The 72,089-nt window shown below is 37.2% G+C and overlaps 2 protein-coding genes across 2 annotated transcripts; one reads left to right on the top strand and one right to left on the bottom strand.

Moving 5' to 3' along the window:
• Positions 1 to 38,317: 38,317 nt before the first annotated feature.
• LOC104217518 (basic leucine zipper 61-like) lies at positions 38,318 to 41,163 on the bottom strand. The gene is made up of 4 exons (XM_009767796.2): positions 40,336 to 41,163; positions 39,885 to 39,975; positions 39,646 to 39,772; positions 38,318 to 39,038 (listed from the first exon to the last, which is right to left on the bottom strand). Exons 1-4 carry the CDS (start codon positions 40,869 to 40,871, stop codon positions 38,878 to 38,880), a joined length of 915 nt encoding a protein of 304 aa, XP_009766098.1. The 5' UTR covers positions 40,872 to 41,163; the 3' UTR covers positions 38,318 to 38,877.
• A 28,540-nt stretch (positions 41,164 to 69,703) lies between these two features.
• On the top strand, positions 69,704 to 70,993 carry LOC138873218 (uncharacterized). Its single transcript, XM_070151663.1, has 2 exons — positions 69,704 to 70,141; positions 70,199 to 70,993. Exons 1-2 carry the CDS (start codon positions 69,704 to 69,706, stop codon positions 70,991 to 70,993), a joined length of 1,233 nt encoding a protein of 410 aa, XP_070007764.1.
• The last annotated feature ends 1,096 nt before the right edge of the window (positions 70,994 to 72,089 follow it).

The raw sequence follows: 72,089 nt of genomic DNA, 5'->3' as shown, positions 1-72,089 counted from the left end.
TTTGTCAAAACCCAAATGAAAAGATGCGGAAAATTTTAGTGTCCTTTCGCTTTGGAAAACGACAATTATCTTCATCTTTCTTTCTCTCGTTATATCTCCCCTTCCTTATTTTGGGCTTTTTCGCTTTTATCCGTGTAAAAAACTATTTAAATTCGATAGCTGAAAATATATATATATATATATATAATTTTTGTATATAACATATGATGTTGTGCATATTTTTATATGTTATAATGTTACTTCACCTATTTTTTAACTGCTTTTTGGTGCTATTTGGTCTTTAAAATGCCCAATATGTGTTAATTATTAGTTTTATGACTAATTAAGTTATGTGTGATGATTTAGGATGTTTGGAGTGCACAAATATGAAGAAAAGATGCTCCAATTAGAGGAGAAAAGGGTGGAAGCGTGAAGGCAATGGGTGGATGCGAAACATCCACCCCAGCAGTGAAGTCGGGCCATAGCATCCGCCTTAGCATCCGCACCTGGGTATAACAAAGATGGAGGAACAATGGGTGGATGCGAAACATCCACCCCAGCATCAATCCCTGAAGATGAGTCGGATTAGGAAAAAGAAAACGTTGGCCCACAACTTTTGTACGGAATATATAGGCCAAAAACACCCCTTTTAGGGCTCTAACACACTTTTTGAAGGGAATTCGACCTAGGGAGAGCATAGAGCCGCCGTGGAGGCCGGGTTTCATCTTTTCTTCCACCAAACTTAGTAATTTTTATGTTTCTTTATATGATTTGTTGTTTGGCTACCATGTCTATGTGGAGCTAAACTTCACGTTCTAGGGTTGTGGTTCTCTCATGACTATTATTATTCGGATATTAATTTTGCCTTCTTGATTTATCATATTGGTTTATTTATTCAATCTTACGCTTAATTATTTAATTGCTTGATCACTAATTGAATACTATCTACGAATTTTGAATTAAACTCGAAAGTGAGAATTCTAGATTGCACATAGGATTTAATAGAGCAAGTTCTTGAACCTGGGTATCGGGGAACAAATTCGTGGTTAGGATAGACATATACCTAATTGCCTTGCTTGGTTGATTTACAGGAGTTAAAAATGCGTTCTTGTTGATTCTAACTCCATGGATATATAAGTGTTAGGTTAGCTTGAATAGGCGAGCAAGAACTCGACAGATTCTTATGAGCAATATTAACCCTGTCAACCAATAAGCTAGATAAATTAGTCAGTCAATTCAATTGAAGAATACAATAGAATTATTAGATAGCTCATAACCCTAGATTGTTTTTATTACATTGATATCATAAAAATTTGCTCTTTCTCTGTTCAAAGTTCATTATTTATATTTCTTTATTTAATTAGTTTAGAGTCAAATATTTCTAGGTTTAATTCTTGTTTAGATAATTAGGATAGTCTAATTTAGTTGATAGTTAATCACAAGTCCTCGTGGGTTCGACATCCGACTTTTATTCACTTTATTACTTGACGATCGCGTATACTTGCGTGTGCGTTTGGCACCTATATATATATATATATATATATATATATATATATATATATATATATATATATATATATATATATATATATACATAGTGGACTACACTTACACTATACTATGCTCTAAGTATCAGTGCATTAGCTAATGCACTGATACTTAATGCACTGATACTTAGTGCATAGTATAGTGTAAGTATATATATTATATATATATAAGCTATATTCGATATAATATTAGCTAATGCACTGATACTTAGTGCATAGTATAGTGTAAGTATATATATATATATATAGCATAGTATAGTGTAGGTATGTACATATATATATAAGCTATATTCGATATAATATTAGCAAATGCACTGATACTTAGTGCATAGTATAGTGTAAGTATATATATTATATATATAAGCTATATTCGATATAATATTAGCTAATGCACTGGTACTTAGAGCATAGTATAGTGTAAGTATGTATATATATATATATATATATATATATAGATATAATGTTTTGTAGTATATATATATATATATAGTATGTTATGTTATGTATATATATTACCTTATATATTTTCTTGTAGTATATATTGTATGTTATGTATATATATTATCTTATAAATTTTCTTGTAGTATATATTGTATGTTATGTATATATATATATATATATATATATATATTGTATGTTATGTATATATATTATAGCTTATAAATAATTGCAACGTTGGTCCCCCTGTAGCGACCAACGTTGGTCGCTAATCTCAGTATACCTTTGACCAAGCAAGTCTGACCAGTCCGGTCAATATTTTGACAAAATTAGCGACCAAGTAGCGACCAACCTTGGTCGCTAATGTATATCAAATAATTATTTTATTATTTTCGCCAATTTAGCGACCAACTTTGGTCACTTTTCTTGACAGACCAACTTTGGTCGCTAATGTTTGGTCGGTTTTTTCCGGAATTCTAGTAGTGCAAGTCCCACGTTGAACGACACCGCACCGCCATTGCAGAATAAGCATTCATGTATAATAGGAATATGTAGAATAGATAAGGAACTCCCTGAATTTGACGACTTTTATTTAATTCACACCTGAATCGTACGTTTGCCTAATTACCCCTAAACTTAACAATTTGATATTCGCGACTCCCCTATACGCTGACAACCCATGAAAGTGTGTGATACACAATACATAAACTAATATCCTAAAGGTTCAATTCATATCCTAAAGGTTCAACTCATATCCACAAAAGTTCAAGTCATATCCTAAAATTTCAATTTATAAACTAAAATTCCAATACATAAACTAATATCCTAAAGGTTCAATTCATATCCTAAAGGTTCAACTCATATCCACAAAAGTTCAAGTCATATCCTAAAATTTCAATTTATAAACTAAAATTCCAATACATAAACTAAAAGTCCAATTCATATCCTAAATGTTCAATTCATATCCTAAAGGTTCAACTCATATCCACAAAAGTTCAAGTCATATCCTAAAATTTTAATTTATAAACTAAAATTCCAATACATAAACTAATATCCTAAAGGTTCAATTCATATCCTAAAGGTTCAACTCATATCCACAAAAGTTCAAGTCATATCCTAAAATTTCAATTTATAAACTAAAATTCCAATACATAAACTAAAAGTCCAATTCATATCCTAAAGGTTCAATTCATATCCTAAAGGTTCAACTCATATCCACAAAAGTTCAAGTCATATCCTAAAATTTTAATTTATAAACTAAAATTCCAATACTTAAACTAATATCCTAAAGGTTCAATTCATATCCTAAAGGTTCAACTCATATCCACAAAAGTTCAAGTCATATCCTAAAATTTCAATTTATAAACTAAAATTCCAATACATAAACTAAAAGTCCAATTCATATCCTAAAGGTTCAATTCATATCCTAAAGGTTCAACTCATATCCACAAAAGTTCAAGTCATATCCTAAAATTTCAATTTATAAACTAAAATTCCAATACATAAACCAAAATTTCAATTCATATCCTAAAGGTTCAACTCATATCCACAAAAGTTCAAGTCATATCCTAAAATTTCAATTTATAAACTAAAATTCCAATACATAAACCAAAATTTCAATTCATATCCTAAAGGTTCAACTCATATCCACAAAAGTTCAAGTCATATCCTAAAATTTCAATTTATAAACTAAAATTCCAATACATAAACCAAAATTTCAATTCATATCCTAAAGGTTCAATTCATATCCACAAAAGTTCAAGAATGTTGCCATACCTTACAAGTTGAATTATATCTATGAATAAGATGGTTACATGATATATATATATATACTACTCCTTGTAAGCACGTGATTTTTGCCCTATGAAAGAATTACTCACAAAAAAATTAAAAATAAAACGAATTTTCCTTGGTGTGCAATTTTTTGAATTTTTGTGGTATTTTTGTATAATTATTTGTATTTTTGTCTGTGCATGTTTATTTTTTTAAATTAATAAAAATATAAAACAAGTCGCATTTTCAATTAGTATTTATTTAAGTTTGTTTTACAAAAATGAGAAAATCATAAAAAATAATGTACGTTGCATTTTTAGCATTTAACGTCTAAATTGTGCGATTTTATCGTTAATTGCTATTTAAATGTGCTATAATAGTTATTTGGAATTATTTAGTATTTTTGATAATTTAATTTAGTTTATAACTTAATTTAGAATTTTAGTTTTATTAATTAGAAAGTAGAAGAAAATAGAGCAAAAAATATAAAGAAAATCGGAATTGGGCCTCTTCTCCAAATTTCAAACCACATGCCCAAAAAATACCCAACCTTCCCCATGACCCGGTCCATTTCAACACGGGTCGACCCGGTCCGCCCCATAACTAAACTATCCGCCCAACCCCCTCCCATTTTTCATTTTTGCTGAAACCCAAACCTAAGAAACCCTAAACTACCCCCCCCCCTCTCTTTTCCTTCTTCCTCCCCAAGCTTCACCAAAACTCAACCATGGCTACCCGCTGCTTCTGTTCCTTCATGTCCAAACAACTCTCTTCTTCATCTTCTTCTCCAAAACGCCCATCATCAACCATGGCTGCCTCCCTCGACAAACAACCACCCATCGCTGCGTCTTCTTCTTCCTCGACCCACCTCAAACGACCTCCGAACTCCCCGAACCAGCAACCTTCTCCAACTCCGTCTCCTCATGTCAAACGACCACCCAACGCCGTCATCTCCAGCCCCAGCCCGTCTTTAAACCCAGCTCCACCATGACACCATCGCTGCGGCTGCGTTGCTGCTTCTCTTCCTTCTGCCATGGCTGCATCTTCTTCTCCTCCGTCGCTGCTGCTGCGTTCTTCATCCTCGTTGCCATGGCTGCGTCAAGCTCGTCGAGCAGTTGCTCCGCGTCCAGCTCCCATCATCACTGCTGCTGCTCGATGCTTCTTCTTCTCCAGCTTCGCGCGGCCATGGCTACTTTGTTGCTGCTACTTCAGTTCTCGTCGTCGCCAAACACCCCTCCATCGGGCTTCGTCTATTGTTTAAGTTTCCAGGCAGATTCGAGTGATTTTGGTGCAATAATTGTCTCCGGACAGATTTGCTTTCATTCAAGTTCTTCATCGTTTCGATCCGGTTAGTGGGTTTGAGTTTCATTTTTGTCCGTAATTTGTTTGATATTTTCGGATCTAAAATTAGATATGTTCGATATTAATTTCATGCTTATCGTTTTGTTATTTTCTTCAGTTTGTTTCATTTTTCTTGTTTATTTTTGTAGAAATTGTTAGTTTAATTATAATATTGTTAGATTTAAATTGAATTTCAATTAATTATTTGTTTTCAGTTTGTTTTATTAATTTAAAAGGATTTAGTTTTAATATAGAAAAGTGTTAGTTTAAATCATTTGAATCCGTCATGTTTGTTGTTTAATATAGATTTAATTCGTGTTCATTTTTGTTTGAAGTTCGTTTTTAATTCAGTGATTTAATGTGAGTTTATGTTTTGGTTTTTAATTCTTTGATTTAGTTTGAATCATGTATCTTTGTTGTATTTTGTTGGATTTAATTTGAAGATCAATTGATTATTTGAGTTTAGTGATTTGAATCTGTTTATTTATTTTGTTTAAGTTTAATTTGAATTTGAGCTCATGCTTTGAAATATATTTGTTTGTTATTGTTGGTGAATCTGAAAATAGGTTTGTTGTGTAAAAACATTGTTCAGTCAAAATAATTCAAGTTGTTTCTTTGTTGTTCATCATATAGTTTGAGTTTGTTCATAAAATCTGATTAGGAATTGGTTATAGCTGCTATATTTTGGTTAGAATTGATTAGTTGAACTTGTTATAGCTGACGGGGTAGATTGGTAAATTACAATATTTTCAGGGTCAAAATGGTAATTTCGTAAGGTCAGAGGGGTATTTTTGGAATTAAAATTCTGAACAATTATTTATTTTGAGTGTTCTGTCCATTAAGATTAAGATAATATTAAAATAATCAATAATGGGGGGACAAGATATAATGGTGGGGAATAATGCAATTGTTTAATGTAATCATGGGGGACAAGATATAATGGGGTATTTGTTTAATGTAGTGGGGGACAAAACATTAGGTAGTAGGGATTAAAAGGGGGATGAGTGGAAGATAGTGGGTTTTTAATTTTTAAAAATTGCTGAAAGATGGTAATAAATAGGAGGACTTGGACAGATTTAAAGAGGGAGAGAAAAAAGAGAAAAGAGAGAGAAAAAAAAAAGAGCTGAATATTGAAGAGAGAAAAAAATTCCGAAAATATTAAAACTTCCAAACATACAAATAAAAACATTCTGGAAATTACAAGAGAGAGTAGTATACACCTGATATACAATTTAAATATTCTGATATACGGATTCAGAAATTAAGGGTTGAACATTAATTAGTCTTTCAAATCTGAAAAGATTCCCTTGGCTTCTGTCCGTTGATTGTTGTCTTTCTGGATTTTATCTTGATTTCAAAATCTGTCACTGGTTTATCGTTGCTGGTTGTTACTGGTTGTTGGGTGTTGCTGTTGTTGTATGCTACCGCATTTCTGCTGATCTACCTTTTCTTTTGCTTCCAATATCAGGTACACAACTGACACGCTGGTTAATGTAAACTGAAACGTGAAGCATGAATATGAAATGAAGAGTTGAAGCTCTGAATTTATCTTAATTATATTCTGAATTTTATTTGTATATATACATTATTTAGCTTACTCTAATTAGAATCATGTAGCTGTTTAATATATATAATGGAACACTGACAATAGCTTAGTGGACGAACTATCTATGTATTGCTAAAAATAAATAAGTGGTGTAGTAACTCTGTTCAGATAGTTTGTTATTATTGGAAGATTATCATATCTCAAAAAGCATGTTAGTTGATTTAGACTATTCTTAAACATTTAACAGTTAGCTCATTAAACGAATAGACCGTTTCGGAACTTATAGGAATATTGTTTAGCTAGATACTATTGGTTAATTTAAGCATGTAAATAAATTAGGACCATTTCTCTTTCATTTTTTAGGGACAAATTTAATAGAAAAAACGTAGGCACTTTAGGATTATCCTTTTTAAAATAAATGAGATGAGTCTCACCCAATAAAACGCACAAGTTGTGGGGCCCTCAATAAATGGTTAATAATTGTATAGACTTCGGGATCGGTCGTTTAGCAAATTTCACGGTCTTACCCAAAATAATGATACGCTAGTCGCTTTAGGCGCGCCTTTAACAATTTATTTTCTTAAACTCGGGTGCACATTTATGTGACCCAAATCCAAATCTCAATAGAGTCGAAATATGTCGATAACCACGAGTACATTGATGTGACGTGGTTCGAGATATATTTTCATAATGTTGCAATTCTCGATAAAATAATAATAATGATAAAAGCGGTTAAAAGTTAAAATTTGCACATATGTTCAACATGTATTATATCAGATAATCAAGCCGAATATGACAGTTGAGCGACCGTGCTAGAACCACGGAACTCGGGAATGCCTAACACCTTCTCCCGGGTTAACAGAATTCCTTATCCGGATTTCTGGCGTGCAGACTGTTAAACAGAGTCATTCTTTTCCTCGATTCGGGATTCAACCGGTGACTTGGGACACCATAAATCTCCCAAGTGGCGACTCTAAAATAAATAAATAAATAAATCCCGTTTCGATTGTCCTTTAATTGGAAAAAACTCTCTTCTGCGCCCCTTTGCGGGCGGCGCGGGCGAAAAAGGAGGTGTGACAGCTCTGGCGACTCTGCTGGGGACGTAACCCAGAACCACTGGTTCAGGGTTAGAAATTCGAGCTTAGATAAATTGTTATATTTGGTTTTACCTGATTTTATTACATGATATATGCCTAATGTGCTAATTGATTGCCTTTACCGCTTTGATATTATATGAACTGTATATAAACTGTGCCGAAACCCTTCTCTTCTTACCTCCGGGGAGAAGCTCGCTGGTCGAGATTCCCTATTCTGTTAGTGTCAATACCTGAAATAAGAAAGAGGCCAGATAAGTTACAAAGCCGGACGATCCCGCGGGTCCCCGGTACGTAGCCCCCTCCTCGACTCGAGTTGTCCACTAGGGTATACACTCTAGAACAAATACCCAGGTTATGAACTTAGAATAACTCAGCTTCATGCCGGATCCCTAGTAGGAACGTTTGTTTGCATCACATGCATTTGACTTTGGAGGCTCAACACAGGGGTTGAGTCTGTCTAGGACAGGTGTACCAAAAAATGAAAATGACCATCTTGATGCATCTTACCTGCTGCTACTTGTGCATTTATTTGATTCAGACTTGTGTGTTGACCGATTTTTGAATATTAGGAATATGGTGAAATTGAAAAAAAAAAAGAAAAAAAAATAGCGGTTAGGGAATTGATTGTTTATTTTTGAAAAAACCCAATGCCCAAATACTGTCAAAACTCTGCCGAAATTTTGAAAAAATGAGAAAAAAATGTCTTATTAGTTTGTTTTATTAAAAGCAAAGGAAAAATAGAATAACAAAAGAGTTGTTGTTCTGTCTTGTTTTTCAAAAAAAAACTAGAAAAGGAAAATAGTTTGTCTTGCCATGAAAATGAAAATGAAAAAGAGTCTTGTTTTTAAAATGGTTTTTTTTATTTATTTATTTGTTTATGAAAATGCCAAAAATAAAAATAAAAAGAGTCGTGCGTTGAACGTGGTTTTATTATTTGTTGCAATATATATATATATATATATATATATATATATATATATATATATATATATATATAAATAATCCAAAAAGTATTTTTTTTTATTTCCAAAATATATATATATATCTTTATTTGTTACAAAAAGTATTTATCTTGCCGAGAAAATTCAAAGTAAAATTTCAAAAAAAAAATATGTCTTGCAAAGAAAAATATATATCTTTATTTTCCATCATTGATTTCTTTAGAAAGTCTTTTTAATTGAAAAGAAAATTCAAAATTCAAAAATATTTTTGTAAGCATATCTTTCATTAAAAGTAAAATTCCAAAAATATTTTCTTTCTTCTTTATAAGTCTTTCCTTCAAAAAATAAAATTAACAAAAAAAAGTTAGTTTATTTACTTTATTCATGATCTCCCGAACTACGCGGGTTTGATTATCACCGGATGTGAGATACGTAGGCAACCCTCATCGGGTCCAACCTCCCCTTTTGCTAAAATAACCAAAAACAAATAAATAAACAAAAAACATGTCAAAATTTTAATTTTGTCATAAATAAGTCGGGTGATGTCCAACCTCCCCTTTTGCAAAAAAAAATAGCAAAAAATATATATATATATAAAAATATATATATATATATATATATATATATATATATATATATATATATATATATATATATGTCAAATTTTAATTTCATCATGAAGAATGTCGGGTGACGCTGTTTTGTCAAGACATAGCCGAATGTTCCCGAAAGGGACGCCGGAAGGCTGACTTTGCATAAACAGCCACCTTTTGGGTCATGTTTAAGATTTGGTCCAGTTGACCCACACAGCCTTAAAAATCTTCGTCCCCAAGGCGTTGAAAGGCCGTGTTTGCAATATTGAGTTTTCTATTTTGAAAAATGATAAAAAGAGTCATAAATAAGTCGGGTGATGCTGTTTTTGTCAAAAATAGCCGAATGTTCCCAAAAGGGACGCCGGAGGGCTGACTTTGTATAAACAACCACCTTGGGTCATTTTTTTAGGATTTTGGTCCAGTTGACCCACACAGCCTTAAAAATCTTCGTCCCCGAGGCGCTGAAGGGCCGTGATTGCAACACCAGGTTTTTATTGTAATTTGAAAAAAAAACAAAGAGTCAGCGGCCAGGTGAATACTGTTTGGATTTTTAGTCAAAAATAAGTCGAGCCAGCTTCGGCCGTGTCTTAAACCGTTCTTGCCGAAATAGCCTTAGAGTATCTTTCAGTTGTCGAAAGGCTATTTTCGTAAAAGAACAGACGAGTTTGTAAAGTGTCATAAAATAATCCTCCCCGGCCTCAAAATTCATGTGAAATTTGGAAGGGGCCACATTTGCAAAAATAACCGTTTTGTTGCATTTGTCAAACGGAGAAAGGAAGCTGGCCATTTGTTTTTGGAGTTTGTAAATCTTTTGATTAGAATATGTGGGTTGTTTGATTTTCGAGTTTGTAGGTCATCTTCAAACCTTTGAAACCCAGTTTGTTTTAATATGAAAATTGTGAAAAAAAATGTTTATTATTGTTTATCTTTTATTGGTCCGAACTACGCAAGTCTGATTCATGCGGGGTCATGATACGTAGGCAATCTCCATAAGATTCGACCACAACAAAAAAAAAGAGAAAAAAAATGAAAAAAAAATCGAAAAAAAAGATGAAAAATGAAAAAAAAAAGAAGGAAAAAGATGTTGTTAATAATGAGGACCGACTGAGTCCATTCTAACCTGTTTTGTTTTGAATCACAAAGAATGTTAAGGTGGTTGGTTTGTGGTAAGCCAGAAATACAAGATCCAGAAGCACACTTTGCGGGGATCAGGCCTGATGGCAGAAGCACTCGAATTCTATTGGGGACTTGTTGACTAAGGTTGATGATATTGAAGTTGGCAATGGTCTGGGCAATACTGATGCGAGGCTCAGTGGCTAAGATGCCAGTTTTGACAAAGTGGGAGGACGCTCCATTCCTTGGTTAGCAAGAGAGAAGCTTTTGGTGGCTTATTTTGTTGTCATTTCTGTTGTCCGGGTTATTCTTAGGATTGTAATACGGATGTTGTCTTGTGTCAAATCCTCTTATCTATCCATTTTTGTCATAGCGGTTTGCTTAGTTTTGTCCAAGTTTGTTTTGGGATTTTATTCTGGTTTGTTTTTGTTTGTTTTGTTATTCAAACCATTTCACCGTTAGTCTGATGCAAAATCCGGTCTTTTATTATTTCCAGTCATCTTTTTTGTTTAGTTCTTTTATCATTTTTTGTTCAGCGCCGATTCTAGTAACATGACATGCGCACACAGTTTGGGCCTAATCTTAAAAGTTAATCATAAAACCATTGAGAGGTGATCGAAACATTTAAAAGAAATAAGGACGGTTTGAGATTATTCGGAGCTCGAGTCATGTGGAACTGGGGCAAGTAAAACATAAAGAAAACCGTTAAAGGCAAGATTCGCCAAATTGACATGAGGGTCGTTCATGATAATGAGAGTGAGAGTGTTGCCCAGCAGTGCTTTAGAGATGACAAATAAAAAGGCAAATGTGTGAATATAATTGTCAAGTCCAGCACCATCAGAAGAGGCTACAAATCTTTGTTTAAATTATGTTGTTTGCACTTGGCATGTTTTGAAGACTGGAATGACGAAGACATTTTGTTCTGCTACCTAAACACTTTATCCTTTGTTACCCCTTTTGAGCCTTATTTATTTTTCTTTTCATACCCCTCATTTGGAATCAGTAACAACAGGATAGAAACACAAACATGGAAGATAAAGAGAAAGGAAAAAAAAGAGAAAGAAAAGAAAACAACAAAACGACAAAAAGAAAGGAGAAATGAGAAAAAGAAAAAAAAGAAAAAAGAAAAGAAAATAATAGGTAAATGAAGAAAACAGAGGAATTGAGAACTACGTTTGACCTGATTCCTCAAAGAGGATACGTAGGCGCCTCACGGCTCGGTCATAGTGTGCATGGTGTGCATAGTGTAACAAAAAATTAAAAAAAATCCCCAAGCAAGAAACTGAGGCAAGGGTTGCGCTTGTTGTAAACAAATATGGTTCCGAAGGTTGTAATTTTGAACCCCAAATTTATTTATTTTTGAGCCTTTAATACCCTTTCTTTCTAGCCTGTCCAAAAAACCACATTAAGGTCCAAAGAAAGACCTTCTGATCAGTCTTCAAAAGATGCCAAGTCAGACAAATGAGAGTCTTACCGGTGAACATAACACTCTGTTCCACAGCAGAAAAGACTCTAATCCCCAGCAGAGAGAGTCATATCGGCAACACTCCAAATCCCCAGCTGGAAAGTGATACAAATGAGAGAGTCTTATCGGTGAAAATCTTTACGGACACCATAAGGCGATGAAAGCTGAGAGAAAAACCAAAATGAGAGAGGCTTGATAGTGAAAACTCTTCGGGCACTACAAGTCGAATAAGATTAAGAATCAGATGGGGAATCGCCAAGGGAAGATCTTGAAAGACGATTGACAGCAGAGGATAGGCCACATGTGCATGTCATGATTATTAGAGTCGGTATCTGCGTTTGATAGGCTTTTATTTATAGTTTCTCTTGTTAAAGAGTCATCTTTTCCTTTGTCTTTTATTCGGTTACCTTTTTGTTAATCTTTCTCCTTCCGTAGAAAAATTCCCCAGTAGAGTCTGTTTGGTCAGAACAAGTGAGAAATGACTTCAAAATCTACCATCAGCTTTCCAATTTCACTTGCTATGTCGCAAAAGAAGAGGGATATCCCCAACGGAAAGGTTGCTTTCAGCGACACGAATAAATAGAGATTTGGAGTGTTATCCCCAGCAGATCATCTCAATGAACATGCACGATCTTCAAGTTACATCAGCTGTCATGAAAATGCGTGAGGTCAGATAAGGAGACCAGGAAAATGGTTAAGAGGCTTGGGAATAATGAATCGTCAAGAAGGGCGGAAGGTATCATCCCAAGATTCAAGATGGACAGACAACGCATAGATGGAGAGTGGTTGATGGCATCCCCAGCAGGAGTATCGCAACCAACCACCACGTTTTAAACTGACCAAATTTTCTTTGATTTAAAGCAGGGACAGGGAAGGCTACCGATGATAGAAAGAGGCACCGCAAGAAAGATTGTCAAACTGGGGCAGAAAATTTTCGTTCATTTCGAAAATTTTCGAAGAGTCCAACACAAGTTTGGTGAAAATCGGTATCCTCAACGATTTTTCGGGGAAAGGCAAAATGAGTTTTTAAGGGAGGTAGTCTTCGAAGGAAGAAGCTAGCAAAAAAAAATTTAAAAAAAAAACTAGTTTTGCAAAAGAAAACAGTTTGCAGAGGAATGGAACATCCTACTTGAAAGGAAATAGTTTTGGAAGGAGTAAGATAACATATTTTACTCAGCAGAGTTATCCTCGGCAGTGTTATCCCCAGCAGCGTTACTCATCGGTTCGCAGTATTATCCCCAGCGGATCATCGAGATGTATAAGCATCTTCGACAGATTTTCGACCAAGTTTCAAGAGGGTCGGACAACCCAGAGTGGGGAAGGAAGAAAAGGAAAATTCATCCCCAGCAAAATAATCCCCAGCAAGTTTTCGAGGTAAGACATTTTCAAGTTTTGAGAATATTTTGGGTTCATCCGCCCTCGAATAGGATATGTCGGGTTCATCCGCCCTCAAATAGGATATGTCGGGTTCATCCGCCCTCGAATAGGATATTTTGGGTTTATCCGCCCTCAAATAGGATATGTTGGGTTCATCCGCCCTCAAATAGGATGTTCTAGGTCGCCCACCAGTATAATGCGGGAATACATTTCTGTCTTTTCATTTCATGTTCTAGGTCGCCCACCAGTATAATGCGGGAATACATTTCTGTCTTTTCATTTCATGTTCTAGGTCGCCCACCAGTATAATGCGGGAATACATTTCTGTCTTTTCATTTCATGTTCTAGGTCGCCCACCAGTATAATGCGGGAATACATTTCTGTCTTTTCATTTCATGTTCTAGGTCGCCCACCAGTATAATGCGGGAATACATTTCTGTCTTTTCATTTCATGTTCTAGGTCGCCCACCAGTATAATGCGGGAATACATTTCTGTCTTTTCATTTCATGTTCTAGGTCGCCCACCAGTATAATGCGGGAATACATTTCTGTCTTTTCATTTCATGTTCTAGGTCGCCCACCAGTATAATGCGGGAATACATTTCTGTCTTTTCATTTCATGTTCTAGGTCGCCCACCAGTATAATGCGGGAATACATTTCTGTCTTTTCATTTCATGTTCTAGGTCGCCCACCAGTATAATGCGGGAATACATTTCTGTCTTTTCATTTCATGTTCTAGGTCGCCCACCAGTATAATGCGGGAATACATTTCTGTCTTTTCATTTCATGTTCTAGGTCGCCCACCAGTATAATGCGGGAATACATTTCTGTCTTTTCATTTCATGTTCTAGGTCGCCCACCAGTATAATGCGGGAATACATTTCTGTCTTTTCATTTCATGTTCTAGGTCGCCCACCAGTATAATGCGGGAATACATTTCTGTCTTTTCATTTCATGTTCTAGGTCGCCCACCAGTATAATGCGGGAATACATTTCTGTCTTTTCATTTCATGTTCTAGGTCGCCCACCAGTATAATGCGGGAATACATTTCTGTCTTTTCATTTCATGTTCTAGGTCGCCCACCAGTATAATGCGGGAATACATTTCTGTCTTTTCATTTCATGTTCTAGGTCGCCCACCAGTATAATGCGGGAATACATTTCTGTCTTTTCATTTCATGTTCTAGGTCGCCCACCAGTATAATGCGGGAATACATTTCTGTCTTTTCATTTCATGTTCTAGGTCGCCCACCAGTATAATGCGGGAATACATTTCTGTCTTTTCATTTCATGTTCTAGGTCGCCCACCAGTATAATGCGGGAATACATTTCTGTCTTTTCATTTCATGTTCTAGGTCGCCCACCAGTATAATGCGGGAATACATTTCTGTCTTTTCATTTCATGTTCTAGGTCGCCCACCAGTATAATGCGGGAATACATTTCTGTCTTTTCATTTCATGTTCTAGGTCGCCCACCAGTATAATGCGGGAATACATTTCTGTCTTTTCATTTCATGTTCTAGGTCGCCCACCAGTATAATGCGGGAATACATTTCTGTCTTTTCATTTCATGTTCTAGGTCGCCCACCAGTATAATGCGGGCATACATTTCATATTTTGGCATTCAGGCACCCACCTGTATAACGAGAGGAATACTTTTGAGTCTTATACTTCAGATCTTGAAATCAGTAACCCCACCGAAAGACAGAAGTTTACAACAGGAATCCCCAGCAGGAAACAATAAAAATCCCCAGCACCGAAAAGCAAAAGGTTGCAACAAGAGGTCCCGGCACAAATTCAAACGCATGAGTCAAAAGGAAGAAAAGACGCGTCTTGAAAGAAGCGGCCTGTGAACATTAATTTATGCCCAGCATAACAAATCTGATGAAGGAAGCCGTATCCCCAGAGGAACCGCCGAAAAGCTTAATGAAGGAAGTCATATCCCCAGCGGACCGAGCAAAATGAGGAAAACTGGTAGGCAAAAGGCCGGAGTCATACCCAAATTCATGGAAGAAAAGCACCAAAAGAAACACAAGCCGACAAAAAAGCAAGGCAACAAGAACAAGTTGAAGATAGATGAGATCTTATGATCCGTAGTCTAGCCTAGCTTCTTGTTTTTTTTAAGGACGGTGTAACAAGGAGATCGGTAAGCAGTGATAACAGCATGCAACAGCAGTAACTTTGCAGTCCCATGGTAGTCCCAGCTACCAAAACTTCCCGAACTACATTAACCTGATTCCCCTTTAGCCAGGGATATGTAGGAAACCTTTGAAGCAAAGGTTCGGTTAAATCTTTTTCAAAAAATGCTTCACACGGAGTACTTGGATGGGCAAAAAGTCGCTCACTTTATCTTTGCACGAAAACCCTTCGTGTCTTTGGGAAAAGAGGGGCAGCTGTAAGCACATGATTTTTTCCCTATGAAAGAATTACTCCCAAAAAAATTCAAAATAAAATGATTTTTCCTTGATGTGCAATTTTTTGAATTTTTGTGGTATTTTTGTATAATTATTTGTATTTTTGTCTGTGCATGTTTATTTGTTTAAATTAATAAAAATATAAAACAAGTCGCATTTTCAATTAGTAATTATTTAAGTTTGTTTTACAAAAATGAGAAAATCATAAAAAAATAATGTACGTTGCATTTTTAGCATTTAACGTCTAAATTGTGCGATTTTATCGTTAATTGCTTTTTAAATGTGCTATAATAGTTATTTGGAATTATTTAGTGTTTTTGATAAGTTAATTTAGTTTATAACTTAATTTAGAATTTTAGTTTTATTAATTAGAAAGTAGAAGAAAATAGAGCAAAAAATATAAAGAAAATCGGAATTGGGTCTCTTCTCCAAATTTCAAACCACAGGCCCAAAAAATACCCAACCTTCCCCATGACCCGGTCTATTTCAACACGGGTCGACCCGGTCCGCCCCATAACTAAACTATCGCCCAACCCCCTCCCATTTTTCATTTTTGCTGAAACCCAAACCTAAGAAACCCTAAACTACCCCCCCCCTCTCTTTTCCTTCTTCCTCCCCAAGCTTCACCAAAACTCAACCATGGCTACCCGATACTTCTGTTCCTTCACGTCCAAACAACTCTCTTCTTCATCTTCTTCTCCAAAACGCCCATCATCAACCATGGCTGCCTCCCTCGACAAACAACCACCCATCGCTGCGTCTTCTTCTTTCTCGACCCATCTCAAACGAACTCTGAACTCCCCGAACCAGCAACCTTCTCCAACTCCATCTCCTCATGTCAAACAACCCCCCAACGCCGTCATCTCCAGCCCCAGCCCGTCTTTAAACCCAGCTCCACCATGACACCATCGTTGCGGCTGCGTTGCTGCTTCTCTTCCTTCTGCCATGGCTGCATCTTCTTCTCCTCCGTCGCTGCTGCTGCGTTCTTCATCCTCGTTGCCATGGCTGCGTCAAGCTCGTCGAGCAGTTGCTCTGCGTCCAGCTCCCATCATCACTGCTGCTGCTCGATGCTTCTTCTTCTCCAGCTTCGTGCGGCCATGGCTGCTTTGTTGCTGCTACTTCAGTTCTCGTCGTCGCCAAACACCCCTCCATCGGGCTTCGTCTATTGTTTAAGTTTCCAGGCAGATTCGAGTGATTTTGGTGCAATAATTGTCTCCGGACAGATTTGCTTTCATTCAAGTTCTTCGTCGTTTCGATCCGGTTAGTGGGTTTGAGTTTCATTTTTGTCCGTAATTTGTTTGATATTTTCGGATCTAAAATTAGATATGTTCGATATTAATTTCATGCTTATCGTTTTGTTATTTTCTTCAGTTTGTTTCATTTTTCTTGTTTATTTTTGTAGAAATTGTTAGTTTAATTATAATATTGTTAGATTTAAATTGAAGTTCAATTAATTATTTGTTTTCAGTTTGTTTTATTAATTTAAAAGGATTTAGTTTTAATATAGAAAAGTGTTAGTTTAAATCATTTGAATCCGTCATGTTTGTTGTTTAATATAGATTTAATTCGTGTTCATTTTTGTTTGAAGTTCGTTTTTAATTCAGTGATTTAATGTGACTTTATGTTTTGGTTTTTAATTCTTTGATTTAGTTTGAATCATGTATCTTTGTTGTATTTTGTTGGATTTAATTTGAAGATCAATTGATTATTTGAGTTTAGTGATTTGAATCTGTTTATTTATTTTGTTTAAGTTTAATTTGAATTTGAGCTCATGCTTTGAATATATTTGTTTGTAATTGTTGGTGAATCTGAAAATAGGTTTGTTGTGTAAAAACATTGTTCAGTCAAAATAATTCAAGTTGTTTTTTTGTTGTTCATCATATAGTTTGAGTTTGTTCATAAAATCTGATTAGGAATTGGTTATAGCTGCTATATTTTGGTTAGAATTGATTAGTTGAACTTGTTATAGCTGATGGGGTAGATTGGTAAATTACAATGTTTTCAGGGTCAAAATGGTAATTTCTGTAAGGTCAGAGGGGTATTTTTGGAATTAAAATTCTGAACAATTATTTATTTTGAGTGTTCTGTCCATTAAGATTAAGATAATATTAAAATAATCAATAATGGGGGGACAAGATATAATGGTGGAGAATAATGCAATTGTTTAATATAAGCATGGGGGACAAGATATAATGGGGTATTTATTTAATGTAGTGGGGGACAAAACATTAGGTAGTAGGGATTAAAAGGGGGATGAGTGGAAGATAGTGGGTTTTTAATTTTTAAAAATTGCTGAAAGATGGTAATAAATAGGGGGACTTGGACAGATTTAAAGAGGGAGAGAAAAAAGAGAAGAGAGAGAGAGAGAAAAAAAAAAGAGCTGAATATTGAAGAGAAAAAAAAATTCCGAAAATATTAAGACTTCCAAACATACAAATAAAAACATTCTGGAAATTAAAAGAGAGAGTAGTATATACCTGATATACAATTTAAATATTCTGATATACGGATTCAGAAATTAAGGGTTGAACATTAATTAGTCTTTCAAATCTGAAAAGATTCCCTTGGCTTCTGTCCGTTGGTTGTTGTCGGTGTTTCTGGATTTTATCTTGATTTCAAAATCTGTCACTGGTTTATCGTTGCTGGTTGTTACTGGTTGCTGGGTGTTGCTGTTGTTGTATGCTACCGCATTTCTGCTGATCTACCTTTTCTTTTGCTTCCAATATCAGGTACACAACTGACACGCTGGTTAATGTAAACTGAAACGTGAAGCATGAATATGAAATGAAGAGTTGAAGCTCTGAATTTATCTTAATTATATTCTGAATTTTATTTGTATATATACATTATTTAGCTTACTCTAATTAGAATCATATAGCTGTTTAATATATATAATCGAACATCTGACAATAGCTTAGTCGACGAACTATCCATGTATTGCTAAAAATAAATAAATGGTGTAGTAACTCTGTTCAGATAGTTTGTTATTATTTGAAGATTATCATATCTCAAAAAGCATGTTAGTTGATTTAGACTATTATTAAACATTCAACAGTTAGCTCATTAAACGAATAGACCGTTTCGGAACTTATAGGAATATTGTTTAGCTAGATACTATTGGTTAATTTAAGCATGTAAATAAATTAGGATCATTTCTCTTTCATTTTTTAGGGACAAATTTAATAGAAAAAACGTAGGCACTTTAGTAAAATAAATGAGATGAGCCTCACCCAATAAAACGCACAAGTTGCGGGGCCCTCAATAAATGGTTAATAATTGTATAGACTTCGGGATCGGTCGTTTAGCAAATTTCACGACCTTACCCAAAATAATGATACGCTAGTCGCTTTAGGCGCACCTTTAACAATTTATTTTCTTAAACTCGGGTGCATATTTATGTGACCCAAATCCAAATCCCAACAGAGTCGAAATATGTCGATAACCACGGATTCATTGATGTGACGTTGTTCGAGATATATTTTCATAATGTTGCAATTCTCGATAAAATAATAATAATGATAAAAGCAGTTAAAAGTTAAAATTCGCACATATGTTCAACATGTATTATATCAGATAATCAAGCCGAATATGACAGTTGAGCGACCGTGCTAGAACCACGGAACTCAGGAATGCCTAACACCTTCTCCCGGGTTAACAGAATTCCTTATCCGGATTTCTGGCGCGCAGACTGTTAAACAGAGTCATTCTTTTCCTCGATTCGGGATTCAACCGGTGACTTGGGACACCATAAATCTCTCAAGTGGCGACTCTGAAATAAATAAATAAATCCCGTTTCGATTGTCCTTTAATTGGAAAAACTCTCTTCCGCGCCCCTTTGCGGGCGGCGCGGGCGAAAAAGGAGGTGTGACACTCCTTCCTTTTTATTTTATATTGTTGTGTTTGATTAAAAACGAAATTTAAGTAAGAAAATACAATTTTTGGCGCATATTAAAAGTTCCGCAATTAGGGCTATACAGTTGTACTACAAAATACCTTTTCTAGAACTTCACCTATTGGTCGAATCATCCACATGTAAGGATTTTCATTAGTTTATGAAAGTGGATCTTAAGAGATCAAAAGCATCAATGCTTCTATTATAATTTTGTAGAGACAATATATGGTCAATTCTTGGAAAAACTAGCAAAATATATTTCAATAATGGATTACTACCGAAACTAGAAACTTGCATCACCAACATTGTTACCACCAGTTTCTTATAAAAGAGCTTTAAAGGGGGGGGGGGGGGATGGTATAATGGAAAAAACTCTAGTGGGCTAGTGGGTTTGTGACAGTGTGAGTGCCAGATTTACGAGTGGTAATTGAAAAACAGCCACAGTTTTAATGTAAAAATAAATCTGAACAAAAATATTATTTAAAATCCAAAAAAATATTCCAGCATAATATACTGGAGTTCCAGCATAATATACTGAAGTTCTAGCATAATATGCTAGAAGTTCATACACAGGTGCTCCAGTCTTTGTTATATTATGCTGGAACTTTCCGTGTATTGAAATTCCAGCATAATATGTTGGAAGTTTGTGCATCAATCTCCAGTATATTATACTGAAAGTTTCCGTGTTGCAGCAAAATAATGGCTATTTTTCATTGACTTGGCAAACGCTGACTATTTTTCAATTATCAGTCCGAAAACTGATTAGCACGTACTATTTTCATGTGGAAAGCTAGTACGTGAGAGAACAAAGAAAAACTAAGAGAAGAAGCCCTACACAAAATAAAAAAGTATATTCAATTGTTTAATCCAAAGCCTTATTTCTTCTCAAAATTTGACTTAGTTCTTTTTTGGCAAAATGGCTTCCTGGCCACTTAAACTTGCATCAGTTTGTAAAGCCAATATATGAACTTTTGAGTTTTCCATTTGAATACCTTTACTTGAAAAAATGGCTACTAATAAATACGTGTGATGGTGCGTGTTGTTCAATTGCTGCTGACATGGATTTAATTTAATATTTTATATAGTCACATCATCCATTCATTCACATTTTGTTGATACCTGTATGTTCAAGGTCCCAATTTGTGGACCCTGTCCTTTTCCAAAATTAATTTATTAAATTTCTATTTTTTCTTCTCTTTTCCTTCTTCACGAACTGTAAACAAAAGCTCCGATAATGGAGACTGTAAATATAAGCTTCGATAATGGAGACTGAAGTTCAATCGAGTTCTGATATACCAGCCTAAATAATAAGTTTCCTGATAACCTTGAGAAATCTTTCTTTGAAGCCAATAACAATCTATGTCTTGAACATTCAAAGTCATCCTTCATCTGCCTCTTGCATCTCATCTTCCTCAATGCCACTGCCCATCTGCATAGCGCCAGAACCATCGGCTTCCAGCACAACATCATCCTCCTCTTCATCATCAAGATCACTCTCTTCATCTTCTTCTTCGTCTTCATTATCCTCAAACTCAACTGCTACACCAACATCATAATCAAGAGCTTCATCGCTATCATCGCGACCATCTAATTGGTAGTTAGTAATGAGTTGCCCATTTGAACCAACTTATCAAACACCTGGTCCGAAATAGGGTTTAACAGCTTTTTAATTTCCAATTTCTTTTCAGGGTTCTTAAAGTTGCCGTCTGTTAACACGACCAATATCTCATCAATAGCCCCACTCACAATACTAAAGGGATGTCCACCAATTTACTGTTGAATAAGACTGTAAACATAAGCTCCGATTTTACTTCCCATAGTTATTGGAGTTTGTTGTTGATATCTTGGAAGGAGTTACGCGAGTACGTTGGGGTGTGCTAAGGTTCTGAGCTTTTTCCTTTGTTTGGGTTGTGTTCTATGTTTTGCTAGAAGTGGCTATGGTAGAATAGAAGGGGGAGGGGGAAAGGGGAGGGGGAAGTTTGGCAGGGAAGACGAGGGGAAAATAGAAGGGAAAGGGAAAGGTCTTTTTTTATTTTTTAATAAAAATAATGACTATCCACGCGTATTTGTAGCGTGATATGCACACAATTTAGCCATGCCAGTTGTGCCGCTTCCACATAGGCATAGTCAACGGTCAAATGTATTTATTAGTATTTATTGCATCAAGTTGGAATGTTCAAATGGGAAAAGTGCAAGTTCATATATTGGCTTTTAAAACTGATGCAAGTTTAAGTGGCAAGAAGCCATTTCTCCTTCTTTTTTTAACGCTTAATTTCCAACATCGGTGAGGTCTCAAGATAGGCCAAATACCCATAACTTAGACACGTTTTATAAGATCGACATATAAACTTACAAAGTGATCGGATAGACATTTGAACTCATCTTAGGTGTGATTTTTAAACACTTAAGTCCATCCTGAGCGCACGAGCCCTTTTTAAAGTTATTGAGTCGGAAAATAACGGTGATAAAAACTTTCTTTATATCACATTCCCACATTATATTCCTACCCTCATTCTTCTTCATCGCTGAAAACACCACTGAACCAACTCGAGTCCGGAGATCAGAGGCGGAGTCAGGATTTCAAATTTATGGGTTCGGGATTCTAATCGTTTAAGTTACTGAGTTCTAACTTAATAATTTATACATATTCAATAAAAAATTTAAGACAAATACAGGGTTCGAACCAAAGCTACTGGGTTCGGCTGAACCCGTTGGCGGCACTCTAGCTCCGCCTCTGCCCGAGATAATGGCCCATTCTCTACAAAGCTACTGGGTTCGGCCGAACCATAGACTTTCCCATTATGTACATCCCTACTAATTAAGTATGCTCGAATATAATCAAATAGGACTTTAACGGGTTGTAATGTTGGCTAGGGGACGGATAGAAGAATTATATAATAGTGACTTCTTCCCTAAGCACTTTGCAATTTTAGACTTCATCACCCATTATTTTCTACTCTTCATTTTATTTTTAAGCTCTCTCTTCATCTATTGTTTCACAAGTATTTCCCTCATATCAAGAACGTTTCATTTTTTTTTTCAAAATATTTTTTTTTCATGTAACATTCTTTTCAAGAAGGTCTTTTCATCACCTTTCAGCCATCATTAGTCACCATTTTTCACTTAACCATCTCATTCTTCAAAATTTATCAATTAATATTATGGTCTAAGCAACAATGCTAAAGGAAGCAGGGTGCAACAACTAGGGATTCAACAAAAGGATCAAGGCAAAAATACGGCTTCCAAATAAAAGGCTACAGGCTCAAAGGGCTAACTAGTGGTATAATATCTGAAAAGGCTAAAATTCACAAAATATATCAAAAAAAGCCTATTATCATCTTCTAAATAGAGCAACACTTTTATTTCGCTTCAATAACTTGCAGGGCAAGTTCTAGACTAAGATGCATAATATGGCATATGCAAGAAATCCTCACCACAAATGGCACAAGTATCACTCAAGATAGATCAATTCTACTCTATGACAGACAGGGTCATAGCAAATGACAAAATAAGAATAAGCTATATACATAGTCACAACCCTGAGCTTAGGCGTCAAATGTTTGCTATTTTATTCATTACTCAAGCACTCAGAGGAAAGTACTACTCAAACTCAGGCCTAAATATGCTAGTACCAAACAAGTTACAAAGCTTTTTCTTCTCCCTCTTTTTCTACTCCTAAAAAAAATCTAATCCTAAAAATAAAAAATAAAAAAAAGATTACCCAGTTCAAGTTACATCCCCTGGAAAAGAACCGATGCACAAAGAAAAACCAAGGGGGATTATTACCTAACTAAAACTAACTAGAACAAAAAGAAAATATTTTTAGGCTTTTTTATTTTATTGGACCTTAATCCCTCGAGAAAGCTGTCCACAAAATCCACCATCAGAAAAAGTCCCAATTTTCTGATTTTTTTTTTTTACATAAAAGTTAGTATACTAAGAAAGAGTACTACAATTAAACTAGGATCGCACGGAAATTGCCCAAATAATCTCCTCACCCCACACTTAAAATTGTGCAATATCCCCAATGCACACTGAAAATAACAAAAGGGTAAAAGAGACTCCCTGGTAGGCCAAAGGCCGAAGAATTAGTAGCTCACGGAATACTCAGACTTCTCCCAGGTATGATTCTTTTGTGCGGGTACCTCACACTTAGTTTTAACCACCTGCTTGATTTTTCACATGCCTATTGGCTTTGATTCCATGCTCCTATTCCTACAAAACACTAAAATAACACTAATGAAAATAACACAAAAAAAATAAAATAAACAAAAAGAAAAAGAAAAAAAAATAGAATTGGGTTGCCTCCCAACAAGCGCCTTATTTAACGTCGCGGCACGACATCATCACTTTCACCACATTTCCTTCCACTTTGATTGTGCCCCCAATTTTGCATCAATTTTTCTGTCACGTTCCTGGGGCGGCAGTATAAAAATAAAGGAACCAAACAATAGATATCGCATCTTGCACTTCTTGGCCCTTAAGTGAGGAATGTCGTTTTGCCTCCTTGGTATGGCAAATTTCAGAATATAAAACTTTGTTCCTCATCCATTGACTCCTTCATATGCTCGACTGGATCAATTCTCATGTCACCAGCCAACCACAATGTTGAAAAGTGTTTAGAATGAGGTCCAATACGCTCCAACTCCAAAATTGCATTATTTTTGACATTCTCAATTTTGCACTCTTCGTCAACATTGGCATCATTAATAATATTTTGGTTTAATTGTTGGAATTCCTCTTTCCGCTCCATAAGTTGGTCAGTATCTACGACAATTGGTTGTAGGGCATTCGACGCCTCAACCTTTTTATTCAATTGAGTCTGCAGGTCATGGATATCTGAGCCAAATTGGTCTATCTCTTACTTGAGCTCAGTTCTTCCTTCTATTAGTTGTTCTTCTATATTTGAAAGACCATCACGGAGAAACTCTTGAGATTTTATCAGTTGAGCTTGTTCCTCTAGCCAAGATTGGCTCACTATATCTGCTTCTTCAAAATTTTCTTTTTGCTGGTACTCGCTCTCTTTATTTAGTTCTTCCATATTGGCCATTATTCTTGTGATTGTTGCCCTCATTCTTTTCATATCTTTATTGAGTTTATCATGTTGCTTTGCTACTTGCCTCAAAATATCCCTAATATATGCATCAGGTTTCATCTCCTGCACTTCATTATCCCTATCAAACTCACAAATTTTATTAGAAACATCATAATAAGAGTTCTGAGAAGGATAATAAGAATTAAGACAACCATCCCGATGACCACCTTGACAACCACACACATTACAAAAGTTCCATCCATATGATTGAGATTCACAATTTTGCCACAAGTGTGGTCCCCCATAATACGGACAAGGATCACCATAATAAGAATAACCAATATTTGACCAATTATCATTCCAAGATGTCATATCAACAAAGATACTAAATATTAAACTAAGATAAAAATAATATATATAAAAAAAAAACTTAAGTAGACAAAAAGTAAAAATATAATCTAGTAGACTAGTTAATTTCTAAGTCCCCGGCAACGGCGCCAAAAACTCGTTGTTCCCAAACTCACACGCAAGTATACGTGGTCAACAAGTAATATAGGATTGTAAGTCCAGATATCGACCCACAGAGACTTGTGATTAACTATCAACTAAATTAAACCAAACAATTAATCTATTCAAGCGAGTCTTATTGTATGAATATTTAACTAAAATTAATCTAAAGTAATAACTTAAGAGATTAAAGAAAACAACGGCAAGCTTAAAGATGAATTCAATGGGAGAAATATTCTAGAGCTATGGGTTAGTTAACAATCCTGTTAAGTTTTCTACCTAAATTGTCTAATTAATTTATCTGATTTATTGGTTGACAGGGTTAATATTGCTCGTAACCTTCTCCCGAAGTACAACTCGCATATTCAAGCTAATCAAACGCCTATATTCCTATGGAATTAGAATTAACAAGAACACATTTATAATTTCCGTATAGTAACCAAGTAAGGCGATTAAGTATATTTCTATCCTAACCGCAAATCTGCCCCCTCCCCCAGAGTTAAGATCTTACTCTACTCAATCTTATATGCAATCTAGAATTCTCTATCCCGAGTTCATTCCTAGATTCATAGATAGTATTCAATTGGTGATCAAACGATCAAATAATTAAGCGCAAGGTTGAATAAATAAACCAATATAATAAAATAATAAGTAATATTCAAGTTTCAAACTACAACGTTCATGTAGCACTCAAAACTCTAGAACTAAAAAACTATGAAATTAAAGGAAGAGAAGAGAAGAAAAACTAATTAGAAGCCTCCTCCAAGCGTGGTTTGTGTTCCTCCACGTGAATTCTCCTTCAAAATATGTTAGATCTCCCACAAATTAGATTTAGGAACCCTTTTATATAAATTAAGACCGTATAAGGCCGAAATAACTTTGTCCCAGACAAATTGGAAAAACCCGCGCAACACAGCGTCCAGGCTAGCGCCAAGCGCTGGTCCTGGCGCTGAAGGCAGTAACGTTTTGCCTTTTGAATTCCTTTGCTGCGTTTCTTCAGCAATTGTATGCTATCATGTTTCCTTTTTTTTGTCCTCCACTTGGGGGCACAAATACCAAATGGTATCCCCCATCCTTATATTATTATTTTTCTGTATTTTATTTAATTTTACTTCAAATCTCTTGATTTTTATACTGCTTTATTCTTATAAGGTTAAAATATAATATTAAGCATAAAATAATATATCTAATACTTAAATGACGATTAACAGTATTAGAATATGAAATAACAATAGGTAAATATATGCATTTTTGGCCGAATATTAATAGAATTTAGTGGAACTTGATTCATGCACTTCAAATCATATTATTTATCATAAGTAATAAACGGAAATAATAATAGTTCGATATTAATCAATCATTTTTTATTAATACAAACACTTAAAAAGACAAATATCACGTACACTTGTTTTATTACATGCATCGAAATCGAATGCAAATTCGTATTTTCTTATTTGGACGCTTTTATTCATGGGGATGATCATGTTATTGTCTTACCTCTTGCATTTGAGCTGACTGACAATGGTTTTAGTTTTATGAATTAGCAAACACATCACGACTAATTCACATCATTATCCTTGAATTAGTTCAAGAATGAGACTGTCAATGATTATGTGAAATAAAGAATAAATTAAGGAGAAAGCCTTTATCTATAAGGTATGCATAGGGAGCCATTTATATGTAAGCGATCCACTCTAGGGGTGTACAAATCGAACCGGAAAACCGCACCAAACCGAAAAGTCAAACCAAATCGAAAAAATCCGACTAGATTTGGTTTGATTTTGTTTGGTATTGAGTAAAAAAAATGAACCAAACCGACATATAAATATATAATTTTTATATATACTTTTAAGATTTTATATAGAATTTTCTTTAAAAAAATATCAAGAAATATTTGGCATTCTCTTATGGGATATAATATTTAATAAAATATGAAGTGCTCCATATTTATTAACCTTAAATAATGGGTTATGTGATCACTTTCTTATCAAGTGTTACTGAAACGCGTCAATCTCTTTGTTCTTCCATATTCATATGTCAAGATCTATTAAATTCTTATATCTTTTTCAAATTTGAAGCGGTTATTATTATTTAGGTATCATATTGATTCGTATGTTGAATTACTAAATTCGGTTAACTTTGAAAGTGTACATCAACGAAAAATTATTGTCAGACGACTAAAAAAAATTGATTACCATGTATTACTAAGTAGATTCTCCCATAAAAATACTTAATAGATAATATATTTGTCCATTTTCTAAATTCTTACTAAACATATATTTACTTATAGAAAATTTAATAAAATAAGATTGAAATAATATTTAAGTAATAGAAAATCCAAAAAAAATCGTCAAAACCGAACCAATCCAAACCGATATAGTTGGTTTGGTTTGGTTTTGATAAAATCGAATCAATCCGGTCCATGTACACCCCTAATCCACTCAATATGAGCACGTTAAATGCAGTATATTTATTGATTTGACGAAAATATATGAATACTAATACATTTTTCCCGTTATGTATCAGGAAGATATATAGATTCCTTAATTCTAACCATGTGTAAAGCTTATAAGGTTTCTTAAGTTTATCTTCTTAAATATTTCATAAAAGCGATTAACTTGATTTTTTCCATTGAGCTTCTTGATACGATTAAATAGAAGAATTAAGACTACCGAAATATATTAACCGTTTTTCAATTATATACTCCATTATTCTTTATACCTCTTGATAGGGGTGTACAAATCGAACCGGAAAATCGCACCACAAAAAGTCAAAACAAGCTGATTAAAAAACCCAATGAAGTTTGGTTTGATTTGGTTTGGTGTTGAGTAAAAACAGTCAAACCAAACCGACATATAAATATATAATTTTATATATACTTTTAAAACTTTATATAGAATTTTCTTTAAAAAATTGTCACGCCCCAAAAACCGAGGAGCGCACTCAACCGAGTAAACCCGACTGAGCAAGCCTGCTAGGTTTCATTCCACCCAAACTAATTCATGAATAAATAGGAGATGGACTCCATTAATCATACTTTGTAAGTATTTCATTAACAACTTTCATTTTATTTTCATTAGCAGCTTAATTCATAATTATCAAAAATATTACAAGTTTTAAAAATCTTTATCAAATATCAAGATTTCTAACTCAACTCCCCATTATCAAACACCATCCATAACCTGTCTACGGAGTCTCTAAATACAACTGAAAGGTAATATGAAAATGTCGGCAACAAGGCTCCGACTATACCTCAAAATACAAAGTACATGATAAACAATTGATACAAGACCCCGAAATGAAGTGTGGCTCATCATGTCAGCTGAAAGGAAGATGCGTTACTAGCTGCGACCACCATTGCCTGCTATGGAACCCCCTACATCCATTTAAAGACGTAGCGCCCCCAGTAAAAGGGACGCTAGTGCCATCGAATAGCACTAGTATGTATAACTAAACGTCATCTTATTAGAAAGAACAACCATACAAGAACAAAAAAATCATAAGTATTCAACAAAAGCTTTAAACAATCACCACATCATCAAATAAATGGAATCATATAGCTTTCACATAATTTCCATAGCTTTAGTATGGGGCATTTAATACTGTTCATCATCATTCACAATACAACCGCTTTCTTGAGCGGAGTCCAATCACGACCCGATCGGCTAGGTTGCCTCATTTGAGACATGTACCTCAATCACAATCTCATTCTCACTTTTCAGAATTCAATATCAGCACAATACCACCATGTGTGCGGCATGTCGTCCAATCACGGCCCGATCGGCTAGGCCGCCTTACCAAGGAGTTGTTACTTTATCATTAATCATCTCATTTCAATCTATATTTCACATATATCAATTCATAGGCACTTAGGGCCACAATTATCACATCATACTTGGCATTAGGCCACATTTCATAACTCACATTCCACATCACTTTCACTTTCAACATCAAACTTGCAATGCAATTCAAGTTGTAAGCATAGAGAGTAATTCTCATGATTCTGCATAATAATCACAATTTAAACTTGACTTAAAATCTAGATAATTTAGCATATAGTTCACATTCTTCACATATCCCCAATTTACCAAGAATAGCACATTGAACACGTTAAGACATACCTTTCACATATATTCTTGCAACACCAAATCCTTTGAAATAACAAATACTACGTAAATTAAATTCCGGACTTACAACATATGCGGGGGCACCATGGGAGCTCAATTTCTAAGAAGATGGGGTTTTAGCCATACATACCTTGTTTAAGCTTTTCTTAAGTTTCTACAATCCACCAACACCTCTAGCAATAATAATCTATAAGGAGAAAGCGAAATCAATTAATAATTTAGAAGGATTTCCCATGGTATAACTTTCTTAGGAATTTCATCAAACACCTAATCATGTGAAATAGACTACAAGGTTCTACAATGGAAATTCCTTCTTCCCTCATCAAATTTCATCAAGAACTACCCAAAATAGTTCATTAATCCCACATACTATAGCTTAGTGGCACATGCATGGCCTATTTCTAATCCCACAATATATTTTTGAACTTATAATCTCATATATAAAATATTAGAAGTAGGACTTACCCGGAAGATAGTGAGCTAGAGATTAGCATGCTTGATTCTTAAGGGTTTGTGCAAGATTGATAATTAGGAGGCTAGGTTCCCTCTTTCTCTCTCTAAAATGCTCTCACCTCTCTCTAGATTTAGTATAAAATGGTCCCAAACGAAGCCCCAAAACCTATTTATCAAAGTAGGTTCGGATATGAAATTTTCCAAAAATGACCCCTGAAGTCAAATATATGGTGCAATTATGCTATAACATAATCGAAATGTGGGTAGCATTCTTGCAGCATAATCTTTATGCGATAGCATAATCGATTATGCTACAGCATAATCAACATGTGATAGCATAACGTTTTGCCCGACACTGCTTCATTATGCGACGCATATGCGGTCTGCATTGTCGTTTTGCGATCGCAAAATTGGTTGCAAATCCAGCCTTTGGTAATTTGATCATAACTTTGTGTAGGAATGTCAAAATGATAAACAGTTTGAAGAGTTAGAAACTAGACTCGAAGAACTTTCATTTAATAAGTTGTTCACCACATAGAACCTTATATATGTTTAGATATGTTCGTCCAAAGAGTAGACTTGTGCGAACTCATTTGAAATTTTAGCCTAGTATGAAATTTTTCAATTTGACTTAGACTTAGGCCTCCCATTAGACCCCACATTACACATTATAAAATTTATACACTTATTTACCAAATTCAATTGATGTCCATTATGTTAATATCACATAAAATATTACAATTAGCCTATCTGGCACCACGAAATCCTAAATTACTTGGCAAAATTTATCCCCCCCCTTAGGATCATTTGTCCTCGAATGAGGAGTAGAGTCCACCCTAAATGCTTAACATAATATATATCTTTTCTTCTCACCTATCTCAAGTCCCTAAATTTTGACTAACTCCTAAATTTTGCAGAAATTTCGGCAGATTCTCCTTTGTAACTAGGCCTATCCACCTGCCAGAGAATCACCAAAACCATCCTAACAACACATACACAACGAGACAAAGCACCATAATGTATATATCAACAATACTAATCTCACCATTACAAGTACTACATTATCATAAGGGTACCTGGACATGAACTGCACATTTCTAAATCATAATACCTAGAAGGTACCTTTCAAGTCAAAACCAATTGCTATACAATCAATAGAAAATACCTTAATTCCACAACACTCTCGATCTTCAATGTGGCCTCTTATACTTACAGGCTTTACCATAACATATTCACGGAAACAACCCCAACCTCCAAACTTATCTAACAATGATGGCAGCTAGATACCTCACATAAGCTAACTATCCATTAACTTCACCTTCAATAATTTCCACTGGAATGATACACAAAGGATATCCAACTACCTTCTTAGACATAGACACGTGAAAACACAAAATATATGGGGAACAACTATGGGAAAACTTCATACTCCTAGTGTGGCCTAATGTGAAATACACTTATGCAACTTTCACTATCAACTCACATAACATCTCAGGGGAAAGTATTGTGAATAACCGGTTCACCCTCCTCAATTCTAAATCTCTATACGAACACCCACGCTAAACCTTTGATGACCTTCAACAATTACTCTAAGATGTGCTATCATAAACTGGCCATAAAATTACCTATTGAATATATGTGATCATATGGGGATGCTTCCTCTTTGACATGTTTGAACCTTCAATACCCACTAGATTTAATACAATGAGGAGTAACGAAATTCAAGATCAGGCTGAAATTATCCAGGAATCCATTAATGTGCTGATCAGAGTATTTTATGAGGTTATATGCTAATAGACACGAAGATTACTACTAACAATACTGACATGGTTAATTATTTTGACGACATTAATTATTAGACAAATGAGGCATATGGGTAACTAGTACATTGGCAATAGGAATCATTAAGGAGGAATATTCAAGTACGTGGGAAAATCAGTCTATCAGGAAGGAGAATACTCTGTCACCTTGAATGTGATATGGGTTTCAAAGTACATGAAGTTGAATTACACTTCTATCGTTAACTAACACAGGGAATCTATGCCACAAGACCATGAGGATGAAAAGGAGTTGAACACTTATGAGATTATCATGTTTCAAACTGCTTAACCCTTCTTGATAATTGATCCTATATGAGAGAACTAAAGATACGACAACTTGTTTTCCAAATCAATATGCTCATGATATGTGCAAAAATCTGAAGGCATCTAATCTCAACCTTTCACGAGTGAAACCACATAGCTAGGATATCTTAATATTGGGACGAAATTATGTATTGGTTAGAGGGGTTCTAATGGTTAACATGATGCTCCGGGGAGAAAGACAAAGAACACTCCTATCCACCCAGGAAGGGGGAATACCAAGGGTAGAAAAACTCTCCGCACATGACAATGATATCGTCAATAATCCTAGAAGCTGAGTGAGATGAAGGCCACGTAACCCATACAATCCGACCCATTTAAGACTTTTGAAAAGAGGACGCACTTTGGTTTGAAATCATGGCAATATAAGCCTGAATTTAAGGGAAATAATTACTTTTGGAACCCATGAGACAAGCCCACGTAGCCCTAGAAAATCGTTAACAATGGAGAGAAAGTTCTTAAAACCATTACGAGTTGGTGTAGAGTAAGGCCTCAAAGTGTCCACATGAATAAGTTTGAAAGAATGAGACATTTTAATGTATTTATCGGGGAAAAGTAACCTTGGTTATCTACTCATAGGGACAAGCAGCGCAGGTAAATGGTTGTTAGAAGAACATCTACAAGGAATACCAACAATATTTATTTATTCTAACAAAAGGAATATGTCCCCATCCTTGATGCTATAAGACTTCCTCTTTGATGCCATAAAACATAAATGAATTTTACAATGAGAGTTATCATATTAAATAGATAGTAGGGCAACAAGACTAATGAGCACCATTTGGAAACAACAAGATTAAACTGAGTTGAAGACATTAGAAGTTTATAGTAAAGGGGAATTTACCCACTTCCAGTGTCTTTTTTTTAAAAGGGGGCTTGTAGAGTACATAAAAGTGAGGTGAATTGAATCGAATCATATAGTTGGATAGCTAGTCGAGAAAATGAGATAAGATCGTATTGAAAAATATGGAGAAATGACACATGATGCAAGGTAAATGAAAAGAAAGTGAGAGAGCCTATGGAAGTATCCTTTACATTGTAACCACTAGGAAGGGTGGTAATATAAGGGATTACGAGAAGCTAAATTTTTTAAAGAAGATCTCTATATGTAGTCACGTGATGTATAGCTCCAGAATTCAAAAATCCAATTATGTTTAGCAACTCTACTTTACAATGAAGCACTACAACACACTTCTACACAACCAGCTATTACCAGCCACATTGGGAGATGCTATAAGACTTGATTGAGAGAAAGGCTTTGACATACGAATGTGTTACTACATGTATTGCTCCTTGGTCAACCCAAAACCAAAAGGCGAGAGTTAGACTGATAAGCAGATAGTTGGACTAGCATATGTGTAGATAATCCATTATAGAAAGGAGATCATTCAATCTCAGAAATTGCGGCATGCTATCAACCCTTGATGAACTTAAAGTGAGGTGGGAACCCAATGAGATAGTATAAAATAATTATTGAAGGTTTTCAGGTGTTCATAATGAGTTCTCCATGGATTTTGACTTGAGAAATACCCAGATGCTAATGAAAGACAGAAAAACATAAGAAACAGGCGTTGTGCTATGATAACCCCCAAAGGTGCGCTTGGTCTTGACGGAGAGCCTAGTAAGGGTCCTTATGAGAAAGGAAGTGTTACAATGACACATAGAAGGATATGTTCTCTCATGGTTATCAAACAAGTGTTGGGAAACTAGCACAATGAATTCACTAACTAAGGAACACAATTAACACATGTTGTGGAGGTGTAAAGAGAAAATAAACATTTGTTATGAGCTGGACATGCTTCTGCTATATTAACTCCCAACTGCAACACACGACCACGACACGAGCAACCACAATACTAGGAACAAAGTGAGCTACTTACTACAAGATGTCCCAAGTTAACATGAAAGTTATACTAAGATGGCGACACAAGATCTTCCTATGACAGGGATGTGAGGATGTCAATTTTCAAAGAGACTTTATGCACACGGTGACCATCATGCACTCATGTGATAGGTGTTAAGGTATGCTCTTATGTTACTAGAAGCTCTCATGATGATACTCAAAAAAGAGTAGAGTGATTGTTCAGACCATAGAAGCCATATACACCAGTGAGTAAAAGAGTGACTCAAGAAGGATCGCAACATTAGAATGCTTTACATGGAACTTGACACCACATAGGTAAACTTTACGACGGAGCATGCATAGGCACAAATGAGCAGATATTGTCCATTTAAATAGAAAGATCCTATAAGAAATTTATCAGGTATAGTCCCTTGTTGAGAATTTAGGAAAGTAAGTGGAAAGTGTTAATCCTAGAGTTATAACTCAATTCAAGGACATCATTATAGAACTTAATTCCACAAGAGTATGTAAATAAGAGAATTTGTGATAGAGTGGATTCACGAATAATATGTCTTATTCACGGAGTAGGTACATGCAATATTTTGTGACTCAACATCTTATTACGACCATGTTCATGTGAACTCTTCAATATGGGTGCACATATACAAAAAGGAAATCATGTGGTGTTCATAATGATATAGCAAGGAGTGACTTATTTGGTAACTTTATATTGGTGGGGCAGTGCCTTAACTGATGCACCCTGACTCCACACATGTAACATACATTGGTAACATACTGATATACTACATGATCCGGTGGTGCAGTGACATTAATAGGAACAAGGGTACTCTCCTTAGCAACAAGTTCTATCAATCCCTCCATGGCTCGATACATTCTTCTAACAAACTCTTGGGCAATCTCCCTCAGATTCAATGGTGGGGTCATTCCCTCCTTACTTCTTCAAACTCATGGATTATGGTTTCAAGATTACTCATCTTGAGAGTAAGACATAGCGAGAAAATTAGCTCCCTATCTTGGGTTCTACTGCACGATCTGGAGTATCAAAGAAAGGTGAAATTCTTAAATGTCCAAATAGCCTCCAACTTATAGATGCGGTCGACAACACACCGATAAGAAGGACTCTACTAGACACGGCTCCGAGACATCCTAGGACACTTTAAAACCTTAGGCTCTAATACCAAGTTTGTCACGCCCCAAAAACCAGGGAGCGCGACCGACACTCAACCGAGTAAACCCGACTAAGCAAGCCTGTTAGGTTTCATTCTACCCAAACTAATTCATGAATAAATAGGAGATGGACCCCATTAATCATACTTTGTAAGTATTTCATTAACAACTTCCTTTTTATTTCCATTAGCAGCTTAATTCATAATTATCAAAAATATTACAAGTTGTATAAATCTTTGTCAAATATCAAGATTTCTAACTCAATTTTCCATTATCAAACACCACCCACAACCTGTCTATGGAGCCTCTAAATACAACTGAAGGGTAATATGGAAATACCGGCAACAAGGCTCTGGTTATACCTCAAAATACAAAGTACATGATAAACAATTGATACAGGACCCCGAAATGAAGTGGGGCTCAACATGCCAGCTGAAAGGAAGATGCGTCACAAGCTGCGACCACCACTGTCTGCTATAGAACCACCTACATCCATTTAAAAACGTAGCGCCCCCGGCAAAAGGGACATTAGTGCCATCAAATAGCACTAGTATGTATAACTAAACACCGTCTCATTAGAAAGAACAACCATACAAGAACAAAGAAATCATAAGGATTCAACAAAAGCTTTAAACAATAACCACATCATCATATAAAGGGAATCACATAGCTTTCACATAATTTCCATAGCTTTAGTTTGGGGCATTTAATACTGTTCATCATCATTCACAATACCACCGCTTTCTTGAGCAAAGTCCGATCATGACCCGATCGGCTAGGTTGCCTCATTTGAGACATGTACCTCAATCACAATCTCATTCTCACTTTCCGGAATTTAATATCAGCACAATACCACCATGTGTGCGGCATGACGTCTGATAACGGCCCGATCGACTAGGCAGCCTTATCAAGGCGTTGTTACTTTCTCATTAATCATCTCATTTCAATCTTTATTTCACATATATCAATTCATAGGCACTTAGAGCCACAATTATCACATCATACTTGGCATTAGGCCACATTTCATAACTCACATTCCACATCACTTTCACTTTCAACATCAAACTTGCAATTTAAGATAATGGGCACATACAAGAGCAATTCAAGTTGTAAGCATAGAGAGTAATTCTCATGATTCGGCATAATAATCACAATTTAAACTTGACTTAAAATCTAGGCAATTTAGCATATAGTTCACATTCTTCACATATCCCTAATTTACCAAGAATAGCATATTGAATACATTGAGACATACCTTTCAAATATATTCTTGCAACACCAAATCCTTTGAAATAACAAATACTACATAAATCAAATTCCGGACTTACAACATATGCGGGGATACCATGGGAGCTCAATTTCTAAGAAGAGGAGGGTTTTAGCCATACATACCTTGTTTAAGCTTTTCTTAAGTTTCTATAATCCACCAACACCTGTAGCAATAACAATCTATAAGAAGAAAGCGAAATCAATTAACAATTTAGAAGGATTTCCCATGGTATAACTTTCTTAGGAATTTCATCAAACACCTAATCATGTGAAATAGACTATAAGGTTCTACAATGGAAATTCCTTCTTCCCTCATCAAATTTCATCAAGAACTACCCAAAATAGTTCATTAATCCCACATACTATAGCTTAGTGGCACATGCACGGCCTATTTCTAACCCCACAATATATTTTTGAACTCATAATCTCATATATGAAATATTAGAAGTAGGACTTACCCGGAAGATAGTGAGCTAGAGATTAGCATGCTTGATTCTTGAGGGTTTGTGCAAGATTGATGATTAGGAGGCTAGGTTCCTTCTTTCTCTCTCTAAAATGCTCTCACCTCTCTCTAGATTTAGTATAAAATGGTCCCAAATGAAGCCCCAAAGCTTATTTATCAAAGTGAGTTCGGATATGAAAATTTCCAAAAATGACCCCCGAAGTCAAATATATGGTGCAATTATGCTATAGCATAATCGAAATGTGGGTAGCATTTTTGCAGCATAATCAACATGCGACAACATAACGTTTTGCCCGATACTGCTTCATTATGCGACGCAAATGCGGTTCGTATAGTCGTTTTGCGATCGCAAAATTGGTCGCAAATCCAGCCTTTGGTAATTTTATCATAACTTTGTGTAGGAATGTCTAAATGACGAACAATTTGAAGTGTTATAAAATAGACTCGAAGACCTTTCATTTGATAGGTTGTTCACTACATAAAACCTTATATATATTTAGATATGCTCGTCCAAATAGTGGACTTGTGCGAACTCATTTGGAATTGTAACCTAGTATGAAAGTTTCCAATTTGACCTAGACTTACGCCTCCCATTAGACCCCACATTACACATTATAAGACTTATACACTTATTTACCAAATTCAATTGATGCTCATCATGTTAATATCACATAAAATATTATAATTAGCCTACCTGGTACCACGAAATCCTAAATTACTTGGTGAAATTTCCGGGGCCTTACAAAAATGTCTAGAAATATTTGGGATTCTCTTATGGGATGTAATATTTAATAGAATATGAAGTACTCCATTTTTATTAACTTTACACAATGTGTTGTACGATAACTTTCTTATCACTCGATCTCTTTGTTTTTCCATATTTATTATATTCTTATATCTTTTTCAAATTTGAAGTGATTTGATAATTAAAAATTAAATAGAACATATTATTATTTAGGTTTTATATTGATTTTATGTTTAATTTAAATTCGGTTAACTTCGAAAGTGTACATCAATAAAAATTTATTGTCAGACAACTAAGAAAATAACTATCATGTGTTTATAAGAAAATTCTATCATAAGAATAGTTTAAATGTATATTTACTTGTAAATTTTTGTTAAGAGTAACATTGACATATTATTCATGTAACAAAAAAATCCGAAAACCCGAAAAATCCGATAAAACTGAACCAATCCAAACCGATGTAAATGGTTTGATTTGTTTTAATGAAAACCAAACCAACTCGGTCCATGTACACCCCTAGCTCTTGACTTAACGTTAAAATAGCACGGTCTAGCCAGTTTTCGGACTGGTCATTCAAAAATAGTCAGCGTTTACCAAGTCAATGAAAAATAATCATTATTTTGCTGCAATAGAGACCGGTCCAGCATGATATACTGGAGTTCGGTGTACCTGTGTATGAACTTGCAGCATATTATGACCGGTATATTATACTGGAACTTCAGTACATTATGCTGGAGTATTTTTCCGAATTTTGAACAGTATTTTCGTTCAAATTTATCTTTACACGAAAAATAGTTAAATTTCGATTACTTTTGAAACTGTGATTATTTTTGAATGACCACTTGTTAATCTGGCTATTTTTGAATTTCTCCGTGACTTAACTTATCATTTCATTGGTTACGCTCTCTGTTTATAGGTCCAATTATTTGTCTAGTGGTCTTAGTGGCTCTGATATATAAAAAAGAAATCAACATAACGTAATATTTAATCCACAAAATTGTATAAACAATTAAACATCTGCAACAATCCTTCATTCAATTTTTCCTTTTATTCTCTTTCCTCATTTGTCCTTACATTCCTTAAGAACAAATAAGAAGGTATACAAGTTATCATACCAGAATTAGGAAATTAACAATGAAATTCATCAAACAATAAAAATTACTATCCCTTACAAATTACAATTGTTAAACATCCAAACCATATGGCACCATCCATATGCAGGTCCTAATTAACAACCCTTTTTCTTGTACATCCAAATAAAATACAAGATTCACAATCAGACACCAAATCGACTCAATCTCAACCCTAACACCAAAGTAATGCTACAACAAATCAAATAAAAAAAAATAGTCACAATAAAATACAAACAAAGCAAACTTTTGGGTTTGCTTTTTTTTTTGGGGGGGTTTATTTTTTTTCCAAATATCAAATGAATTCTTTACTACCTCTATTTTAAATCAAGTAGGAATATTCTAAAATCATGTTAATTATCACAGGGGTCCACAAGAGAATCGGAAGAAAAAAAAATTGGGGAACACATCACGTGAAGGCGCAGCTGTCAGCTGAGGGTAACACTGGAATTGAGAAGCTTACGCTTCTTCCGTGCAACTCATCTTGTTAAATGTTGATGGTGGCGCCGCCGCTGACGGTGGTGCATGGGCGGTTCCGTTGTTGCCCATTTTCTTCATATTCTGTTCATGATAAATCTGTCTTAATCTCTCAATTTCCTTCTTCAGTGCTTCTTGATGAGCTGCCATATAACATGCAAAAAAAAAATGAGCCGAATAAAGAATAGATTTAATTTATAAACACAGAAAGTGTGTAGAATTTTATGTCGTAGCGAATAATCTGATTTATCTTTCAGGTTAGAAATTTTTACGATTACCTATAATTATCTGAAGATGCCTGATAGTTCGAAAAATTACTCATTATAGGTTCTGATAATTAAATACTATGGTTGCGTGAATGACAAGGTTGAAACTTATATAGACGATAATTTATCTTGGAGGAATAAGTTATGTCACTACAATATTGTCATGACATGACCTATTTTTTCGTCAAAAGTATGAGCAATTACTGCATTAATCACGCAATTACTTTTCCATGACATTAGTAAGTTAAAATGAAATCATAGTACTACTACAGGAACTATTCTGTTCACGGCACGTGAAATTTAGGTGAATAATTGATTGCATTGTGACCAGGTGTAAACATAATTAGTACAAAAAAAATCATGAATTGCATGCATGTCGTTCGTTCATTATGTTAAGTCATCAAATCACATTGATTAATTAGGAAGAGCAAATTAAAATCAATTTCGCTAATTAAGAATGATTAAAGTTTTTATGGTCTCTTACCATCTTTAAAAATCTTATCTTGAGCCAAAGCTGCAATTCGTTGTCTGAGTGCACTATTATCAACGTTCAGAAGCAGCCTTTGATGGTCTAGAAAAGCAACCCTTGGTGACAATGCTGATACTTCAGTCTGAGAAGAATTAAAAAAACAATATAAGTTATTTTTCAAGTTATTATAAGAACATGATTATATATTTTAATGAAGAAGAAGTCAGTTAATTATATTAAAAGTAGAAACTTACTTGAAGACTGGTTACACTTCTTTCCAGTTCCGAAATGTACTGTAGCTTTCTAACTCTTGATCTCTGAGCTGATTGCCTGTTAGCTAAAATTCTGGAAAACAAACAAACTCAAATCATTATTAAATAAGACATAAGAGCAATTTGTTGTACATAAACTTTTATTCTGCTACTAACATATTTGGAATTAAGTGCCCAATGGTTTCAATTGCTTTTTTATTTGAAATTACTATTGAAGATATAACTAAGTATATAGAAGTAAATTCACCTTAATTCTTTAAGTTTTTATAGATGAATTTGTTACACAATTAAATAAGGGATAAAGAGCAAGAATAGTTTTCGTGTACTTGTCACATGAAAAATATTCAGGCTACCAGTTTAAACTCTTAAATATTTAAATCTGCAAATGCCTAAAGATGAATACTTTAGCAACTGGATTAGTCATATTATTTACCTCTTAATCCTCTTTGGGTCCACAATAGGATTATTATCTGAAGAATCACTAGCAGGAGGTGGTGGTGGTTGAGTATCACAAGAACTATCAACCTCTCCAGGTTCATTCTTCGGCTGAATTACTTGGTTAACGTCGACCTGTGGGACAAACTTCTGATCTTCATTTTCGCTGATTTGATCAGACGGTGTAGAAGGATTCGTACTAGACGGATTAGAAGACGGCGCTGTAGTAACAGCAAATGCAGCAGCACCGCCGCTATCATCTGAAAACATAGTAGTAAGCTGTTCATCATCTAACTTATCAAACCCAATACTAGAATTAGCGCCGCCGTGGCATTGCTGCAGAAACGGAGCGGCCTCCACGAACGCAATCGGGTCGCTCACTGATCTTCGGTGAGAATTTCTCCTAGCTGATGAGAAATCAAGAAAATCATCAACCCAAGAATTATTATTAATGTTATTGTTATGCAATGGGGGCATAGTTTGAAAAGGCCAATTGTGTGCCATTGTAGGAACTTTTGGTGGTAGTTGAGCCATGCACAAACTAAAATGGCAAGGTTTTATTGTGGTTCAAGAATTGAGATATGGGTAGTATAAAAAGAGAAGAATGAAGAAGAAAGAAAAGGTGTATTTAGGGTAATAATTGAATGGCAAAAATGGTGTGATGTGAGTATCTCTATTTTAAGAGGTTAAGTTGTTTAAGAGTTATTACTAGCAATTTTAAGGGGACCAAAGTTAAGGTTTGTTTTCTATTTATTTTTTTGGAGGGAGAGGGAATAGTGGGTCACATGGGAGAGGGATTAGGACAGCTAGCAACAGCTGTGAAGAGAGTGAAATAAGTCTTTCTTTCAACGGTTTATTAACTGGCGGAATCGGTCACCACGTGCCCTTCGATGTGACCCTTTTCGCCTTTCCTCTTTTCCTGTCCGAAACTCGTTTGTTTGAGATGAGTTTATTATATATTTAATTAGAATAAAATCGTGGTATAACTAATTTCAAAATTAGTTATTCGGGGTGTATGGGCCAAAATACGACCGAGGAGATTTAGCACGAGGAAGGTAATTATCGTGAGAATTGTAATTTATCATAGGCAGTTCGGCGGAGGTCGGTCAGTGACCAACAGAACGAAGTGTTGAGTGGCTCATCAGGGTCGAGGTCGAACACAAGATTGAAGGAACCTACTGGCGAGCTGATTAATCAGGGCCGAGGTTAGGCACTCAGGCCAGTAATAACAGCTAGTTCTGCGATACGATATTTTAGGGGAATATTCTATCGAATATTCTATGCATCTGTACTTTAGGTTAGGTAAGGGGTATGTCTCATATAAATAGAAAGGTAGAGAGAAGAAAAGAGGGCAAGTAATATTTCATTTGATAAGAACACTTTTAAAAAAGCAAGCTCACTAGATAATACAAAGAACAACTTTCAGAGAGAGATTCGATCTTTACATTCTATCCATTGTCATTTCTACCAGATCCGAGAAAGTGTATAATATTCTTTCATGTTCTTGTCTTACATCACTGTCAGAAAGAAGAATCATCCACCTCATTCAATATTTGGGTAAATCATTCTCTTTATTTACATTCGTTGCCATTTAGCATATTTATTGCTTATCATTATTCTCCACTCATTAATAGCAGCACCATTTAATATACATTGCATTAAATCGGCTTTAACGTAATTCCACGTTGTATGTGCAAACACTTTTTGGATCTAGAAATCATTATATTTAACTAGGATTTACATGTTATCTTCTTTCTTAATTAGTTTAACAAAATGTTTCATATTTTTTGCCATACAATTTGGCATCGTCCGTGGGTCTTCCTAGTTAAAATTTTAGTTTCTTTTAGATCTAAACAAACAACGCAAAAAACCCTATACTTCCTTGTGTGCACAAATCTAACATGGCAGGCAACAGAGAGGAAAAAAGGAAGGCAATAGCCGACCTCACCACTAACCTCCTCCACACCATCAACGAAGTGGATGAAACGGAGGGCGAAGATGCAACATCAAACACCTCTCCCAGGCGAAACATTTCGCCCCCACCTCATGGTAGCGTCACGACCTCGCACGGTAAAGGGGCCTCTACATCCACAACAGAAGAGGCACCACCGACAGCGAAAAAACTACTTGAGGCATGGTTGACAAACACGCTGACCAACATTCTCAATAAGCCCGCTCAAAGGACGAACAAAGAAGATGCAGAAGTCTGCATTGTATCGACACCAAACGAGCAAAACGCCCCCCATATAACAGGTATTACTCACAATGTTAGTGATACAGGTAACAACACCCTCACAACCATTTTGAGGAAAATGGAGGAGATGGAGAAAAAGAAAAAATGCTCCGCGACCAAATGAAAGAGCATCAAGAAAGGGTAAACAAAATACCGGGCACCCAAAAACTCCTACCAAAAAGGGACATCGGTCGATTCATTGAGCAGCCATACATCGACGAAGTTACGCCACACCCAATACCCAAAACCTTCAAAATGCCATCTTACCTAAAAATATACGACAACAACGGACCCTAAAGATCATGTGATTCATTACGTCACCGCTGTAAAAAGCAACGATCTCGCCAAAGAGCAAATATCCTCCATCTTACTGAAGAAGTTCGGCAAAACCCTCACCAGGGGTGCATTGACTTGGTATTAATAGCTGCCCGCGCGCTCGATTGAAATATTTGAGGAAATGGCTGATAATTTCGTGACAGCCCATGCCGAAGCAAAAAAGGCAGAGGCGGGAGTAAATAGCATATTTGCCATCAAACAATCACCTAGAGGGGGACTCAAGGACTTCCTTGCTAGATTTAACCGAGTAAGAATGACCTTACCATATGTATTGGAAGGAATAGTTGTGGTAGCCTTTCAGAACGGGCTGAATAGTAGTGGTTCGAGTGCGACCAGAAAGCTGCTGAGCCGCCTTATGAAATATCCCCCGACCACTTGGGAAGAAATACACAATGCTTATTGCGTCGAGGTTCGAGCTGACAAAGATGATCTAAATGGGCCAACTCAATGGCTAACTTCGGTACAAGCTGAATGTAGGAAGGACTAGAGATATGACAATAAGAGAGATCTAGCAGGACCTCGACCTAATTGGGAAAGACATCAGCCTTACAGCCGAGGCACACTCATGCCGCCTCCCCACCACGACGAAGGCCCATCTAGGCCAAGAACAGGAACTCACTGCAGTGAGAGAGGTATGCCCCCTTATTATCTGCTCAGAATTTCTGTGTTTCCCCCTCATAATGTTTTTGCGCACTGGAGAAGCTCGGCCCAAAAGTAAAGTGGCTGGAGAAGATGAGGTCTGACCCGAGCACTAGAAAGTCAAATAGTCTCTGTGAATTCCACCAGGAGCAGGGTCACAAAACCGAGGATTGTATCGCCTTAAGACAAGAGGTCATGAACATGCTTCATCGAGGGCACTTGAAAGAGTTGATGAGCGACCGAGGGAGGGACAATTTCGTCCGTGGACGAGAACAGCACCAGGGACCACCCAAACCACCCTCCCCGACTCGAACCAGTCAAATGATCATCGGAGGGGGCGACGATGCGTCAATCAACAATGTGAAGTTCAACACCACCCACAAACTTAAACGGTCTATCACTCATGAACGGTATGACGAAGAAAGTATCATCTTCGATAAGTCAGATACCCACGGTTAGGTTTTCCCTCACTATGATGCCCTTGTCATTACTTTACGCATCTTAGATACTGATGTAAAACATATTATGGTCGATGACAAGAGTGGCGCGTGCATCATCCACCCTCGAGTTCTCACCCAAATGAAACTCGAGGATAGGATAGTGCCACGCTACATCACAGTAATGGGTTTTAACAATGTAATTGAGCGGACATCTAGAGAAATCACGTTGTCCGTCCTGGAAGATGGAGTCCCTTTGGAGACCACGTTCCATATCATGGACCAGGATACGGCGTACAACGCCATCTCAGATCGACCTTGGATCCACGATGAAAGCCGTCCATTCCAGCTTATATCAAGTCATCAAATTTCCCATCCCTTCGGGGGTGCTCAGCATCAGAGGAAAATAACGCATTGCCAGGGAATGCTACCGCATCGCCCAAGACTGCACACACACCCAACAGTTAAAGGGTAAAGCCAAAGAAGCATAGCAATCAACAGGGTGGAGGTCGAGCGAGGACGAGAAGTATGTGATCAAAGATCCTGAAGTCATAGAAGCTACCGGATCTACCATAGAAGACCTCAACCCCATCCAACTCAATGATAACGACCACAACAAGAAAGCTTTCATCGGCCACAAGCTCCAAGAGCCAGGTAAATTTCGTCAATATTAAATAGTAATGTAGACCTGTCTGCTTTTTCCCATGCAGACATGCCATGTATTCCAAAGGAGATAGCAATGCACAAGCTGAAAGTCGACCCATTCCACCCCCTGGTAAGTCAAATCAGGTGAAATTCAACACTGCCATTAATGACATGGTCCGCGAAGAGGTAGAAATTTGTTGGAAAATGGCTCCATCAGGGTGTCGAGATGTCCTCAATGGGTCACCAATGCGGTCATGGTGAAAAAGAAGAACGGAAAGTGGCAGATGTGCGTGTACTTCACAGACTTAAACAAAGCATGCCCGAAAGATTCGCTTCCACTTACTCATATCGATCAACCCATTGACGCGACTTCCGGACACGAGTTGCTCAGCTTCCTAGACGCTTACTCAGGCTATAATCAGATCCTCATGGAAGAGCAAGACCATCTTTATCACTCATCAGGGAACGTACTGCAACAAAGTGATGTCTTTTAGACTGAAAAACGCGGGTGTGACGTATCAGAGATTGATGACACGAATGTTCAAAGACCAGTTAGGCAAAATAATGGAAGTCTACATCGACGACATGTTGGTCAAGTCGAAAATGAAGGAGGATCACATCGACCATATAAAAGAGGCCTTCAACATACACAGGCGTTACGATATGAAATTGAACCCCGAGAAGTGCGCCTTCGAGTAACCTCAGGAAAGTTCCTCGGTTTCTTAGTATCACAACGAGGCATTGAGGTCAACCCCGACCAAATAAAAGCTAAGAAGGAATACCAGAGAGCTTGACTAGAAAGAAAGAAGTATCTGATGAACGTCTCCTCGTCTATCTGGCCATATCTGATGTGAACCGTGAGCGTGGTCTTGGTCCGAGAAAATAAAAGTACGGAATCTCCCATTTATTATATTAGCAAAACTCTGGTTGATGCCGAGACGAGGTATCCCCACCTCAATAAGCTAGCCCTGGCTTTAGTCGTAGCTTCACGAAAGTTTAGACCCTATTTCCAGTGCCACCCCATCTCGGTGGTAACGACATTTCCCCTGAGGAGTATTCTGCATAAACCCGAGCTATTGGGTAGATTAGACAAATGGGATATATAATTGAGCGAGCACGATATAACCGATCAGCCGCGAATGGCGATAAAGTCGCAAGTACTTGCTGACTTCGTGGTCGACGTAAGCACGAAAATTATGCCTGAAGTCGAAAAAGAAGCCACTCATACTTCCTCCAAAACACACGACCTATGGGTGTTGTATATATATGACACCTCTAACGCGTCGGGATCGAGATTAGGACTTGAGGTCCCAACAGGTGAGGTAATTCGTCAGTCCAAAAGATGCCCAGATATGACTAATAACAAAGCCGAGTTAAGCCGTGATCGCAGGTCTAAAGCTAGCACTTAAGTACAGAGCAAAGTGAGTTGTCCTGCTGTGCGACTCTCAGATCGTCGTCAATCAAGTCATAGGGACTTTCCAAATTAAGGAACAAAGACTGCAAAAATATCAAGCCGAGATCTGCAGGTTGTTACCCGAGTTCGATAAATGTCAACTTGACCAAATCCCACAGGCACAACACATTGAAGCAGGAGGCCTCGCCAAACTGGCAGCGGCCACTAGAAGCATAACCGGAGAAGGGGATATGATCACTCTCCTCCACTCGTTGATCAATCAAATCGAGGTACGAACTATAAACTCAACTTGGGACTGGCGCAATCGTATTGTCTCAAATTTGCAGGATGGAGTGCTTTCAGACGATAAAAAAAAGCCAAAAAGCTTCGAATGCAGGCAGCCAGGTACACCGTCATCAATAACGACTTGTACAAAAGAACATATGGCGGCCCCTAGCAAAATGCTTAGGCCTAAACCAGACGTGTCGCGTCCTCAAAGAAGTTCATGAACGTCATTGCGGAGCTCATACTCTCATTAGATGCCTCATATGAGCAGGCTACTACTGGCCTACAATGAAAAAAAGGCCAATGACTTCATAGAAAAATGCGAGCAATGCCAAAAATACACCTCTATGATCCACCAAGCGGGCGAGAACCTCTACGCAGTCACGTCACCCTGGCCTTTCATCATTAGGAATGGACATCGTCCGACCCCTCCCAGCGGGATGAGGTAATGTACGATTTCTTTTAGTTTTAACTGACTATTTTTCCAAGTTGGTAAAAGCAGGTGCATTCACCCAAATACGAGAGCAAGAAGTGATCACCTTTATATGAAGAAATATCGTGTGTCGTTTCGGCCTCCCCAAAGAAATCAGTTGTGACAACGGGATCCAATTCACTGGAAAAAAGATCGTTGAGTTCTTTGAGAAATAGCATATCAAAAGAATACTCTCCATGCCATATCATCCCGCGAGCAATGGGCAAATGGAGTCCTCCAACAAGTTAATATTGAATATCATAAAGAAGAAGCTTGATAACGCCAAGGGACTGTGGCTGGAAATACTATGAGCATAACGTACAACGCCAAAAACAAGCATAGGGGAAACACCATACTCAATGGTCTATGGGACTGATACAGTAATATCGGTCGAGGTCGAAAAACCAAGTCTAAGGTACTCACACGAGAGCGGGCCAAGGAACGACGAAAGTAGGAGGCAAGACCTCGACGAGGCTGAAGAGTGAAGAGATGGCTTAAATAAGAATGGTCGCTCAGAAACAACAGGAAGAGCGATACTACAACAAAAAAGCCAAGACCAAACCACTCAAAGTCGAAGGCTACGTGTTAAAAGCCAAAACATAGGCAAGTAAGGATCCACGAGAAGGAAAACTAGGGATTAATTGGGAAGGCCCATACAAAATTACAGCGGCAGTAGGCAAAGGGTCATTCCACCTAGAAACAATGGAGGGAAAGCTACTACCAAACAACTGGAACATCGCCCACCTCAAGTACTTCAACTTCTAATGAAAGATGTTCTCCGAGGTGTACTTTTTTCCCTCAACTGAGTTTAGTGCCAATTGGGTTTTCTCGATGAGGTTTTTAATGAGGCGACGAAGAGGACATTTCGAAGTTAAAGCACAAGCAGGTGAGATTACTAGTTAGCAAGTTTATTGCTCGACCCCTCGAATATTTCTCCAGGTCGAACAATAAAGGGACTAGATAGACTGGGACTGGAATAGCAGCCCGAAAAACATGTAAACTTCTCCAATGTATATATATAAGCAAAGCATACAAACACATGACGTTCGCCTGTCTCCAAGTTTTAACTCCGCACCAATCAATGCACTCACATCCAACCTCGTTCGAATCAACTAAGCGTCAACATTTGACCTCGCTCGAATCGACTCACATTCAATCTCGCTCGAATCGAATCACATTAGACCTCGCTCTAATCGACTTACATTAGACCTCGTTCGAATCAACTAAGAGTCAACATTCGACCTCACTCGAATCGACTCACATTCAACCTTGTTCAAATCAACTAAGAGTCAACATTCGACCTCACATTTGACCTAATTCGAATCAACTAAGAGTCAACATTCGACCTCGCTCGAATCGACTCACATTCAACCTTATTCGAATCAACTAAGAGTCAACATTCGACCTCGCTCAAATCAAATCACATTCGACCTCGTTCGAATCAACTAAAAGTCAATATTTGACCTCGCTCGAATCGACTCACATGCGACCTCATTTGAATCAACTAAGAGTCAATATTCGACCTCGCTCAAATCAACTCACGTTCGACCTTGTTAGAATTAATTAAAGTGACATTCAACCTCGCTCGAATTAACACGTTCGACCTTGTTCGAAACAACTCACATTCGACCTCGTTTGAATTAATACGCTTAACCTTGTTTGAATTAGTAAAGAATTATTTTCGACTGCACTCGAATTCAACCTATACTCAACCTGAATTGAGTTCAATTTATAAGTCAACTTCGTTTGAGTTAAGCACGACGACATGGGACTTCACTAAGATTCAATCAAAGATGTACTCGACTATGTTCGAGATAACACATACTGACACAATTCTTCTAAGGCAACTATTTGAAAAATGTTCGAAGAAAAATAAAAGACCCAACAACGTACAATAAGGGGATATTATCATTCCATTCCAAAAAATATCTTACAAAGGGCCAAAAGAAGCCCACACAAAAAAAAGAAGGCAAAAACTAAGTACAAAGTATTACTCCACGTCATCCTCGCCTTCACCATCCGGCGCAACAGAGACATCTCTGCCATTGCCTTGAGGATATTCATTTTCATACAAGGCATCCTTCTCAAGCTAGTCCAATTCTTCCTCCTCCTCGCCATCACCGGTCGTCGGAGTAGCTGGGTCATAACCGCAAGCAACTCTGGCCGCACGTGCCTAGACACGAGCATCTTCAAAATTGGCCTCAAGAACCTTCCCCTCCGTCATCAAATTCTTGAGAATGTCCAGCTAAGCCTCGGCGTGGATCCATATCTCGTATAAGTGCTGCGGAACGTCAGGAAAATCAGAAGTATGAGAGGACGACTGGGCCAACAGCTGCGCCTTCTCGCCCTCAAGAGTAGCGACTTGATCACTAAGGCTCGAAACCTCTCTCTCGAGCCCACCAATTCATTCATCAAGCTGTGCCTCCCTTACCACGACCGTTTTCGCTTCACTCACCCGTTCAGATATAAGCACACGAATGAATTCCTCCATGTCTCCACCTTCGCCAAAGTTGTCATCCTGGCCTCCTCGGACTTCGCCAACTCTGCCACTTTCTCGATCAACTCATCACTTAAGGCGTTTGCTTTGATCAAACTCTGCTCAAGCTTAGCTCGTAGGGATGCCACTTAAGCTTGAAGGTCAACACACTCAGCCGCGACCCCCTTGCTCACCTCGAGTTCGTCCTCCTTGGCTCTAAGCGCCCCCTTAAACTCATTGCATCTGCCAATGACCATCACGAGCTCATCGTCCTTCTACACCAACTCATCTCTAAGGGATTGGAAGTTGTTGTCCGCGTTGAATCGGGCATGCATCTCAAGTAATTATCACGATACTTGCGATACTTTAAAACCATCTTCTTGAAAATAGTCTCATGCTTCTCCTCTTGGCGGACGCTCTCGATCTCCAAAATAAGGGTCTAAGAAACAAAAAGGAAGAGCTAAAAAGGGCCAGTAAAGATAGAAAGGGGGAAGGACGCAAAATACAGAAATGACAAAAAGGAAAACACAAACTCACCCTCAGAGCCATTCCAGATATGCCTAACGACATATTGACATCCTTAAATGACCGTAGAGTCATGTTCTCGGCGCCATAGCAAAGAGGGACCAAAGAAGGGACCATGCTCTTTGTGTTAGTCAATAGGTCACAATCCAGAGGGATGACTATAAAATAAGAAGATTCATCTACTCGCACCTCAACCCAGGTAAAACCCTCATCAAATATCCTCTCCTCTTCGGGGTAGACATTGGAGCCGGATTCATAGTCATCTATGGCCACACCTTTTTTCTTCACTTTGATAGAGGAAGGAACGTCAACCCACTTTGACATTGACGATTCGCTCCCCGGAATGACCTTGATCGCCTCTGTTCGCCCTCCTTCTCCCACGACGACCTCTAATAAAGAAGCAATCTCTACATTTGAAGGGACGCAGTATCCGTGTCCAAAACTATGCTGCCCTCGGGCTCAACCGCGGCCATCTCGGGATCGCCCCTTGCTGGCTCTTCATTCCTCGCTACCTCTACTCTCCGCATTTTTAGCGAAACTAATTTCCCCTTGCTCAGCAATGACTCATCTACCAAATGCAATAAAGGAGAAGTTGGAGTCTCCGTTGATGGGGCAACTGCTCGATGATCAGGCCCTACATTGGGCCAGAACCTGAGGAGTAGCAGTTGTCTGTGCAGACCCGCCTACAGTCACGGCGAGACGAGATCCAGTCGAGGTACCCGACTAACGAAAAATGGGAGTGGGAGTCTTCACTTTCCTTGGAACTCCCTAATCTAATAACAAATAAAAACCACATTAAGAGGACGGTATTAAGGTCGAAGTGACTGGATATTGGGACTCCGACTTACCGGTCGAAGAAGGTTTATGCCCAAACTTCTTGTTGAATGACGACCATTCACAGATTTCCACCGTGTAAGGCAAAATCTGAGCCACCCAATCGTGAATATCGGCGACCAGCATAGGAGGATCCTTCTCGGCTAACGATCAGTTAACAAAAATACTTACGAGCGAAGTTTTACTCCTTAGGGAATCCGCTAGGGTTCGCCACCACGTGCTCAGTTTTAATGAAGAAAGCGTTGACCCAAAATCGACGATTCGTCTTATCATCCATTTTCACCACCAACCCCTTGGTCCCATAAAGATGGAGATGTATCATCGTCCTCTTGTGGAAGCTTGGCGCGAAAGATGTAGCAGATGACAGATGGAGATCCCACGGTTGGCCAACTCCACGTACTTTATCAGCATGAGAAAATTTTTGTAAATATAGGGGGTGAGTTGGGCCGGACAGATACCGTAATAGCAGCAGAACTCCTCCACCAACCGGGGAAGAGGTAGATAATAGCCCACTTGAAATAGGTACGCGTAAAATGCGCAATACCCAGGACTGTGAATGTGGATCACATCGTTCCTAGCTAGGACCAGGTCGATGTGAGCAAGGATGTTGTACTTGGCCTTAAGCCCGGTAAGATGGACCGCTCCCATCTTGGATTTTACAGGCTCAGGTTCGTCCGCGGGTGATTTCGAGAAGTTCAACATAGTCTTATCACCACGAGGAACGATTTCTTCCACCATGGAAAGCTTTCTTCCTCCATAGCAACAGCCTCTCCTTCATTGTGAGTAGGTAAGGCCACTGATAACGGAACCGGGTCAAGGGTCTCCTCGGGATTAGAAGATACACTAGCCATCTTTTGTTATATCTGTGTGAGGAAATGAAAGTGTAAGAATTGAAAATGCAAGAAGTGATAATGGCAAGAATTGCAGAAAATAGGAACGCAGGGAGAAGAAGAAGAGGAACAGATATACAAGTTCGAAAGATTGGAAAATGTAAAGTCTCATGCAAAGGGTTTCCCCCCTCTATTTATAGAGAAATCCGGCGCACAAATCAAGAAAAATAACTGTCAAATGCACTGGGATCGAAACATCACGGACACAGGAAACAAGCAATGCACCGGGAAGCGGCATAATGATGACGCATTGAGCTGTGATGTCATTTCAGAACTGATGTCATTAAGCATGGCTCTCAGAATGTCACGTCACCAACTCGGCCGCAATTCTCACTCTTCGACCTCCCCATCTGAATCTCCCCAAACTGAGACTAACAAAGTACGCTCATCGAGGTCGACCAAAAGGCGGCCTCGATAAGCGGAGGGACTAACTGTATGAGTCAAAATCCAATCGAGGAGATTTAGCATGAGGAGGGTAATTATCGTGAGAATTGTAATTTATCATAGGCAGTTCGGTCGAGGTCGGTTAGTTGCGAACGGAAAAAAGTGTTGAGTGGCTCATCAGGGTTGAGGTTGAATATAAGATTGAAGGAACCTACTGGCGAGCTGATTAATCGGGCCCGAGGTCAGGCACTCAGGCCAATAATAACGGCTAGTTCTGCGATAAGATATTTTAGGGGAATATTCTATCGAATATTCTCTGCATCTGTACTTTAGGTTAGGTAAGGGGTATGTCCTATATAAATAGAAAAGTTGAGAGAAGAAAAGAGGGAAAGTAATATTCCATTTGATAAGAACACTTTTGAAAAGAAGCTCACTAGATAGTACAAAGAACAACTTTCAGAGAGAGATTCGATCTTTACATTCTATCCATTGTCATTTCCAACAGATCCGAGAAAGTATATAATATTCTCTCATGTTCTTGTCTTACATCATTGTCAGAGAGAAGAATCATCCACCTCATTCAATATTTGGGTGCAACATTCTCTCTATTTACATTCGTTGCCATTTAGCATTATTGTTTATCATTATTCCCCACTCATTAATAGCAGCACCATTTAATATACATTGCATTAAATCGGCTTTAACATAATCCCACGTTATCTGTGCAAACACTTTTTGGATCTACAAATCATTATATTTAACTAGAATTTACCCGTTATCTTCTTACTTAATTAGTTTAGCAAAAGGTTTCATACTTTTTGGTCAAACACCATGATTATAATGTTCTTTTATCTCTATGGGAAGGTGTGATAACTAATTATGGGATAATATGTTTCCCAACCAAACGACCTCTAATTTTATATGTAGTAAAGTAAATTATCACCATTATCGTTTTGACAGTTAAAAACTTTTTCTTGTTACTGGCAAGTGGCAGCTCAATTGTTGGAGCGCAATGCAGTAATTTTAGGTTCTGATAGAATGTTTGGTCGAAGATTCAGTTTCGTAGGTAATAGACGTGTTCGTTTTGGTTCCCTAGTAAGAACGATAAATAGACGATGCACTATTTTTGGTGCTATGTATGATTTTTTTGACTTGATAGGTACATTCAATTGGAACTACAATAGAGAGGAGGATATATTCAGGCCAAATTATGAATTTCAAATTGCTAATATATAAGGTATTTGCTTAAAAATTTGAAGTAAAACCTTTACCAATGTCTTTTCAGTATTTTCTTCAATCGAAAAATGACTAGATAACAAGAGAATTTTACTTCTCATTTTTCTATTTACAATCTCGGTAAAGCTTGAATGACTCGACTCATTCATTGTTATTCAATGAATTTAGGGAAATTTATATATAACTTCGTTTAAAGAAAAATAATTTTATTCGTTGGTTGATTAAATCGTTGTACCCTTACCTTAATAATTTGCACAATTTACCACTAAAGGTGTGGTGTGTTGAATTGTGTCCCACATCGATGAGTTATGGGTATCTTGGTCTTCTTATATGGTCTTGGGCAATCCTCACCTCACAAGCTAGCTTTTGGGGTTGAGTTAGGCCCAAGGTCCATTCTTATCATGGTATTAGAGTCAGACACATCCTAATTTATTATTACTGATGTTGGGCCGGCCCCTATTTATATTGTCCACGCTCCAGTTGCAGGCCTGAGCATGGGGGGGGGGGTGTTGAATTGTGTCCCACATCGATGGGTTATGGGTATTTTGGTCAATCTTCACCTCACAAGCTAACTTTTGGGGTTGAGTTAGACTCAAAGTCCATTCTTATCATGGTGAAGTGGTAATACTACATCCTCAACTAGAGATTTCATGTCTAAACCTTGAGAATATAATTGCCTTTGGTATAGAGTATTTTAAAGTAATAAATCTCGAAGCGAATCCAAATTAGTCAAGCTCTAAAGCAGATATCAGAATTTTTTTAAAAAATACTATATTTGCATAAAATAAAGACCTCAAAATGAAAGGCATAGAAATGAGAAATCCCTACAAATTGGATAAAAGATCATATATATGTAGTATTATATTGGTTGAATTAAAGGATAAAGATATAGTAGGGAAGATGAGTTTGTGAAGAAAAAGTAGGAGATGTTAGAATCATGTCTTCCTCTTCCCCCATGTGAACTGTTTTGTAATAGCAACCCCTCTCTCCTCTTTCCTTTGTCCTCAAATCACAGTCACATGGAGACTATGTGAATGTCCCTTTTACACAAAAAAATAAAAATAAAGAATCCCCACCTCTTACATTAATTCAAGACTTCAACCAAATCCCAAACCATATATTAGTTTAATTAATTTCTTGAATGTAGCTTCCTTGCACCATCGCATTAATTGTTATGATTCTCTTTTTTGTTTAATTGAAAGAAACTATATATAGGAGACACTAATAATGATTAGTGATAAGTTCAAAGGCATGTTAAGTACCTCTGTCACGCAGAAACCTTGTCTACTGCATGTGCCTACTATATATCGATACAATAGTATTATCTTCTGTTTTTGAAAAGTTTGAGATTGTTGATTTATTTATTCTATAATTTTGATTCCCCCTTGCCATGCATTATTAAACAAAAATTGCCAACCCCTTGTTCAAGTTAACTTGAATATGACGTCTTTTGCTCTCCTCTTTTACTTTCCCCCTGTTTGAGAGAGTAACCAAATAGTCTTGGAGCATATTCTTGGTTTTAAGTTCACGCCTTTTGATATTCGAACGCGGTTCAGAATCTTGTGGGATTATCTCTTTTTCACCAAATTAATATTATCTCATTGTGGTGTGAAAAAAAGTGATGTTTCAAAAAAAAAATTACCACAAAACCTGTGGCAGTAGAAGAATGATGAAAATTCTTTCATCCTTAATTAGATGTTTCATGTTGGGATTGACTGTTGAGTGCTAGAATAGAGTTCTATTTGGTAGTAGGGCTGTTCATTCGGATCGGATATCCGAAATCCGAACCGATCCATTCAATTTTGAATTTCGGATTTCGGATTGGATCGGATTTCGGATTATGTTTATTAAAATTTCGGATTTCGGATCGGATTTCGGATTGGTATATTTTAATCCAATCCAATCCGAAATCCGAAATTATTAGGACATGTATAAATACTACACTTTAATTTACATCAACCTCCAAGTTATTACCTTTACAATTGCTAGATTTAGCTATATTGGCACCATAGTACTCTCATAATTGCATAAACATGAATTTTTCTTAATGTATTGCCTCTTTTACAAAGAAAATATACATATTAGTTTAACTTTGAGGCATAATAATACGATCCGATATCCGATCCGATCCAAACTTTAAAATCTGATCCGATATAATTCGGATCGGATTCGGATTGCATTTTCTAGAATCCGAAATTCGAAATTCGAATCCGAAATATGCTAAATCCGATCTGATCCGATCCGTGCACAACCCTATTTGATAGGGAGCAACCCTCAGTATATCTTATTTTATATCTATGCAGAAGACCTAAAATAAATTTGTTAACGAAAAATGCAAACCTCCTTCACTGAAATTACAAAAACAAAATTCAATTTGAATTATGATGGAATTATGTTATAACAAAGAATCAAGTCTTTAAAAAAAGAGATAGTTGGGTCATGGCAATCCAAGAGGATTAGCATGTGCAATCAAGGAAGAAATTTGAGAAAGATGATACCAAATGCTATATGCAACAAAGATTCTTTTGGCTAATATATTAGTCAATGTCGCTCTCCATAATTGTCTAAAAATCCTAATTTTTGGAGAGTTGGGAATCCCAAAAAATTCTCAAAGGGTCCGTACAGAAAAGGAGATTAGGACACAAAAGTAGCATTATTGCACGTGGGAGGAGCCAGCAGGACCCTACTTGTTCATTTCATTCAGAAATTATAACCAAACGGAAACAGCCCAAAAGGTTGAAGGACCATTCCAACAATTAATTTTTTACTGCAATTATAGTTTTCTTTTAAACAAAAAGAGAGAGAATACTTGCGGGAACCCAAAAACATGGGGTGCAAATGTGTAAATACTAAAAGAGTGGGTCCTGATTTAGCACATTTTCATCAACTTATGGTAGACAATGTGATATACCACGGCCTCCCACTCACAAATCCTGTTTTCTGAATCAAAGAAACTGAATTGTTTTTCTGAATAGAACAGATAACAGCTTGTTTGGATGGTTGTTACGGGTCGTTTCATAACGTATTGTATTGTATTATATTGTATTGTATCGTTTGATGAATACAATATTTGGATAGACTGTATCGTTTGTCATCGTTTCATGATATCACGCACCTGCAATATAAGGAATAAACTAGCAATATTATAAAGAAAAATTATGATACGAGGTAGAATTATTATATAAGAAGATAGGGAAAAGGATAAAATAAGATTATTTATTAATAATGAAGGGCGAGATAAGAAAAAAAAAATTAGGTAACGACGTGACCACATCATATCGGTCGTTACATAAAGTGGCACCTTTCGTTGTTACGTAATGACGGATTTAACGATACGATAAAATTTAAGTAACAATCAAAACAAACATTGCATTTAAAGTAACAATACGATACGATACAATAGGGTAAACAACCATCGAAACAAGCTGTAAGTGTTTTCCGGCAACCCGAGGCTTATTTATTGAAAAATAGAGGTCGAAAATGGACCTCCATCGCTTCTTTTTTACATCCTGAATTTTGATTTAATGATAAGAGTGTAATGCATGGAGCGTGGATTAGCATACTCATAGTCGAATCCAAAATTTAAATTTTATAGGTTTAAAATTACAATTTTACTATATCTCATTTAATTTAATGGGTTTAAAACTTATTATTTGTACATATTTAATAATTTTTAGGCAAAAATATAAGGTATGGGTGAAAGCTATGAGTTCAGATGAACCCGTAGCATCAACTCTAGATTCGCTCCTGAACATACGCTGCTTGTTCGAGAAGCAAAAAGTATTGCATAAATTGAGCGTGCCAAATAACTTTTAGGAGTTAGCTTGCTGAAATATGTTCATCTCTTTTATAGTTAGGTAGTTGAGCTCTATTTTCAACATATTTTAGCTGCGTGATAAACTAGTTCGGATTCATGATGGGACGTTCGACTACAAAAGTCATTCAGCTTGTAAGGAGGTTGGTATAGCAGTATAGAAAGAAGAAGAGAGACTTACATATGATGTTCATTGATCTAGAGAAAGCATATGTGAAAGTCCAAAGGGAAGTTCTACGCAGATGTTTGGGGGTTAGAGGTATTCTTGTAGCTTATACTGTGGTGATTAAGGACATGTATGATGGAGCTAACATCGGCGTTAGGATAGTGGGCGAAGACTCAAACAACTTTCCATTTGTGATGGGATTGCACCAAGAATTAGCTCTTAGCCCATTTTTGTATACCTTAGCGATGAATGCACTGACACGCCACATTCAAGAGGAGATGACATGGTGCGTATTATTTACAGATGAGACGTGATGTGGTATTAATGCAAGGCTGGAGATTTGGAGACAGACCTTAGTGTTTAAAGGTTACAAGCTGAGTAGGACCAAGAAAGAATACTTGGAGTGTGGGTTCAGTAACGTGACTCATGAAGCGGGCGTGGATGTGTGGTATAATACACAAGTCATCCCCAAGAGAGGAAATTTCAAGTACCTTAGGTCGATAATCCAAGAAAATGGGAAAATTGACGAGGTTGTTACACATTACACTAGAGCATGGTGGGTGAAATAGAGGTTTATATCCGGTATTTTGTGTGATAAGAATGTGCCACCATAACTTAAGGGTAAGTTCTATAGCGTGACAGTTAGACCGACCATGCTGTATGGTCCAGAATGTTGGACAGTCAAAAACGCCCACATCTAAAAAATGAAGTAGCATAAATGTAGATGTTGAGATAGATGTAATAGAATACTAGAATTGATACGATTAGGAAAGAAAATATTCGGAATAGGGAGAGAGAGTGGGCCCGGTAGAGGACAAGATGCGAAAAACGAAGCTTACATGGTTTGAGCATGTGAAGAGGAGAAGCACAGCTGCCCCAGTAAGAAAGTATGAAAGGTTGTCCTTAGTGGGTATGAGGAGAGGTAGAGGTAGTCCAAGTAAAGAGGGCTGGGCATATATCGGGTATAACCGATAGCCCGAACCGATAAAATATTATTAGGTTATTGATATCGGGTTATTGGGTGAACGGTTTAGTAATAGTTTAATATTATTTGACTATTGGGTTATTAGTTCGGGTCTTGGTTTGTCTAATTGTATTAACAGTTTAACCGATATGTCACGACCCAAATCGATGAGCCGCAACGGGCACCGGGTACCTTACTCAACTGAATACCTATATAATGTATCTTTTGTATCATACTATCATAGGTAAATGAGCCAGAGAGGCTATCGTGAGATAAGTAGAATAAAATATGGGTAAATACTCGACATTGGATGACCCAACATGTAATCCAAACTTATACATATGACATACGGGCCTATAAGGCCGGCATGATCCTTTATATACTCAAAACATATGCCGACAGGGCCATACAAAAATCCGTATACATGACATCTGTCTACAAGCCTCTAAGAATACATAATATCATAAAGGTCGGTACAGAGCCCTGCCATACCAATCAATGCATGTATTAATCATACTGACCAAATAAGTAACTCCGGAGCAAATGGAGTGCACCAACATCTTCCGCTGAGCTGATAGCCGACTTACAGGACTCTCGACCCATCTATCGGGACCTGCGGGCATGAAACATAGAATCTCCAAGCAAAAGGAATGTCAGTACAAATAATGTACCGAGTATGTAAGGAATGGAAATCAGTAAACAATAGACATGGGAGAAACATGGATTAAAAGACTCGACATGTAAGTTTGAATAGCTCTGTGAATCCTTTAATATTAAAAATGTCATGCATATGCATATAAATGCCATATCGTGCATGGGTATATGCGTTCATAATATCATCAAGCCTCTGAGAGCATCCCATCATATCATCTCGGCCATTGTGGGCAAATCATCAACGTATACCAACTGATTAGATAGTGGTGTGTATATAATGGCGTAACTTTTTCCCATATCCCATATACATATAATATACATATATACGCGTATTTAATGCCATCTGGTCATGTGTCAATTTGCATTTATAAATGCATGAAATGCATATGAAATACGTTAATAAAATCTCTTGGTATGTCATAAGACCATTATGCCTTTGATTAATATCATGAAATAAACTTTACCAACTTACGTATTTTTGAGACCCATGAATAGATGATAGGATAATATGACACATGAGAGAATAAGAATATACCCATCTCTAGCATTTCTACGAATAGAGTAATTTATGAAAGTTGTGCATTTGCTCGTTTTGTTTGTGTCATATAGATCATGACAAAAGAAAGAAGGGATAACCTTAACATACCTAAGTCGATTCTCTTGGAAATCCTTCTAACACAAGTCAATCGCGACAAAACACGTAATGGCGATATTGAAATAGGAAACAATCGATATGATATTCTTGAGAAAGATTGCACCGTACTCCCTTAGATCCGAAATTCCCACGTTGCTATTACGCAATAATTCCATATGAATTTGTTGCTGGGACTCCATCCGTTACACAATAGATATAAAATATTTCCATTGCATTTTGTGGCTTAAATAAAGGTCTCTTAATATAATTCTCCAACAAGAATGAGATAGGGTGCCTATATCTTTAAAGTCTTGCCACCACCTCCTTAAGCACTTAATTAGGTGGCAACTTGCTGCTATAATTCTACAAATTCATGTGGAAGTAGTGTCCCCTAGTGATTATCCAAAATGTCACACAATTAATTATCTACAAAATTCAATTTACAAGTTAATCTTCCACTTAAAAATTCATAATGACCCAATTATCCACATAATTAAAAATTATGTCAAATTACTTAAAATGCTACTCACTTTTAACACACTTTATACATCTTACTATCATGGTCATGTGGTACCTTGTATGACACTAGTCCATAAATATGATAGTTTGGACCATATTTTATTCCAAAATGTCAAATTTCGACGAAACTCATCTTCTTCGATTTGCTTACCCTCTCAACTTCACTAATTTACTCATCATTTTTTTGAAATAGCATAATTCTTATAATCTCAAAATAATCTCATTCCCTAACTTACGTCGAAATTTCAACGTTACGAAAATGCGGGATGTAACATAATTCCCCCCTTTGGAACATTCGTCCTCGAATGTTGACTAATGCACTTATCATTACCATAACCCATAGTTCTTGTGAATACTTAAGTACTTCTCTTTCCATCTAGACAACTATTCCGTGGATAAGTCCAAAGGCCAGGGCATCCTCCTTTTAAGCCTCTTTCTCACACCATGACTTGTTGTCGGAATCCTTCCAATCTTGTAACTGTTGCTACCTTTTGTCATGCAGCATGTACGACAAAGACTTTGTGAGTGTGCCTATATGACTCCTTACCTTTTTGTTCTAGCTTTTAACCAATCTCTAAGCCTCACTTTGTGAACATATACTAAATTATGTCAAGTTGTCCGTCTGAGCGTCATTAGCTTTACTACATCTAAGTAGGCCATACTATACCATAACTCTTACTTCGCTTTATCGTTATTGAGGTTTGCTACTAACTCTAGGTTACTCTCGTTGCTTATCCTTAAGATTGATGACCAAATCTCATCTCATACTTTGTAATTTTTATCCATCCCTTGTTTATTCACCTCAATATTGATCTACGATCTACCACTGATAACATGAGCTTTTATGTAATATGGCCGCTAGGGCTCACGTTTTATTGGGGAACATTTTAAAACTGATCCACCTGGGGGAGATACCATGCTTCCATAACCGTATTTCATAGTATCCCAATGTGATTCACCTTACGTGGGTATTTTAATCCCGTACAATTCGTCAAATCCTCTTCAAGTCATTACTCAATCGAAGACCCAAACGTCATCCTTTATCCATTTCAATTACACCCTCATTTTACTACCAGGGCAGCATTCCATTTCTTCTAAATGTCATTAATTTTAGACTCCTTTGAGTTCATTCAGGCTATAATGAGCTTGTATACCTTAGTATATTGAGATTTTTATAACTTTGTATACTTTGTCGCTTTACCATACTTTAGTTTGCCACTTACACATATCCATTTATACTACTCGCAGCGTCCTTTCAACTTGCTTGCACCATAGATTTTCTTATATTATTTCAGGAACATCAACCGAGACATCGCATTGTCTCAAACTCTTTTTTACTCTTTTAATTTATACCTCTCGATACCTAGAACCCATAGGCTGGAAAATATGCCACTAACGACACCGCTTTCATTCTTGGATACTGAATCCCAGTACTTCTAGCGTTTTGTCCAAAGTGTGGACAATTCACAACTTTTTGCATTTGAGTATCTCGTACGTTGTTACCTTTACTTTACTTACCTTAAAAATCTTACATCACATCTTGTATCTCTTTCATGACCTCCCTTCCACATAGGTATGATTCACATCCACAACTTGAAGCTCTATTATAATACTCGCACCTCCTTACACAATCTAGTGAGAGCTTTATACTGACTTCTTATGAGGTTGATACCCTTCTAACTAGCTTTATCATGGAGTCATTATAGAATATGGTTGTTGTACTCTCTTGTACCTCTGAAATTAAGAGTGATTCTGCAATGTTCTTAATATGATTTCTATAATTGTCTGGACTAATAATCAGACTCATGATTCACTTGGTTTATGTATCACTTTGGTTTCCTTTTCCTTCTGATCAGCCTTTATGCAGGCTTAAGTTATCTGATCTGCGACCCATGGAATATAGTTATTATTTGGCCTTTTATGGATGCCATGGAAAACCATGATATAATATTTTAATGATTCAATCCTTTGTCTATGACCTGGACCCAATTCCTTATTTTAACTTATACCGGAGTTTTTTACGGCTGATCATTAATCGAATAATTCCTTTCGTTCCATTTTAACTTTCTTCAAATGTAAGCAATTACTTTTCCTGGTCTTTTTGCCCCTTTATTGTGTGCATACTTAGCTTATCTGAGTTCTCACGCGTGCTGAAATTTTTGTGCAACTCATATGGTCTCGAATGTTACTTTTGATTTACTCCCCGCTCATTAGCCATGGTAGGTGCTGCTTTATTTTGGAGTGCATACAATTTTGTAGTGAGACTGTTGTTATACAACCATTTCCTCCTTAAGTTACTGAGCTTAGGTTGAAGCCTTCTTTCTTATTTCCTCAGCCAGTCTTTCATTGTAGTACTTAGGGAGGATCCTCTAACTCTTGTAAAGCTGCGAGCTTATCACATCGTATGCTTGACGGAACTTTTGATGTTCTTCCTCGCCTATAACTACCCGTAGTTACTTATCTCCACACCCTTGTGCCTATAGGGTTGCTTTCGAACTAATATTTTGACTGACTTCCCAGTGATACTCTCTTTTATTTCCGTAACACTCATATGATATCTTTATCTACCCCCAACTCCTATCTGAATATTTCTCAAGGATCACAATGTCATAATTGTGAGGCTGAATCCACATGTTGGGTTCCCTTTGTTTATCTTGCACGATTTGTTGATTTGTTTGTATCCTCTTGTCTAGCCATAGCTAGGATCTTCCTGAATCAACTACTAACTACTCATTGGCCCATTCCTATATCAATATTTTGTGTAATCTTTCTTAGGTTATTTCCTTTTTCTTAACTTATCTCTCGTACTTGTTCCTTATTAATTAATAACATCTCAGGAAGGAACCTTTACTTACTCTCCTTGATGTCGTGTTTGCATAATGTTCTGGAATTGCAGCATACCTGTAGGATTTGGATAAGTGCAATATTATCCCTTTCTCAGTCTTATCGTATTCTTCCTTTATTATTCCATAGTTACTACAACCACTTAATTCCGAATTAATTCCACATCACTCCATATTCCCCCCCTTTAGGGAAGCACTAAGATTTAGCACTACGATGATCTACGTATAAATATTTTACCTCTTTGGCATCTTTTCAAATCATCGATGACTTTTACCCGTCTTACGATAATCCTTCTGCACTGAGGATAATAAAATTCCTTACTCACAAGGGTGACACTTAGTGTAACTGGCACACTTAGTCCTTTAAGCTTAACTTTGCTCACGTTGCTTGCTTTAGGAAAGCGTCTTCCTGAATGACCTTTAAGGATTATTCTTCTATCGTCCATTCTTTTATCGCCGGAACGCAATATGAAATTCTTATGGTGCCGACTATTATCAAATCACTTAGTCCCCAATTCATGTTTAGTTTACCTTGTTCACTAGCCCATACTTATTTCTTATTACTTTGGGGTCTAACTTTTCCTTCTGATAATCACGTTAGAGTCGCGAACTTATTTTTTTGAAATGAGGATATGACTTTATAGCCTATACTCTCTTGTTGTCTCAAGGCCTGTCACTTTTCGTCTTTTCTTTCACTTGACTATAGACTCTGTAATACTCTTATATTTTTTTTAATCTACCGTTGTCATTGTGAGCACGTGATTTTTGCCCGAATAATAATATTCCTACAAAAGTCACAGAATAGATTTTTTCTAGTTTACTTAATTTTTATAGAATTTTTAGGAATATTTGGGTAATTGTTGGTTGCATTTAGTTGCATATTTAATTATTTAAAATCATGAAAAATACAAAAATACATCATGCATTGTATTTTAGATCTCAATTGCATTTAAAATATAAGCAAAAAAATCACAAAATATTGGTTCATTCTTGCACTTTAATGTTAATTGCAAATTAGTAGTTTTTCTTTCATTAGTTTTAACTAGTTATGTTATTTAATTGATAAAATAGGTAACCAAGTTTATTTCCACAATTATAGTGATTTAGGACTTAATATAGGCTTTTAATTAATCTTCATTGGCATTTAAAATTGAAAATTGGAAGAAAAGAAAAAAAATAATTAAAGAGAGGAAGGAAGGTCTGTTTGGACTTGAATTGGGCCAAACATTTTTAGAAGCCCAAATTTCCCCCCCAAACCAGCCTAGATCAGATTGACCCGTCCCATTCAATATATATAATCTCACTTATAACGCACAAAAAAACCCTTGACCTAATCCCCTCACAACCAAAACGACGCCACCCCCAGCTCCGTTTCTGCCTCGCCCAAAACTCGTCTGAGTTTCAGGAGAGTTCACCTCTAAACTCGCACATGGTCACCCCGCCTCTATCCCTTTTTCCACGTCACCAACCCAAACGGCGTCTAACAGAAGGAATATTCTCAATACTCGCATCCCTCTTTCACTCGCTTCCTACTAACCAAAATCACGCATCGATCTCTTTAGAAGGCATGTGCTGGAGAGATAGGATCCTTAGGATTGATTTAAGGTTAATCCTATCCCTCTATATTTTTAGAATGTGTCTATAAAAGAGAGGATTTGACTCGGAAAAGAGGAGGGGATTTGGAAGAAAAATTAGGATTTCACAAAAAGGGATTTTCTTCTCACTTCTGGTTTTGATTTTTTTGGGGTTTTTGGTTGTTGAATTCTGTTTTTTTAAATTTTGAATTCAAAAAAAAAATACAAAAATAAAATATATAACATAGTTCTGCCTTCTTCAGTTTTAATTTTGAATTTTGGTTTCAACATGGAGATTGATTGAGCCGAAATTCAAGTTTTCCATTCGAGTTTTGTCGCTGGTTCGGTTCCTATTTGTCTGTTGCTGTTGTTTCAAGTATTCATTGTCGGATTTATTTGTATTCGAGTCCAAACAAGTTTAATTAAAGAATTTCGCATTCTCACGTTCATTTCTTGGCTCTTCCTTAATTGCTTTTGATGATTGGTTGAAAATATGATAAGATCCTTGGTTTTTTTATGTCAGTTTGATTGTATTCATGTGTCGATTTTTCTGAATTTGTGAATGAAAGCTTTAAACACTGAGGCGTCCATTCTGTTACTTTATTCTAAATATGGTATTCATGTATCTTTATGAAAATGTGAATCATCTAGTTTATGGCTGCGTATCCGGTTACTTGGTTGCATTAGTTTGGTGCATAACTTTTCTTCGAGAGTCTTAAATTAGTATACACGTTGCTTGATTAAAAATTAAGAATAGATTTGAATATTTTTTTTTGTAATTAGTTCTCTTTAAGTTCATATTAATTTCTTCCACCTTCGAATCGGTTTGGTTTTGCTGCTAATGGTATTAGTTTCTAAATGGTTTATTTAAAGAGATAGGTGCTTTGAATTATCATCTTGGCTCGTCAGTTTCTTTCCATGAAGTTCTTTGGCTTTTGGCATGGATTTTGAGTTAATCAAGGTCTCATTTGGTCTCTGTTGGTCTCGCATTCAAATTGCATATATGCTAAGTGGAACTTTGGACCCTTTTATTTTCATTTACTCTTAATTCGAGCTTAGATCCTTTTGAATCTATTATCAGTATTTTAATGTTTGCGAGCCGATTCTGAGAATGACTAGTTGAATCCTTTTGAAGTTGCCTTTACTGACTCTCCTTGGTTTTTCAAATGAGAAGTTTGTTTGAAGTGTTAGGATCATTTTTGACTATGTCTGCTTCAAGTCAGATTTTCTAGGTATATCTATTTGTGCTATACTTCATGTGCTTGATTGATAAAGAAAAGTAAACTAGGCTACTGTTTCTCATTAAATTCCATTAGAAAAAAATTCTTTCATTAAATTGTGCCCATATGAGAGCAGGGGTTGTTGAGTTTGGGATTGAAACATGTATATATATTTGAGTTACTTGATGGAAATCCTGTTTTTCATTTTGTGTCATAAAGAGCTATAGCACAGGCTGCATTGCACAAATTCGTGTTGTGATCTATCCTGAACTTGCTAGTCAATTTGGTATTGGAGATGTGACAACTTTGGCGATTCTGCTAGGGATCGAACCCAGAATCTCTGGATCAGGGTTCAAGAATTTGAGTTTAGAATAACTGTTATACTTGGCTTTTATTATCTGATTTTTATTACATGTTTGAGCCTAATGCGCTAAATGCCTCTTTTTACCGCTTTGATATTGTTTGAACTGTATATAAAACTGTTACGGAACCTTTCTTCTCTCTGAGTCTTCTAAATCATTTGGGAAGTGTGCACTTTGTGTGATTTCTTTTCTGTTAGAGTCATATCCCAATTTTAGAACGAGGTTCGGACAAGTTGCAAAGCCGGTGAAGCTTCTGTATTCCTAGTACGCTGCCCCCTCGACTCGAGCTGTCTGCTCTGGCAAGCCAGGTCTAGAACAAATACACCCAGGTTTTAAACTTAGAATAACATAGCCTCATTCCTGATCCCTAGTAGGAACGCTTGTTTGCATCACGTGCATTTGACTTTGCGGACTCAACACAGGGGTTGGGGCCGTCTAGGACAAGTGTACCCGAAATAAAAGACCATCCTGATGCATTCTACATGCTACTTGTACATTTATTTGATTCGGATTGCATGTTAACCGGCTTCTAGAATAAGAAAAAAAAATCGAGAAAAAATCAAATTGAGGTAGGGGAGAGAAAATTACCCGCCTTTGAAAAAACCTGGTATCCAAATATCCCGGAACTCTGCCGGAATTTTGAAAAAAGAGAGAAAAATGAAAAAAGGAAAAAAAAAGAAAAATTATTTCAAAATATTTCATGTTTTTCCGTCGCGTTAAAATTTCCCGAACTACGCAGTTTGATTCTCATCGGATGTGAGATACGTAGGCAACCCTCATCGGGTTCAACCCTGTTTTTTGCTAAATAACCCAAAAATATGAAATGTTGTCATTTTTAAATAAATTTAGGTGATGCCTTTTTTGTTTAAATAGCCAAAAATTTTCCGACAGGGTGCCGGAAGGCTGTTTTTGCAAGAATAGCCACCTATGGTATTTTTTTAAATTTTTGGCCAATTAGCGAACACAACCCTAAAATCTTCTTTCCTGAAGTGCTGAAAGGTCGCATTCACAAAGGTGTTTCGTTTTGAGCAAGTTGTTTGAGTTGTAATTTTGCAAAAAAATAATAATCTTCCTTTTGGGTCAAATTATGTTTTTTAACCAATCACTTTAAATAAATGCGCAGGATGAGCACTATTGAAAATGAACCTTTCAAAGTTGTAGAGAAAATTCCGATAGGACTCCATATGTGGTGGAATGATCTACGGGAAGTCAGCAGAGGTGCTGCAATAAAAGCTTTAGGCGGGCTCACTGGTCTCTTGAAGATTAAACCAAGGCTAGACATAATTGAAGCTTTGATACCGTTTTGGGACCCGACGCACAATGTGTTCCATTTCTCTGATTTTGAGTTAACCCCTACACTTGAGGAGATAGCAGGCTATGCTGGCCTTAACGAGAATCTCAGGAGCCAATACCTAGTGGCACCAAGAGCTATAACCCCTCACAAGTTTCTGGATCTTCTGAGTATTAGTCAGGATGTCAAAGATGGAAATTTGGCTGAAGGATTTTGCATATTCTACTTCCTATATAGGGCTATGGGGACCCCCATGGTTTTGAGGCTCCGAATACCGGTTTAAGTCATCAAGGGAATAAAGACAAATGGGAAGCACGTCGGGGACTGTCCTTCGTAGTGGCATTCTTAGGCACCCTAATCTTCCCGAGGAGTGATGGACATATAGAGTTGGGGCTCGTAGGAATGGCTGACGTCATGATCAAAAAGGCTAATGGCACTATTGTACCAATGATCCTAGCAGATTTTTATCGAGCTCTAACTGTTTGCCGAGAAGGGGGAATTTTTTTGAGGGTTTCAACATGCTTTTACAACTCTGGATGGAAGAACACCTTTGCCATCGTCCGGGATACATGAACTATGGTCTGCCTGGTCTTAACTGCATTGAAGAACACGAAAATCGAGTGGATGGTCATGAGTTTCCAGAAGGTACGGAGGCATGGTTCGCACATTTGAGTTCTTTGACTACAAGAAAAATTGAGTGGACATTCGGTTGGCTCCCGGTCAACAAAGTTATCTATATGTCGGCCGGAGTGTGCTATCTTTTATTAATGGGTCTTCGGAGTATTCATACAGGGTTCTACGCCAGCTGGGCAGGTACCAAACTGTCCCTTATGATGAAGATTTGAGTTGACAAATCATTGAACCAGGTCCAAAAGATGCATTTCCGGAAGAAAAAGTTCACCAGATTTAGCATCAGTGTAGGTTCCTAGAGCCACAGACTCGAGTACGGGATTTGTCCAAGGGTGAGGTAGAGCCTAGCTACACGGCCTGGTATGGTAAAAGCGTTCAAGTCCATCAAGAGCCTGAACGGCCCGCCAAAAGGCCCCACGTACAATAGTTCATTGATGGGGCACAACAAGAACAATGGGATTGGTTAGCAAAAGAGAAAAGCTACAGGATTACGATAAGCAAATTAGAGGGGCAAACCAGAGATCTTAAATTTGATAGTATTATGCAAGCCGCTGCGGATGAAGGTGAGAAGAAGAAGTTGGCCCGAGAAAATGAAGCCTTCTGAGCCCAGATTCAAAGGATAAAGATAGTTGCTGAAAACTCGGTCAGGAGCGGAACAGATGAAAAACTTATAAACAGTCTTAGGCGGAAAGTGTGAGATTATGGGGCCGATTTGGAAGAAGCTGAAAAGGAATTGGCAAGAGACCGTGCAAAGTTGGCGAAGAACGCAGAAGGACGGGCAGGGTTTGTTCAGCAATTAAAAGGAAAATATGATAGAGAGGTCAAAAATCTAAAGAAGAAACTAACTACCCTCGAGAATGAAATGGCTAAACATACAAAGAACTTCATGGCAGAGAGGAAACATTGTTATGCATTGATGTCTCGACTGGAAGAGGACATGAAACAGTTGTAGGAGCAAATCCATAATGACACCCAAGTTCTGGAAGCTAGATCTCAACAAATTGGACGCATGCTCCAAGAGAAAGGCATTATTAGAGAAATGATTAGAGTAATTGTTGATTATATCGTCGTGAAATGGCATGAGTGCGAAGATATGACTAGATCCACTTTCTTCATTGCAGTGATGACTTTTGTTCGTCAGATAATGGACGACCTGGATCGCTTCTAAAGAGATCTTGCACGTAGGCCCGTGTCGAGACCAACTGATGTTTCGCGGACCCCTGGAGTAGTTTTGGAGGCACTTATGTATTCCTGATTTTTCTTTTCAAGTCTGTGTTTCAGTTTTTATAGAGTCTGTTAGTTTTCTTTGAGCCTGTTCTGTCTTTTTGTCTTTCTAAGTCTGTATGTCAGTGTCTTGGTAATAGAAAACCCCACAAAATTTTATTTAATGAAATATTGAAAACCCATAAATATTTGTTGCTTTTATTTCACATTTATTCCTGAACTATGTGATGATCTGATTCATGCGGCATCATGATATATATGCAATCCCTATAGGATTCGATCATAACTATAAAATGAAAAGAGAATAAAAAAATTGAGTGGAAAGGAAGAATGGCAAAATGAGGGAACAAAAGCGAGTGCAAAAAATAAAAAGGGAGCGACAAGAACCAAGTGGGAAAATCAATAGTGACTAAAAAAGGCAGGAGTGAAAAAGAAAAGAGAAGAGAAGAGAAAGTGCAAAGTGAAAAGAGTTAGTTAAGGCCGGGATGAAATATGCAACCGTTCAAATACATAATAGAAACTTTTAATTGTTTAGGTGTATTGCATCCCAAACGTGCGGTTACCTATCTATTAAACCCTTAAACACTAACAAGTTTGCTGTTGTCGTTGAGTACAGGAAGGTGGTTAGTTTGTTTGGCATTCTGGCAAGCCACCCATATAATACCAGGTTTAAACACAAGGCGATTATGGCTGGCAAAGAATTGGACGCGAGTGTTATTGACCCACCGAGAGAGGTGGAGGAATCTGAGCCAGGTTTGAAAGAAGAGTTACATAAGATGAAGCACCAAATGGCCGAAATGTACCAGACATGGATGAAAGGGAAGGATCCTCCATCGTCATACCCCGCCAACCCTGCTTTCATCCCACCACTAGCTCAATCTCAAGAGCCCCCCATTGTTGATCTATCCCCAAAACACGCAGCAAGCTTCACCCCTTACCACCACTATCATGGCACCACTTCCCAAACTATCCAAGCTCCACCAGCCAAAATGACCACATACCCTGCTCTGTCGGCTACCCCTGTCTTCGTAGCACCTCTGCCAGCTACACTCCATTGTTCTTCTAGTGAGCCGGCAATCCAAGCCCAAGATAACCAGTACTATGCCCCAGAGCCCACCTTCAAGGTCCCGTATCACTACTCCTAAACTCCTCACTTTGAACATCCTGTCAAAACTGAGAAGCCACCCAAAAACGCGGAGCAAGAGAAGATATTTAGGAAGGTAAAGAGCTTGGAGCAGTCGCTGAGAAATATGCAAGGGTTATGGGGCCAAGTGAGTGTGGCTTATAAGGATCTATGCTTGTTTCCCGAAGTCTACCTACCTACCGAATTCAGAATGCCCAAATTTGACTTGTATGATGGGCATGGAGACCCTGTGGCCCACTTAAGAGGATTTTGCAGCAAAATGAGGAGTGTCGGTGGTAAAGATGAACTGTTGATGGCATATTTTAATCGAAGTTTGAGTGGTGCAACGTTAGAGTGGTACACCCGCCAGGACAACAACATGTGGTACACTTGGGATGACTTAGCCCAGGCTTTCACTCGGTATTTCCAATACAACATAGAGATTGCCCCAGATCGCCTATCCTTGACTAGGATAGAGAAAAATCCCAGTGAGAGTTTTAGGGAGTATGGTTTCCAGTGGAGAGAACAGGAGGCACAAACCAACCCTTCAATGGAAGAAGATGAAATGGTGGAGTATTTTCTTCAGGCCTTGGAGCCTACTTACTTTGGTCATCTGATCTCGGCCATAGGTAAGTCTTTCAATGAAGTGGTGAAGATGGGAGGAATGTTAGAGGAAGGACTCACGAGCAAGATCATGAGTTACTCTGCCATCAAAACAACTACACAAGCAATCCAGAATGGCACCGGGGGCGTTTTAGGGAAAAAGAAGAAAGAAGATGTTGCTATGGCCGTCTCAGGATCATGGCATGGCCCAAGGGGCTCACCTCACCATTACACCCAGTCGCGACCCTAGCCTCAGAACTATACCCAAACTCCATATAATCCACCCCAACACTACTTCCTACCACCAGAACCTTAGTATTTAGTTAGGCTACCCCAATACCATGTCCACCATGCACAGTCATATGCTCAACCCCCTCCTTACCCGCAATAGCATGCCCCAGCTCCATAAAATCCTTACCCACCTCCACAAACATACTGAAACCCTACTGGTCCCAACTTTTGACCCAAGCCGGAGTATAAAAGGGAAAGGCAATAGCAGAAACAAACTTTCACCCCGCTTGGAGAGTCTTATGCCAGTATGTTTCAGAGGTTGAGGCTCTAAGGCCGATTGAGTCAAAATTACCAAATCCCCCTCCGAAAAACCTGGATTATTCCCTCCCTCCTATGTGCATATTGTTCTGACGCTCCAGGGCACGACATAGAAAAGTGTTGACATTTGAAGAGCGCCATCTATGATCTTATTGATACAAACCAAATTATGGTCCAGAGCCTGGAAGCACCAAATACCAATCAAAATCCATTGCCAGCCCATGCCGAAACACACATGATTGAGATAATGCATAAGGATGGGGAGCCCAAGAAGCCTTCAAAGTCTGTTATGATGATTTGTGCCAGTGAAAGTAAGCTAGTCAAAATTTCAATTTTTACAAAGGCAACATCTTCGATAGCTGAAGGGCTGACAGACAAGCTAAGCACGCCGATGATATGCCTCCTGTGGTAGTCGTGAAGGGGTTCCTAGATGATGTTGAAACAAAGCAAGGAAAGCCGAAAGTGGTCGTGTTGGATTTAGCAAGTAAGCATGTCATTATCGTGGAATGGGCCCGCATTGCCCCTATTGTTATTAAACATATGACCCAGTTGCCGATAGATAACATTAAGGCTGTCCCATGGAATTACAAGCGAGTGATAGTAACTTATAAAGGGAAAGAAGTGGAATAGGAAGTTAATGAAACCCGGGGTTTGACTTGTTTGGGGAGATGCTTTGCCCTAGAGGAATTAAGGAAAGCTAAGCCACTCAGAGATAGTCCAATTCTAGTGAAGAAACCAGTCACCAAAGAGGAGGCGGAAGAATTTTTGAGAAAAACGAAGGTGTAGGATTACTCCAT

Source organism: Nicotiana sylvestris, chromosome 7, assembly GCF_000393655.2.
Source record: "Nicotiana sylvestris chromosome 7, ASM39365v2, whole genome shotgun sequence".
Lineage (NCBI taxonomy): Eukaryota > Viridiplantae > Streptophyta > Magnoliopsida > Solanales > Solanaceae > Nicotiana > Nicotiana sylvestris.
Note: the sequence above shows the minus strand (reverse complement) of the source record. Positions and strands in the feature narration are given on the sequence as shown.

Coding starts and splice junctions, on each gene's coding strand:
- LOC104217518 (XM_009767796.2), bottom strand. CDS start 40,871: ATGGCTCAACTACCACCAAAAGTTCCTACAATGGCACACAATTGGCCT. Junction 39,773..39,884: donor GAAGTGTAACCAGTCTTCAA/GTAAGTTTCTAC, acceptor AATTCTTCTCAG/ACTGAAGTATCAGCATTGTC. Junction 39,039..39,645: donor AGATAAGATTTTTAAAGATG/GTAAGAGACCAT, acceptor GTTATATGGCAG/CTCATCAAGAAGCACTGAAG.
- LOC138873218 (XM_070151663.1), top strand. CDS start 69,704: ATGGCTGGCAAAGAATTGGACGCGAGTGTTATTGACCCACCGAGAGAG. Junction 70,142..70,198: donor CCCCAGAGCCCACCTTCAAG/GTCCCGTATCAC, acceptor AAAACTGAGAAG/CCACCCAAAAACGCGGAGCA.